This window comes from Sceloporus occidentalis, unplaced genomic scaffold, assembly GCF_023333645.1.
Source record: "Sceloporus occidentalis isolate IW3139 unplaced genomic scaffold, rSceOcc1.0.p SCAF_105, whole genome shotgun sequence".
NCBI classification, from domain to species: domain Eukaryota; kingdom Metazoa; phylum Chordata; class Lepidosauria; order Squamata; family Phrynosomatidae; genus Sceloporus; species Sceloporus occidentalis.
Genome location: NW_028317085.1, coordinates 1,434,776 through 1,506,864, shown reverse-complemented (window position 1 = coordinate 1,506,864; position 72,089 = coordinate 1,434,776). Strand labels below are relative to the sequence as shown.

The following is a 72,089-nucleotide window of genomic DNA, read 5'->3' as shown; positions in this document are numbered from 1 at the left end:
TACCTCCAGCTTATTCAAGCACTCAAATTGTATGTTAAAAGGCGCATAACGAATCTTTTTAACCAGCTACCTAGATGGGGCTCCTGTCGTGTTCCTTGCTGCAGAAACCGATTTTGTTAATTCGGTTCAATGTACTATAGTCAATGACTGGCTTGTGTTAGCTGTACTTCCAAAAAAAAAAAGTTAATAAAATGTGTTTAAAGCCACTTGAGATACTGGGGGTAAAACAAGAGGAAGAGGAGTAAAACAGTACCAACAGAAAAGCTGGGTTCAAAAGTTTCACGTGCAGAAGCTTAAACTTGGTTAAAAAAAATATAAAAGGAGACAAAAAAAATGTTGCCCCAAATCTTTTAACAACCCCCCCCCCCAGTATAAAGCATTTGTTAAATTGACGTGACACAGATTTTTCGATTACTTCTGCAAAGCGTATCTGAATGGCACCATAAAATCCATCAGAGTCCTTCCCACTGCACGTATTCACGGGTAACTTAATTTATGCCACGCGATTCTGTATTGGTGGAATCAAGCAGAAAGCTTTTTCCCCCTTTTTTGCTCTTCTCTCCTCTCCTCTCCTCTCTCCTCCTTCTTCCAGTCCTCTCTCCCCCTCCTCCTTATTTTTCATTTTTCTTTTCAGAGGATGAAGCTAACTGGGAGACTGTTTAACTTAAGGGTTTCTATAGGAGGCTGTTGTAGTTTAACTCCTGCCCACCAGTAGCTGGAGTGAACAAAGGAGGGACTCGGGCTGTGGCTATTCATCCATTCTTTGCACTTTAATTTTCATTGATTGTGAAGACAAGGGGTGCCCCTTTGGGGATTGGAGCTGAAGGGGATGACACGCCTCTAGACGCGATCAGCCCCCTAGCCAGCCATCTGCTCTCAACCAAATGGCGTTTTTGCACTTCCCAACTGCATGTCTATAAACCCCCTTTAACCCAATCACCACCACAAAGGTTTGCACTAAGGGGTTAAAACTGTCAATAACAGACACGCATGCCATGGCACGAGGGGGTGTTTAGATGTCTAGCAGATATTCGAATGCTGTGCCCTAAATAGGACCATCTAGCCCCCCTATGTGAAACTTAACCATTTAGTAACTTGAACAGTACAGAAAAGGTTGCTTTATTCCACTAACCACATATGCCCCACATAATGCACGTTAAATCACTCATAAATATTTATTTCCATAAATAAAGTTATAACCAAATGCAACTTTTCATACTATCTGCTTTTAGGTTAGATGATGCCAACCCTGGTCTCCAGGGCTCCACACATAAATGGTTTAAATTGGGGTTAATACACCAATATATTAGAAGACCTCACTTTCCCCATATCAAAATAGAGCTGTTAATGTGATCACAATGTTAAATTGCACAAATCACACTATTTAAGTGTCTGAACATTGGTGCGCCTGTATAAAACTTTACTTTAAAGGGGTATGGTTGCATTCAATTGTCCAAAATGAAATCCCAATAGAATACATCAATTGTGAATTTTGCTCTATTTTAAGTCTATTTTGTGTTGTGCTGTGAGATCTGTCATCTTGCTGCAACATCATGTTCAAATGACTCCCTTTTCCCTAAGAGACTGGTGATAATAGCTTTACAGAGGAACTACAGGTTGTAAACAATTCGTGGTGCTACAGACCCTATGAGAAATCTGCTTAAACAATGCAGGTATGGCCCAGGAAGCCAGTCACAGCCACCTACTTGGGCAGACATGTAATATTCAGAATGGATACTAGGAAGTGAAGGAAAGAGTTCCAAAGCTGGGAAAAATAACACAATTATTATTATCTTTTATTTATATAGCACCAACAATTTACGCATCGCTTCATACAATACAAATATTCAAGGGTTATGACGAGACGAGAATTGACAGACTAAGACAAACCAATACATTAGGTAGAGAGAGCCCTGCTCGCAAGCTTACAATCTTGATACTATGACATGGAAATGATTATTATTAATAATAATATTATACTTGCTATTTGTAAGTGATATATTAAATTATGGGTTGATGTCAAATGGGGCTAGTCCTCTTCAAGCTATGGTTGAAATTATTATTCATCAACATGGATGGATGTCAGGAAGAGAATTAGAACTTGATGAAGTAAATTGCAGAATCTTTAGCTAAGCATTTATATTTTATTATATAATCATATCTCACCAGAAAATACCAGGTTGTGCGTATTTTAATAATCAAAGAGTAGTAGGTTATATGTACTAAAATTTACTTCCCTACTTACTCAGTGGGCCACACAATAAATCAAATTTGATGTCCACAGCGAGTGGACATCATATCAAACTAAACAAAATCCTGATTAGCCGATTGCTCCTAGCTTTTATAGCACATATTTAGGTGGATGGTGACCAAAAGGAAATCAAAGGAATAGGTCCAGAGCTGGAGTTAGCTGTAGAGACAGCAGCTGTTCCAAGGGGCAGTTACCATTCCCATACCCTACCCTGTGGTGATGTCACCAGCCTTAATGGCTGAAGACATTTTTCCAGGAGGTATCTAAGTACAGGGATGCTTGAGAGCTCATCAGACCAAGGACAGTTCACTGTCCACTTAAGGATCCATCTGAACAAAACTCAGACTCCCTTCCTAACTTAATCAAGAAAAAGCCCTTAAAATGTAAGGGTAACAAATAGCTCTAATTGATAATCATGTCCTGAATTACTTAATCCCAACTGAACAGTGGTAAAGAAGGGCATGAACATTGCACATGTTGTTTAATGGAGAATAGACTGGTGACTATTGCTCTAACCAGTCTCTTCTGTCTTGGAAGCAATCAACTCACAACTAGCCTAGATTCTTGAAGCCAATTAATCCACACTCAATTTCATTTTTTCTTCAAATGTGGCAAAGAAGAAAAGTGTATGGAGGATGAAAACAAGATTAAAATAGATATCCATAATGTTATAATACTCATAAACATCTTTCCCACCACTATACTAGCAAAGTTACAGAGTTCCCAAACATTACAGGATATTAAACAAAAAGAAATCGGGGTTGGGGTATATTGCAATAGTGCAGTTCCCATCTCATCACAGCTGAATACTTGTGATCTTCCCCTAGGCTTTAAAATCTCAATTAGATAGCTATGGCTCTTAAGTGTTTTATTTTTTTCAGTTCAACAATTACAATGGATCTGTTGTTCTTTGCCATTTTTACCAAATCTTTAGTAAACATAATTTCTGTTTTCCATGTTTATTAAACCCACAGAAATGATATATTGTTTTTCAAAAGAAAGGGTTTTATCTTTATACCACATTGTTGTATGGTCTTTCATTTAGTATGCACAATATGTCAAAATCAGCAAAAACTTTGAAACAACCCCCCAATTTTTTCTTAGGATTTCTTCCACAAATTAGGTACCACTGACCAAAAATAACCCTGAGTACAATAATATCCCACATGCATATGGGTTTTTAATTTTATAAGGGATAAAATGCTCCCTCACATACTACATAATTTTACTTAATGTTGGACATTGATTGGGGTAAAGAATGTAATGTATATTTCTAGTGGGAGGGGTAAGAGATATTTGGGCAGCTATTTACATTTTTTTCATTTTTTCAAATTAATTTTATTATCATGATTTCTTTTATTTATATGTATTTTTTTGAGATTGGTGATCTGTTTGAAATCTTTAAAGACCTCAGGGATCTATCATGGAACTGGATGGTACCCCCCTTATCATTTTGATCACCTCTGCTGCTAAACATAGAGTGATCAGCCAGCAGGGGGGGCTAACTGGTGAACACCGAATTGGTCAGCAGGAAACTACCGATGCTCCTGATCACAGTGGAGACCCCAGCCTGATCAGCCTGATGTACCATTACCTCCTTGGTCATCTATGGCCTGTTTTATAGGACTTAATAATACATGCTAAAGGTAAAGAAGTTAAAGTTGAAATAGGCGATATGTATTTATAAATCCCCACCTTATGTAAACGTCATTAGGAAAGCCATCTTAACACCCTTTTCTCGGGATCTGTGTTGTATTATTTCTTCCTACTGAGTTATTTCTTCCTATTGTTAAGTTGCTGATTGTCGCTGAGCTTGGGCTGACTTTGTACAGGTGGAGTGAAGACAAGGGAGATAACCTCAGTGCAGGGAAGTCATAAGATAATGCTGGCTCTGCCACAGGCTTCTACCAATATCAGGTTACATTTTAAAGGATACCTTCTCATAGAAAAAAAAATATATTAAGTACTCTAATAGTGAGGAAGCACTCTTCCTCAATGAAAAATCTAAATAAATTTAAAAATAAAATATGACCCAAAAGTAATTGCCACAGATTGACATCTTAAGCAGCCAATTAGTGGCAGTAAAGTGATTCCAATGAAATAAATAGGGATATGCTGCTGTCGCTGATTGGCAACGTAAACAGCCAATCAATGACAGGAAAGTTCTTACATTGAAATCAATGGGAAGACTTTACACATGTGCGTCGGGTCTAAACAGGCTCCTACAGGCAACATTCAGCAGAGCTGGCTCAGGAGCTGAGTACATCCCATGCAGAGAGATGCATTCAGTAGACTGCATCTCCTGCAGGGCATTTAGCTGGGGTTATGAAAGGGGCAAATGCCTTTGAGTGGATTCTGCAGAATCTCAAAAGCATTTGCAAAGTGGACCACATGCAAATTTAAAGGGACCACACACCTATCATATGCATTAAAGTGCATTTGGTGGCTGGAGTGTCTAAGACTTGTGTTATGAATGGAAATTTCTGGCATAATTTCTGCTGATAAGTTAGTGACTGGTCAGGATCTCTTGCATATAAAATCTTTATATAAACGGGGGGGTTGGCACCTTCTTGCCTGACCACAACCAAAAACTAACTTACACACTAGCACACACTTTTACATATCACTATAACACATAGACACACATTAACACATAAACAGTTACTAAACCACACAATTACACTAAAACATACCTATTCCATCACACCTCACTCACACATCAAAGCCTTACATTGCAAGGAGCCTTTCCTTATAGCTGCTTTCACATGTTGAGTTACATGACCCAGCCCTGTTTGAAGAATGCACTTTGGACTAATGGAAACGGTTCTCTGGCGTGATGGACCATCTGGAGGTTTTCTAGATGAATCTGGGTTTGGCAGATAGGGTTGCCTCCCTGCCAGTATTTTACCAGCACAGCCGATAATCAAAACTTTGAAGCTGGTGCAGGCATAAGGAAAATGCCAGGAACACAAAAAACAGTATTTTGGGTGCAGTGGTGACTCTCACACATTTTCTGGGTCAGGCAGGCTTAAACAAGCTGTGATAAGCAAATGAGGGTAAAGTTCAAAGTGGGTCTAATAAATGTAACAGGTGCTGCTTATTAAGTATCAGCAAAGACCTCAAGCTTCTTCTGCTGGAGGCAGCCACCTCAGTAAAGTAAGTATTCTGTACATTAGGTAGAACCGAGGGCAGCTTCTATTGCAGGCACTAAGTACACTACACCCATCCCCTTTCTCCTGTCATTTTGTTCCTCTGCAGTAGGACACTCTCTCACATTTTGCCCCCCATCCCCTTTCCGTACTCCCTTTTCCCACCTCTCCTGCTAGCAAGGTCTCTGATTCTACAAAGAGAGATCAGAGGAGACCAGGAAATGGCTGGAGAAAGTAAATGAGCAGGTGGGGAGGCAGATACAAGGCAGAAGGAGAGTGCGGGGGCACATACATGACACAGAGAGAGAGAGAGAGAGGCCAACACATTTTGTTTCCCAATAAAAATAAGCCCCCCATTTCCAAAAGGGCTGGAAACAGAAAACGAAAGAGCCAAGAATGAAACAAAAAATTAGAAAAGATTTTGGGCCCCTTGCACAAGTCTAATATATCATAAATGGGTGGGTGTGTAATCTCATCAGTTCTAGACTGTGTGCCTGAATGGCAGAAATAAAATGTGGTCACCATAGCCCTCACTGGTAGAGGCGTTGCTAGTTTCCTGCGACGCCTCCACGGCGTTTCTGTCCCCAAAAGGCTTGTCTGCGCCATCTTAGCCACCCAAAAAAAAGAGTAGAAGAGAAAATACTGGTGGTGCGGAGGCAGAGTCATCTGCAGTGGCATAACTACAGGGGTCGCAGCTGTGACGGGGCCCGGTGCAAACCTTGCTCCTTGTTCCTGTCTCCTCATACCGGTTAAAAATGTTTTAGAAAGGGCCCTTCCGACGTGGATCGCACCAAAATGTTACTGGAAATGTTATGAATCAACCTTGAGGAAGGTGTGTGTCTATATTGTCAATGCATGTGAAGAGGAAAGAGTGGCCAAAAAATCACCAAGGATTACAGCTGGAGAATTGCAGAAGTTAGTTGCGTCTTGGGGTCAGAGAGTCTCCAAAACTACACCTACATCACCACAAGTTGTTTAGAAGGGTTTCAAGAGAAAAAAAAGCCTCTACTCTCATCCAAAAGCAAACTCAACCATCTTCAGTTTGCTTTAAGTGGGTTCTATGTTAAGTTTTGCACACACAGGTAGGCATATGGAAAAGAACCTCATGCCCACAGTTAAATATGGTATTGGCTCTTTTGTTTTGGGGCTGTTTTTCTGCCATTTTGTTGGCATACATGGCATCATGTTCTATATCAGGGCCGTCCAACCTGCGGCCCTCCAGCTGCTGCAGGACTACATCTCCCATCCTCCTCAGCCAGCCCCTTAGCTGAAAGAGCATTATGGGAGATGTAGTTCTGCAGCAGCTGGAGGGCCGTAGGTTGGACGCCCCTGTTCTATATAAACATATTAACTGACTGCATGAAAGCTTAAAACATGTTGTGGGTGGCTCTTCCAGCAGGCCAAAGATACAAAACATTCATCAAAATCAACACAAACATGGTTTACTGACCACAAAATCAAGGTCCTACCATGGTTATCCCGATCCACTTATGTGAACTCCATAGAAAACTGGTGGGGTGAACTGAGGAGCATCCACCATTGTCAACCTCGGAATTTAAAGGATCTGGAGAGATTCTGTATGGAGAGAGGGTCTCACACCCCTTGCCACGTATTCTCCAACCTCAGGAAGTAGCACAAAGTGTTAACTAAAAGGGTGTCAATAATTTTTTTAGGGATAAACCTGTGTTGTGTTTTACATTTTTTATATCCGTGAGAGCATAGTCTTTTTTGTGTATTTTTTGAAGAAAAAAACATTTTCACAGCATTCTTTGATCATATTTATTAAGGGTGCCAATATTAGCTGAGGGCACTGTAGGTGTGATGTCAGGTGTCCACATAATTTTGGTCATATAGTGTATACTGTATATATTGGCCTAGAGATAGATTAGCTTCTAGCATGCAGGCACATATTATATAATGTATTTCTTTTTCAATACTTTGTATGTTTTTATGCCCTTTTCTTAGTGCAAATATAATAGTATATAATAATATAATAATGGAACTAAAGCAAAAAAAAAAAAGTGGCCCAGTCTCCAGGGTCCAACAAACTGGAAATACATCATACTATCAAAAGATTAAATATTGATCCCTCAATAGGTGACCATATGGGAACATAACCATACAGTAAAGGAGGCCAATATGCTGGTTGCCCAAACGATGAAACAGGTACTTGACTCCACACTGCACTTTAGACTTTGACCAAGTGCAAAAACCACACTGGCAGGTGAAATACTTGTGTAAACACTGGCCATAATAATGGTTTTCAAAGAATTGCAGCCACATAGCCTACATAATAATACAGAAAAACTAAAGTAAATCCTCAAACAAACCTTTGGTATTTGAACAGAATATAGATCCACACCCGTATATGAGCATAAAAAAATATTGGATTGTTTTGCCCCAAGACAGCATTGACGTACATAAAAAATAAGCCTGAAGCATATAATGTGTGTATTGCATCATAATAAACCGAGCCTTGTAAACTGTAAGCCTGTAGACAACACCCTTCTTATTTGTTGTGTAGCTCTGCAGGGCCATGCTAATGCAAAGTACGATTGATAATGCTAGACTACATCCCTTAAGGGCTTAATATTAAACATAATGTATAAGATCATGTAAAAAGTCATTTAAAGGCTTCATTGGAGGCTTTCATAGAATGAGCAACTAAATATACACTCACTGACCACTTTATTAGGTACACCTGTTCAACTGCTTGTTAACACAAATAGCTAAAAAGCCAATCACATGGCAGCAACTCAATGCATTTAGGCATGTAGATGTAGCCAAGGCAACTTGCTGAAGTTCAAACCGAGCATCAGAATATAGAAAAAAGGGGATTTTAGCGACTTTGAAAGTGGTCTGAGTATTTCAGAGACTGCTGATCTACTGGGATTTTCACTCACAACCATCTCTAGGCTTTACAGAGAATGGTCAGAAAAAAAGAGAAAATATCCAGTGCGCCGCAGTTGTGTGGACGAAAGTGCCTTGTTGATGTCAGAGAATGGGCAGACTGGTTCGAGATGACAGAAAGGTAACACTAACTTAAATAGCCACTCGTTACAACCAAGGTATGCACAATACCATTTCTGAATGCACAACACGCCGAACCTTGAAGTAGATGGGCTACAGCAGTGCCACTCCTATCAGCTAAGAATGGGAAACTGAGGCTACAGTTGAAGACTGGAAGTACATTGGCTGGTGTGAGTCTCGATTCCAGCTGCAACATTCAGATGGCAGGGTCAGACTTTGGAGTAAACAACATGAGCATGGATCCATGTCATCCCTTTATGACCACAGTGTACCCCTCTTCTGATGGCTATTTCCAGCAGGATAATACACCATTTCACAAAGCTCACATGATCTCCAACTGGTTTCTTGAACATGACAATGAGTTCACTGTACTCCAATGGCCTCCACAGTCACCAGATCCAATAGAGCACCTTTGGGAAGTGGTAGAATGGGAGATTCGCATCATGTATGTGCAGCTGACAAATCTGCAGCAACTGTGTCATGCCATAATGTCCATATGGACCAAAATCTCTGAGGAATGTTTCCAGCACCTTGTAGAAAGTATGCCACGAACAATAAAGGCAGTTCTGAAGGCAAAAGGGAGTACCACCCAGTATTAACAAAGTGGCCAGTGAGTGTATGTGTTTGTTATAGTAATGGGTTTGACTAGCTTGCCAAATAAATTATTTCAAGGCCAAAGGATGGGCAGCAACAGGTTGAATATGTGTACTAACCAAAACACGTATGAATTTTAAAAGCCTACAACCCTTGAAACTTAGAATGTTATTTCTAATTCAAGATTTGGTTTGTGTTAGTTGGAAGGGTATGGCCAATTTTGAGAAGATCATACATGGTGCATTTAGCTGTACAAAGCAACCTTTTAGCCAAACCTAGTTTATATTACCAAATGGCACAAAGGTAGGCTTGCTGATGCAGTATGGCATGTTCTTCTAAGACATAACCTCTCAGTGAGGCAAATTGCTTCTAGTCTTGCGTGGGAAGCAAAGTATGTATGGAGTGACTTGGTGCAAGCTCTTATAGTAGGATTGGGCTATTCATTTCTAAAATGTATTTTCCCCCATTATATGGTATGATTTGCAATTATTGTCACTTGGTATAGAGCAGGGACTAATAGCTATGGGTCTAGGGGGAACATCCCACTTCCTTCATGTTATACGAGTGGCCAACAAATTAGGAAGTTGGAGTATTATGGGAAATTGTACTGGTTACTTAATAAAGTTCTGGTCACGGAAAAGCAACAAGGAAGTAACCTGAGCCTCCACCACATTGATTATGAAGACACATGCTTCTAGCACATGCTACTATGATGTACCATCTATCCAACACATTTTTTAATTGTCTTAAGCTTTTGGAAACACCTATTGATTTTGTGTGAGCTAATGCTGTATACCAGACTGAAGGCGGGACGCCATACTTACCTTTTTATTCCCATTAATGGATTTGTCTCTTTTTCCACATATGGAATTTTGGAATGGATTTTGATTTGATTTGGAAGAGGATTTTGATGGACGTCTGCAATTCTTATATTATAAAATGGATCTGTTTTCTATACACTTCATTTTCAAACATGCCGGATATTTTTTTTCTTTCTTCGGGCACCTGGAAAGCTTTATTACTGCGGGAATTGTAGTATTAGTCATGCTTTTAGATAAACCTGAGTCATCCATGCACTCTGAGATGTTTTCATTTCCCAATCTTGTTTCCATACACAGATTAATCATTTTAGGAAACGTCTCAATTTGAACATCTTCATATGGAAGGTGGACACATTGTCTTAATCCTTCTTTATCTGGTACCTTGGTATACATTATTTAGTGATACTTGTGTCTTTATATTTATTATGCTATGCCTGGAGTATAAGGAAGAATGAGCCCAGAGAAAATGGCCCCAATACTCTTCACCGGAACCCAAAACAACCCTTGTGTAGGGAAGTAGCTTGAGATGTAGAAGAAAAGCAATGCTGTGATGGAGGGCCACCAAGATGGTGGGTGTAAAGGAATACTGAGGGGGGATGTAATGACTAGCACACCAGTTTTATTCCGGATCCACATCCGGCCTATAATAGGACACGGTGCTGCGTTGCTAGGGTCTGCTCTGTGTTAACAAAGAGTAAATAGGCTTGTCTGTTTACACGAGGCCAGCCAGTACTGGGAGTGGACGTGCAGGGGCCGCCTGTGTGTTTTTCCCCCCTTGTGTGCCGAGGCCGGGATTAAGAAGCCGAGCCGTGTAGGTTTAAGGAGTTTTTGCAATGGCATGTGCTGATTTGAATAAGAATAGGATAGTCGCGTGGCCCAGCTGGCACACACCGAGGGCAGATGACGGATAAACAGCTCCACCCCCCATCTAACTACCCCTTACTCTAACCGGGCTTTCAGGGAGAAGCCGCACATCATCTGCTCCAGGCCTGATTTTCATAACAAAGCTGCCATGTTTACCTGTGATCCCTCTACCGAGGGGGTATTCCTTTGTCTCTAGATCAGATTACTGGGGCCAGATGCTACTCAGCCTCGGACAGAAGATGCACCCAGGAGAGAGATAAGTGCCCCTGTTAATGTGCAGGCAACAATAAACAGGTTATATTTATTGAGAAAAAAAAAAAAAAGACGTTTGTAAAGTCCGTGACGTACATCACAATAAACCTAGCAATACCCCCCCCCCCCCCCGCCGTAAAGATGAGAGTGTCTGTGTGTACACATACACATTACACACAAACCCACGCACGCACACGCTACACAGCAGCACACTGGGCTGAGGTCAGTCGCGTGCCTAGCTCCCAGGCCCATCTGTCGCGCCGCGGGGCTCTATCAGCCATTGCGATCGGTAGGATCACACATATCTGCGGCCTCCACTCAGGAGAGGAGCACAAAAGGCCCGATATAATAAAGATGCCCGAACACACTTTTCCCCACCCGCCCCTTCTGCCCAAGCGCATAACAGATTGCTATCGATCTGCGGCGAGTGTGAGCTGCTCCGAGCGAGCTTTCACACACACACGCACGCTATCACCATCACAGTACAATAACATAGCTACACAGATCGCTGGCAGCATCTGGGACCTCCAGGGTCCCCAAGGAGCCCATCTATCTTCATTCACAAGTGCAGTTATCTGCGTGTGTGGTGCATCTGCCTGAGGTGTGACAGAGTATAGCGAAGGTTCATGGATGGTTAGATGTATGGTCAGATGTGGCCTCACATTAAAAACCCTGCATCCCAGATAGAAGCCTTTTCACCCCCAACTTGCTATAGCCCACACCAGGACCTCCCATCATTCTTGGCAGTGGAGTGCTGGCACTAGTCGTCCCAGGAACCAGCCAAGCCTGTTGCCAGCTTAGTTTGTCCTGTATAGCACAGGTCCACCAAGGATTGCATAAAAATCCCATGAGAGTATTCACAGGACTGAATATATAATTATCTGCAAACTGAATCATTTTACTAACCCGCTTTTAAACATTATTTTATGCCAGTTGGCAGTTTAAACCACCTTTCATATTTTTCTGTTTCTATTCACTAATTATCTTACGGCTTAATTTTTAGAACAGTTTTGTAGGCCTATAGCTTGGATATTCTTTTTCCTTCCAGAATGTCATGCTTCATCCCTTGTTGCGCCTTTTGTTGCAAAATCTGCGCAGTTATTTACTCAGCTGCCGTGAACTTATCTCCCCTCTTCTAATTTGTTTTTCCGAGGGTAGCGAGATAAATAGGCTTTCAGCAAAGGAGAAAGAATAATTTAATATAAAGAAATGCACATACAAAATCAGAGTATGACGGATGTCCCAATAAGCCTTGCATCTGGACAGTGACAGGTCCTATTTCGTATACAAAGTCAGATCTAAACAATTTAATTTCTGCATTATCATCATTTGGACTATATATACTATATAGATGTCAAGTGCATTTCATTGCCCCCGATAATTAATTATAGATGATGCACAGATCAACACTCTCACATAGCTACTCTTGTACGTAATGGTGCTGGTCTGTATAATACATACACTCTATTCCCTCAGCCACTTTAATACAAATCACTCAGTCACTAATAAAACTACAAGTGGGGCAGCAGGTGCAAACCACCAAGGCCAAGGAGCTTGAAGAGGTTTACATTAAACGGCCGATAATCTCATTATATGTGCTTGCTGTCGTTTATACTGAATATACTTAAAACTTGTTTATGTCAGGGTTTGATCTTCACTTGGTTACCTGCTCTGGGATGTTATGGGTTGTGTTGGGTATGGATGTTATTTATGCATACGTATAATTTTGACAATTGTGTATACAAACACTTCGGTGCCATCTTTGTAAGATTTAATTTCATGATCATCACACACAATCATTTGAAAAATAAAGTACACCCTCTTTGAATTCTATGGTTTTACAGATCAGGACTTAACAACAATCATCTGTTCCTTAGCAGATCTGAAAAGTAAGTAAATACAATCTTAGATGAACAACAACAACGCATGACATATTACACAGTGTCATGATTTATTCAACAAAAATAAAGCCAAAATGGAGAAGCCGATTGAATGCTAGATAGCTGTGCAAGCATACCCAAAATATATTTATATGAGTAGAAGTACAATTTTTATATATAATATTGTGCAGAATTGCAGGTTCGGTTACTCTCCACTCTTTCTTCCGCTCTTTCCTCTGTCATACTGGCAGCTCTGACTAAACTGAGACTGGACTGTGGGAATTATTGGTGATGCTTGGAGGGATTTCTTGTAATGGTCTTATTATACTGCACTTACTTTACTATTAAGCCTTACTTACTGACAATCACAAAACTTTTAATCTTTTACGTGATGTGCTGTGATTGGACAATTAGAAATACACAGCACAATCAAAGCACAATGAATAGAGCATCTGTGTTTATAACCAGAGTTATTAACACACAATAATCCCAGCTATAGAAGTATCCAGTGACTTTTATTCCACTACAAAACCAGTCATGTACTTGGACCCATTGGGATCTGTACTTGGACCCATTCTCTTTAATATTTTTATTAGTGATATTGCAGATGGATTTGATGGAAAGGTATGTTTATTTGCTGAAAACACAAAAATTTGCAACACGGTTGACGTTCCTGGAGGAAGAAGCAAAATGGCAAACGATCTAGGAAACCTGGAAAAATGGTCAGAGCTGTGGCAATTGGCATTTAATGTAGATAAATGCAAAGTAATGCACCTGGGGCATAAAAACCCAAGGGCAGAGTATAGAATATTTGATACTGTCCTAACCTCAACGTGTGAGGAAAGGGATTTAGGGGTAATTATTTCTGAGGATTTAAAGGTAGGCAGACAGTGCAGTAGAGCAGCAGGTAATGCTAGCAGAATGGTTGGTTGTATAGCGAGAGGTATTAGCAGTAGAAAGAGGGAAGTGCTCATGCCGTTGTACAGATCACTGGTGAGACCTCACTTGGAGTATTGTGTACAGTACTGAGACCATATCTCCAGAAGGATATAGAAATGTTGGAGAATATTACTTTACGGAAAGGGTAGTGGACGCATGGAATAGCCTTCTGGCAGAAGTGGTAGATGTTCATACAGTAAAGTCATTTAAGCAAGCATGGAATAGGCATAAGGCCAAGCTAGATATAGGATAAGGGCAAGTACTAAAGAAAAGTACTCAGAGGTTGGGCAGACTGGATGGGCCTACTGGTTCTTATCTGCCATCACTTTCTATGTTTCTATGTCGTTCTGCAGCCTCATTTGTAGATCAATGATCATAATATAGTACTATTTTGTATATATGACACCAACTGAGGACACTATATGACCAAAAGTATATAGACACCTAACCATCATACCTAGATGAGCTCGGTGAACATCCCATTCCAAAACCACGGGCATTTATATAGAGTAGCCTGCCACACACACAGCCTCTAGACTGGGAAGGCTTTCCACAAGATTTTTATGTGTGTCTGTGGAAAGTTGTCCCATGCAGCCAACGCATCCAAAGGTATTCAGTGGTGTTAAGGTCAGGGCTTTGCACAGGCCACTCCTGTTACTACACACCAAACTTGGCGAGCCATGTCTTTATGGACTTTGCTTTATTGGAATAGGAGAGGGTCTTCCCCAAACTGGTGCCACAAAGTCGGCATACAATTGTCTTAAATGCCCAAACCCTGAAAAAACTGCGCCAAACCATTATCCCTCCGCCACCAAACTTTACAGAGGGCACCATGCATTCATCCATCAGACTTCTATATGAAATCTGAGTTATCGCACCAGAGAACACATTTCCACTGCTCCAGTGGGCCTGGATAAACTAATGCTTGCGGGGGCCCATTTGTCCTTAGGAACAAGCAAACAGGGCCCACTTTCCTTCATACTTGTACTTGGTCTTGTCTAACAGTATATTCAAGACTTATGCTAATCCTATGCATGTTTAAATGCCGTGGCCATATTAACCCCTGTCACCTCTCAGTGAAGCAAAACTTGTTTACATTATATCTAAGGTTCATGTTTTTTAGAATATGACCTTATGTCTTTATAGGCATTTCTCCTCCCCAAGCTATACATGTTGTGATATAAATATATTTTGCAGAAAGCAGCCAAAGTAAACTGCAAATGGAACTGCTGAGAATTCTATGTGGATCAGCAGATCACTGGTGCTCATGACCTGGCTCTGTATTCAAAATTGTGTTGTAGGGCGCTGCCTCCCTTATTAATGCCAACTCGTGTTGTTGGTATGAAACCTTTACCTTTAACATACAATTGGGATGAGGTAGACAAACATGCTAAAGTTTTATCTCCATACATTTCAAAGTGTATGGAAAGACTCCTATTGAATATGGCTTTTTCTACACAATCATTAACACTGGCTGCTGAGGCAAACTAGGCCCACTTCTCTTCAGAGTCATAATTTGTCTGTGTCCTTTAAATCTATGCTATGGTTGTTGAGGACTTTTTATTCCACATAGTTGCATGTGTCAATGGTTCATGGGTGCACCTGGTCAGGAACAATGTTTACACAAACTGTGGCATTTCAAATGAATCCACTGATATCAGGAATAAAAAGTGTGAGAAGAACACTCTCCAAGTCTTGACATGAACCCCACCTGTCTGTATCATCCACACCTGGCAGGTGGGATCCACCGCTGCTTTCATAAAAAAGCCATGGCTTTCAAGAGCAGAAAATAGGATTAGTTTGACTAGTGATCTTCACTACTATGATCTCCAATCTTGGTGTTGCTATGATCATTCGGACCAGAGAATCATGTTTCTTACCTGGCATTGGCAGAATGCAGTGTGGTGGTCTGCAGCTGTCCCCAGACAATCTGTAGCCTTTTCTTTACAGGCATTTGCTTTTTACACTGTTGAAGCCAGCCAACACATGTATTGAACGTCAGAGTAAATCTTTATATACCTATTATAATGATCAGTATTGTGAAACGATATAACCAATACTGATCATTATAATAGTCTCATTTACACACACACACACATATATATATATATATATATATATATATATATATATCTATTTGTGTACATTTTTTCCTTTATATATCTATCCAAAAAAGTCACCAACTAGGTCTGGTGAATCTGTTTACTAAATAACTTGGCAAGAGACAAGCCACATTCTGCTCATGGACCCATTTTTCATAGTGGTAACTGAATTGACCCTTAACAAAAGATTGTAAACTGGCAAAATATAACATTAACTATAAGGAATGAAAACATCAAACTTTCAATGATATGACTGGGAAAAAGGAATATATAAACTAGATACATTTTTTATTTTGGGTAACCGGCAACTTTATGGTCCTCCTTAAAACAGGTGCCCTTGTGTCCTTCATATGCCCTTGGGATAGCACATTCTGCACTGTTTCTGTGTCTTGGATTTTTTGGAGGTAGGAAGGAGTTTGAAAGGCAAATGTGCAGCCCCAATTCTCCCAGAATTTCCTGGAAGACACTGAAGGGACAGGGTCATCTTGAGCTTAGATCCTTCTAATCAACTCAAGCGGATATTTTTGGTGGGGTTTGTCTTTTTAAAAATGAAAAAGGTATTATGGGCTGCAATCTTCATCACATAGATTGCAACCTTCTTGTGTTATTTTCCTCATAATGAAGTATGGCTACAAAAGTTGACCTGGGAAGATTTCACCAAAAGCGACAACTCAGAGCAATACGGCAGCTTGCAGTGACGTCCTCTGCCGATCCTCCAATTGGGGGAGAGCCTCACAGAAAGCGTTGTTTTTCCCTAACGTCAACTGAGGGCAATATGATGGCATGTCACGTTACTACCGGTTTATATCCGCGGAAGTTCGTTGTCCGAATCGTTTTTGGCCCATTTGCACGTCTAGTAGACACTCATACCAGGAGCGTTTAGTATTGTTGTATACATTTCCCTCTGGGGCATAAACTGCAGCAAATTTAATGGGATCATCTCTGGGAAGGCTCTGGGCGTTATGGTTAAGGAATAAAAGCGAAGGAGAATTTCTTACCTTTGCATACTTGCATTGTCTTAGGGAAAATTACGGTTAAAATAATGGGGTCTATGCCCCAGTAGGACCTTAAATATAGCTTTTCCATAATCCCCATTATTAAGGTGAGTGTTCAGTTGGAGTACATGGCTCACGCCTTGCCACATAACATCTGGTATTGGTGGCAACTTTTTTGGCAGCCTAGAGGGATTGGCATGATATTTCCTTCCAAAAGTCATCACCCATGAACAGTTCCATAAACTGTGATGGGCTAAAAATTGTGACATTCGGATGAATTACGTTGTTGTCAATATAATGTTGGGGGTTATATCTGGCAGAGAGATAGCTGCAGGGACCCACTCCACAGAGGGATGAGGATTACTGGGAGCAATATGGTTCTTAATGGGGGTCCAGCATCGTTAGACCTGCTACCCCTTAGGGTCAAGTACTGCTGAATAGAACAATGATTAGCAGCGAAAATTATATCTAAAACAAAAATCGCTCAAGACACACAGGAACAACATACTCTGTTTCTCTCCAGTTCACAACCACAAAGTAAGGAGGAGAGAGGCAGGGTAATATAGACAGATACAATGTTTATAAACATTGTATCTGACATTCTTCAATGTTGTGCAACATATGGGGTAGGGGTATGGCTGTAGACTGATCACTTGGGTTACCGAGTGGTCAGACACATCCATCCCCCCAAGTTCCTGACATGCAGTTCCATGCATGGAACCATTTATGCATGAAGTACCGGGTACCGGGGTGGTCGTGAAGGGGTTGAAATATTGTATTATTTAAAAACAAGAACCAATTTTAAGAAAGTTTTATTTTTGGATGAAGTAGTTATAACAAAAAATCCTGGGAGTTCCCAGTTTAATATGGTTTTGGTAAGGATCCCTTATATGTGTGCTTTCTACAGGACGAGCCATGGGATATAGCAAGCTGCAATGACTGCTCCAGCGAAAATGTCCAAAAATGCGGATGACAAAAATGTAATTAGGAGAACATGGAAAGAAAAGGCTGAAATCATGCGATGGAAGGTTGCTTGGTCAATTTCTTTATCGCAAATAGATTGAATAGAAATAGCACAATTTTATTAAAGAAGGCAAGGCTGAAATCTTCTGCACCCCTCTAGTATCAGGCAGTTTATTGCTGATAAAGCATTACAATTCTGGCATGTAGCTCTGACAAATTACTTTCAGGCCCAGACTGGCCATCTGGCACACCAGGCAAGTGCTCAGTGGGCTGGTGGCTGACAACGCCACACACCCAACTGCTCTAGCGGCAGATTGGGTAGGGCAGCATGCGGCCTGTGGCTAGATATTCCAAGCTACAAGCTACGTAAACATAAAAAAACATAGCACTCAGCTGCGCATATCCAACCCGATTATATGATGTATTTTACACACTCCATCCAATCACCAGAAGAACATTCCAGCCAAATGCTTCAGTCCAACAGTTTGGTGTAAATGCTGCATGCAATTAATATATGAAAAGTCTCTATAGAGGAGGCATTTACCCCTTATGGCAGTCCCATGGAGCACTCCCCTTTGTGTGTTGATCGCATTTGTAAGTAGAGGATTCCTCTGAAGTCTACATGAGACCTGCTGTCTTGATGATCATGTTTTTTTGTTGTTACACTTTGCACCCCAACCCCCGTCCCTAACCAAATCACAACTATTCTTTAAGGGGAGAAGGGTAAAGTAGATGGGGGAGGGTGTAGGGCTGGTTCCTGAGTATTTAAAACCTTTTTTCCCCCCTTTTCTGTGAGCATCTGCCTAAGAAGAACAGATGTGGGCACCTGCGGTGACAGCCTGCATATGTTCCAAACTATTCACAGCTATTCAGATACATCTACAATAGCAAGTCTTTGTGCAGCCAGTCACTAAATGTATTAATCTGACTTGGACTCCTCAGAGCTTTACTCTGTTTAATTTGTGTCCCCTTGTGACAATAACATCAGAACATAATCCCCGGAGTACTCCAAGTGGCAGTATCTCTCCCTGGTTATCTTTTCATCTTTATACCCTGATTCTCCCAAACGCCTTATCTCTTTCTTCATATCCTCTCCTTCCACCTGTCAGCAGCATCTCCGATTGTAGCTTGAATGCATCCATTCTGTATCTTTCTGTGTAGTTCCGATATTTGAAATGGAAATATATTAAGCTTTTATATATTTATTCCTTAGCGTTCCTTCTTCGGTATATATTGCATGGCTGATATTTGCTCTCACTCAATGCTGTGAATGTATAGATGTGGATTTGTATCTAAACATGACAAAATCCTATTTGTAAAACCAAATAAAAATAAAATGACTATAGTTATAACACACAAACATACACATGCACACAGGTAATATTTTCTTCAGACACATAATGTAATGTTCAGAACGAACCAAAAAGCAACGTTTTGTGTAAATTAACTTCCAGTGATGTTAAACAGCAGCCAATAGCTTAAATCACAAATTTAAGCCTTAAATTGTGGTACTGCTTTTTTTTTTTTTTTTTATGCAGAGCATCTCCCTTCCCATTTTGATTTGTTTTTCCGCTACAATGGATTCTTTGGGTGCTATTGTAACCTACACAATAGTGGAGGACACCAGGCTGTGAATGAAGTAGTTTAAACAAACCCAGCTCTCTTCCCTTGCCATCCTCCATTGTTAGGTGACTGGGGCTGCATCAATTGGCTGCTAGGAAACAGGGCTTGCAATAAAGCATGGCTGTTTTGAAAAGCCTCTAATAAAAAGGTAAACTAAGTTAAAAAAAAAAAAAAAAAAACAGCCACTGTTTTGTTAAGATAAAAAAAACAACAATTGGTTGCTTAGTTTATTCCGATTACAAAAATAATAAACACATTATAAAATGCATAAAACACAAATTGGAATAGAATTGATTGATATACTTTCATATTTATGTTATGTTGATAGACCTTCAAAAACTTGAACACAGAACTGCTGATTCTAAATAGGATGAGCACTAAACTTAATGAAGTGACTTATGCTTTCTTATTCGCTATATGCCCATTATCATTGCAACATTAAAGGTGCTGTTCTACCCTCAGAATTTAACAGTTTTGAAACTCAATGCAGAATTAGAAACTATTCATAGTACTGCCTCCACAGAAATAATTCTTGAATCATGTAAAAGATTGCCTCATTCACATTTTGTCACTTGTTGTATGACACAAAAGCATACAATGATAAGTTGTTGCCATAGAAACTGAAAAAAATCTTCTGTGTTGTTTTGTTGTAATTAACAGGAGTTCTTTCCTTCTGATAAGAGAATAAAATATAGATCTGACATAACCCAATTGCTTAATATAGTGGAGAGAATGCAATTAATATTTTGTCTAAGGACATTCCACCATTGAGGACCATAGTGATGTTATGGAATGTCACATGTAGAACTTGATGATGAATTGGTTTCTGCAGGATACTGGTGCAGGGGTCTGTCTCACAGTTGAGGTTATCCTTAAGGACCTGATTGGTGTGTGGATGAGACATGTGATGACTGTAGTAGCCAATCACAGAGATCACAGCTGGTATGGGATAGCCAGTGTCTACAGCTACTTACTCTGTCTCCAGCTTGATTTCTCAATGCCTCATTGTGGTGGAATAGAGAAAGAAAACTTGTTACATTGAAATAAACAAAGTTATTAAAATCATATAGTTCTATATATATACTATAGTTCCCATAGTAACTCCTAGATCAGTCACTCGAGTCTTATAAATAGTTGATTTTTTTTATAATCTGTGATTTTTGTAGGGCAAATTAGAGGTTTAGTATCAGGGATGACAGAATATTACAAAACCACAATATGATATTGATTGTGTGCTTCTTAGAACAGGGTTTTAGGGAGAGTTTAAACCAAAAATATGTAGGGGAGAGTCTGACATAGTTGTGTAGTAAGTGAGGGTAATGCAAAACAACTGGAAAGATAGAATTTGTTATACCACATCAACAAAGTTAAACACAACACATGACTAAACAAGCAGCATGGGGAAAGGTGACATTCATAAAACACAGGGTAGCGATCAGCATAATTCAGAGAGTTTAATCTTAAATGTGTTTCTTTATTAATTTTAATATATGCATTAATACATAAACAAAAGCAACAAGACATTACATTAATGTGACAACGGTACTGATACCTGGTACAGTACCTGCAAATAGGGACTGCCCTGCAAAAACCAGGACTGATGGGAGGTGTGCAACATTCAAAAGTACCTTCGGCTGTATTTATAAATGTATAGTTCACTAACAAAAAGCATATTCCAATTACAATTGTTCTTAGTTTCCAATCTACTTTCTAGCAGAGAATACACGTATGAGGTCTTTACAACTTTGGTCCCACACTAGACTGTTGCTGTCGCTGTTCGTACTTTCTTATAGGGTATTCAAGATTTTATGTGACGTCTTTCATTATGTGTATTTGGTCTAGTTTGTTTACTACCTATGCTGCAGCGGGTACTCAATTGCCCTTCCAGTTTCATTTGAGATGATATGTTACAGCGCTGTTTTTGGCTCAGGCAACATTCAAACTGTGGTTGGATTTTCACCATATTCACCCTTGAGAAATCAGGCAGAGCCAGATGTTGGGCTCAAGCCAGCTCACCTGTAAACAAACATGAGATCTGTTTGGCACTATGGACAATACAAAAAAAAAAATACACACATAGAAATCTTGTTTATAGGAAATTGTACATATAACATTTTCTTAATACACTAAGTTATAACTATATCAGCAGATAAAGTCAATACATTTTTTTTAGGATGGGTTAAACTATTCATAAAACTAGTTTTAGGCAAACCATGTATCCCTAATCAACCTTAAGCTGCATACTTCTTTGCAATTCACTATTAAAATGTGCATGGAGACTTGCAAGCCAAGAATGAGGAAATTCAGTTTTGTGTCTAGTATTATTATTTATTGTTTTATATAGCACCATCAAATTCCGTAGCGCTGTACAATAGGTGGACAGGACATAAGTAGAATGTAACATAACAATTTGACTTACAGAGACAACAGGTGAGGAGGGCCCTGCTCAAACAAGCTTACAATCTAGTACCCCTATACCCATGACAAAGATCAATACAAATACAATACATACAAATGTACATACAATAAAGCAGCCAATCAATGACAAGAAAGAACCCATTTTGAAATCAATGGGAGGGTTTTCCACACACGCACATCCCCACCCACAGTGTTGGCCGAGCCAGCACCAGAGCCAACTTGCAGTAAATATATAAAATTCGTGGAGATGTGCATCACATCATAGAGCTAGGGCAGGGGCGTCCAACATGCGGCCCGCGGGAGATCGGCAGCCAGGATCACAACAGCCCTGGTGCTTACCTGTGTGAGGGTCTATTGTACTGCACAGGGGAAGCGGAATATCACATGACCCTGCTCCAGTCCTGCTTCCTCTGTGCAGTACAAGAGAATGCAGAGGGAGGCCGCGCCCCCTGCTGAAGTCTGCAAGCGGCATCGAGAGCTGTAGTGCAGGTAAGGGGGTGGGGAGGGTGTTTGAATAAGTATGCGTGATTGAGGGAATGACTCTATGAATGAATTAGTGTGTGTGTGATAGCATGGATGTGTAAGTGCTGGAACCTAGGCATGATGGGACTGTAATTGCTGTTAGCTATCACACTCCTATCATGCCAAGTCAGCCAGTACATGCTGAAACCTGGCTAGCTGCCCCCCTTGTGTATTGATGCTGCCAGCAGTATGGGGTCTGCACATCACTAACAGCCACCCTGTACCAGCATGTACTGGCTGACTTGGGATGATAGGAGTGTGATTGCTAACAGCAATCACAGTCCCATCATGCCTAGGTTCCAGCATTTACTGGTTGCCTGGGTATGATAGGAATGTGATTGCTGTCAGGATATTGTTGATTTTTTTGTCCAATTGTGGTGCGTTACTTACTTTTAATAAAAGTGTGGTTAACACACCAAAATGTGACAAAAAATGCAATAACAATGTTAATTTATATATGATTGTTGACAGCAATCACATGCCCAGCCAACCAGTATATGCTGGAATCTGGGTATGCCTGAGATTACTGTCAACAATCATAATATATATATATATTAACATTGTTATTACATTTTTTGTACAATTTTGGTGTGTAACTTACTTTTATTAAAAGTGTGGGATTTTTTAAAATTAATTTTTAAAGGTGGGGGGGTCGTTTTCACGATTCGCGTAGACAACTTCCGCTGCAGCGGGATGCATAAGGCATTTCTGGAGGCAGAGTGCTCTGTGAAATGCCTTTTAACCCCCTTAATGCCACTCTACCTCCTGAAATGCCTTATACCTCCCTATATGCCACTCTGCCCCATAATATGCCTTTTAACCCCCTAAATGCCAGAGTGGCATAAAGGGGTATAAGGCAATTCTGGCACATATGGGGTCAAAAGGCATATCATGGGGCACAGTGGCATTTAGAGGGTTAAAAGGCATATCATGGCGCACAGTGGCATATAGGGGGTATAAGGCATTTCTGGGGCAGAGTGGCAAGCCTGGATATCTGTGGATGATCTGACTTCATTAGTATTTCCGTAAAGAATCAGCTCAGTGTGGTGTTTGATTAGGAAGTCACGGAAAATAACACTGGCACTGCATCAGTCTGCAGATAAAATGTATTAGAACAAAATTAGATTAGACTAAGTTCTTATCAATGCTAATTTCAAATCACTGTATACAGCACTGTATTTTATGCTTAAGGAGAGTTTTTTTAATGGTACAATGACATAGATCATTGTGTCTGGAATGAACCTCTGCACCCCTGTATATGTTGGTGTCTATTTTGTATTTAAGTCAAAACTAATATATATATATATATATATATATATATATATATATATATATATATATATATATATATATATATATATATATATGATTTTTTCCCAATTTGGCCTCTAACCGGGGGCCTATATCGGTGCTGAACACTGAAGCTGCATGCACTCCCACCACAGCAATTAACAAAACAGAAAAGGAGAAAGGCAAGTTATGTGGAGAGAGGAGAGTTGATGGATCGGTAAATAGGGAGATTTTCATGTGTTTATGTGTGTCTGATTATGTTAGCGTGCATCCGGTTTGTTAGCGTGTGTATCGGAGGGGTGAGGAACGCAATACTACTAGCATCCAATAGAAACTGCTCCAAGGAAGGATGCTATGGATGGATGACTTGGGACCTGAGGATGGGAAGAAATTTGGTGGCTGTGGAGGGGGGCATTTTAATTGATAGCAAAGCATCAACTAAACATACAGTATATATATACACAATGTATATATATTGTGTAGGGGACATAAGTGAGCAATATTTTGGTAGAACAAACAGCTAGTGCAAATGGGAAAAAACATCCTCTACCACATTTACAGAGGTGGTCATTACGGGGTTAATTATTTTTACTTTTTATTAGAAAAGATACGCAAATACCTATAAGGGGCTTTTATTTCTTAAGCGCTATATACAGAGTTAAATACAAATCCCCACTAGTGCTTTAAAAGTTTGACTGCCACAATGCATTGTCACGCGTCCGTCCGAATAATCGTTCGGCAGCAACAATCGGCTGTAGTATTCTCAATAAAGATGAAGCCTTTCCAAGCAAAGACACATTCTAATTCTAAAGTAGATTTCCCCGACCGCACTTACCGGAAGCGGAAGTTCGGAGTTGCGCAATCTTCCAGACTCAAAACAGGTGGGTGCTCACCAAACAAAGCCATCAAGGCGCCTGCATTCTACCTTCAGTATATATAATAGCATCGCAACTCACCGGGAAGTTCGTGCTTAGGGAATTAATAATCTTCAAATGCATTATGGGACTTGTAGTTTTATTAGCGTGACTGAGCCACATTCACTGTACAAGCCCCCTGTATTATTAGATATGCGTTATCACGGCGGTCAAGGTGTGCTTAGGGCCCTGGTATTTCACACAGCTTTTGCTGTGTATAAAGAGTCAGTGGAAAGGACAATTTATAAAACTATATCAAATTATACACGTTTACTATTATCATACTATTAACGCCAATGTTAACCACGCTACTTTGTTGTCCTTAAGATAAAGCTATACTAATTTTATTTATAAATTAATAGTTTATTTTATATAAAAAAAATATTGATATGCATTAGTTATATTTTGCCAACATTCTGCCTAACATGTTACGGCTCTTAAAGGATATTAGAAATAAATAATGTCACATGTCAGCTGTCACAACAAGTGTCCTGAGAGGCTGGTGGGAACATAGGAAAACATAGGGTTACAGATTGGTAATGGCACAAGTTATCGTCTAGTGTAGATCAATGCGTTACCTATATCCGAACTGTTAACAATCTTTTTTTTAATTTTTTTATTTTATTTTTTTTTAACCCAGGTTGAAATTTGTCATTACAACATTTAGCAAAAATGGGCATCAAAGGTCTACAGAGTTTTGCTCAAAACAGCCCCAATGTTTGTAATATGATCAACATAAAGACACTTGCCCACAGACAAAGGTCATTATATCCTGGATGTACACCAACCATTGTGGTAGATGCTATGGGCTGCCTTAGGATGTGGTACACACCAAATGCTTGGGTTCATGGAGGCCAGTGGAAAGAATACTTAAGTAGTTTGCAGAAATTTATTACAGCTTTTCAGTCTGCTGGGATTCGTCTTGTGTTCATCTTTGATGGTGTTGTAGAGCAAAAGAAGAGAGCAGAATGGGCACAGAGGCGACTGAGGGACAACCATGAAATATCAAAAATATTCAGTTTCATTAAATGTAGCGGTAAGCAGCCTGACAGACATATGTTCTTTATACCTTCTGGTATATCCACTTTTACACGATTTGCATTGAAAGCTCTGGGCCAGGAGGTCGTTTGTTCACGTGTAGAAGGTGACTATGAAGTGGCTAGATATGGTCTACAGCACCAGTGCCTTGGAATCCTAGGAGAGGACAGTGACTATCTCATCTTTAATACTGTTCCTTATTTCTCTATCAACAAGCTTCAACTTCACAACCTAGTCACTCTAATGTACTCAAGAGAGGGCCTCTGTAGTAGTCTTGGCCTCCGTATTTCTGACTTGCCTCTCCTTGCTTGTCTACTTGGTAATGACACAGTACCAATGCACATGGTGGAAGACTTTCAAAAAAATTGCTTAACGTTATATCGTTCAAAGGGTACTCGGCATAACAGGAGAACCCAGGTTATTCAAGCTGTGGCTGCTTTTATTGCACGTATACAAATGTCACCACACTATCTCAGTGAGGTAGAGAAGTATTTTCCTAACAGGTCTGACCTCCAGTTACTACAAAAGGGGGTGAAATCATACATATTACCACAGCAAACATCACCATGGCTATCTTCAAAGTCCCAGTGTCTTGATGACACCAAAGTTCCAGAAACTCCTGTGTGCCCAGACAAAGACGTTGTTCAGGTATACTTCCATGTGTTGCAAAAGGGTACAGTGTTTCTTGGATTACGCTAATTGTACTTAAAATAATAGTTATGTTTTTTGTTGCCAGGAATCTTGAAAGAACACACTAAAAACAGCATTATATCCATAACAACTCTCACTGTTCTTTTACTGGTGTGTTTTATGTGCAAACTTATTTTCTATTGTCAGCTCCAATTCCCCCTTTCGCTCTACAATTTGGTCCATACAGATTATCACAATGACTTTCCTTATGTCTTGGGAGGCCAGGCTGATTGAGGTACCATTCTGCATGTGTACTAGTGGGGTTTATAATATTAACTCACATTTCATGTATAATTGATACTACTGGTAAAGTGAATTCATGTTGGTGAAAGCTGCTACAGTGACTGTTTTTCTTTTTTTAGTTTCTATTTTGAAATTCTGACCAATCTTCCTGGCTAGCAACCCACTTAACACACATGAGCCCTATTAATGGTATTCAGAGAGGGTTACAGATTGCTGGAGATTCTTTTGGGTTTATTCACTAAAGGGATCATGGCCAGAGGAATCTGCAAGAGTTGTAGTTCCAACTCATTGACTTTAGTATCCATTATAAAAGTCCAACCTCACTGAGCTTCTGCTGCAGGAAGAGCTTTGTTGGCCCTGTATAATGTATAGTTAAATTATTGATATTTCTCCAAAGTCTGCTTCTATTACATAGGACCAGTTTCGCCCTTCACATGTATGAGTTTTAATCACAGCTATCCTACCAACTTACCCTTTAGCGATTAGGATTAGTTCTGACTTGAGTTAGGATATTTTGCATGAGTAGTGGGCTATGCAATATTTCACCATACGGTACAGTTGAATACCCAATACTTTCCTCTCACATAGGAGTTTTTGATGGGCTTTTATATGATTCCCAGTATGTATTTCGGTATGGGTGCATCTAATTGGACTGGTACACTTGGTATATAAATGCTTGTAATTGTATCTTTGAAAGCTATAGCTGGGTGAGCCAACGTAGACTCGAGTGCATTGCATCTGCTTGACCCGTGTTCGTAAAGAATAGAAAAGTGTGATGTATGTCTTAGACGGCTAAATCCTTTTTCAGTGTTTTGGGTTTGTAGCTTAATTTTATATTTTATATGTTATATTCTTATAAAGACATATACGGTATATCACTTTGTCTAAGTCAATCTACAAATGAACCAATAGTGTTATTCTCGGCAGATTGTTCTAGATCATCACTATAAGGGGGATAACACCATGATATGCAACGTTCTGTGCCTTGGAGAGACTGAATGCAGTAACACATTGGAAGATGATACCGACTCCGAGATCCCTGGACAAGCTCTTGTCTATAGACGTGCCCGTCAGCATATTTATGCAGTCCTGCTCGGCACTGGCAATGGTAAGGCTGCCTTTTTGTAAGAGGTGAGAGTGTTGATAATGGAGTGCGCAGGATGTCGAGCATGATAGCCTAGCTGTGTCTCTGTTGACTCTACTTGTGCATCTGTGTCCTCTGCTGAATGTCCAGGTATCTCAGCTCCAGTTGTTGGGATCATACAATGCAAGTAATCACGGTCTTTCTGGAGCCTCCACAGGTTCTGGGAGGCTCTGGAGAGGCTATGGATCCCACATCCAGCACCACGCCAACGTCTGCAGTTGCTGGATCTCTATTATATTGTATTATTTTGCATATACTGAATCCAAAATATTTTCTCATTTTTGAACATTTACCTACTTTAAATACTACACTAATACACTGGAATTCTTTGATCTCTAGGTTCTCAGGAAACATGTCCTGTAGTCAAGGAATGGTATGTCTATCCTGGAAACCCACTGGATCGGCCAACTTTAGTAAAGGCTGTTCCACTGTCAACACCTGGTAAGGCTGTTATACAATTGCTATTTCAGAATTATTTTCTTTAAATTCAGAGGGAGAGCATATGTTGGCTTGTGGCAGTAAATGTTTAATTATACTATGCCTGTAGCACAAGGCTCAACAGCCCTGTCACCATGGTGACTAGAAACCGCTTCCTGGCACCTAGGATTTTGCTGGGCCGCCTTTGTGAATCTGGCACCCTATGTTTTCCTGTGAGGGCGTGGTGTAGTGGGTGCCGTGATGAGGCTTCCAGTGGGGTCAAGTAGTGCACAGCGCTCTCCTCACCATGCCCCACAGGAAAGCATGGAGTGTTTGATTCATGTTTGCAGAAAACAAGCAGCAGTGTCGCTGGTCTCTATGAGGTGAGAGGGGGAGTGTATGCGAGTGTGTATATACTGTAGTGTCAGTGTGTATGTGTATAGTGCTCAAAGCAGGAGTGCTCCCATTAAAGTCAATGTGAATGTTCCTTAGGGGTCTCATTAGACCCCCTCTGCACTGTTTGCCAGTGCTGGAGCTGACAGGTGGTAAGTATATCCCGTGCAAGGAGATGTGATTGGCAGAACATATCATGGCCAAATAGTGTGACGGAATCCCCTGTATTTATGCCTCAGATGGATGTTTTTTAAATGGCATTTGCTGTCAATGCGCTGAATTCTTGCTTTGTTTTGTGTACTATATTACCTATGCTATTAAATGTGTATTATTGATTAAAACATGAAAATCTCCTTTTTTAAGGGGAGTGATAATTGCTTCATAAACAAAACTGCTGTAGCATGTGGAGTAAATGTTATGAAGTAGAACTTTGCATTTTATCAGGTGTCCTAAACGGACAAAGAACATATTGGCTGCATCAGTACTTTTGCCCTAGTAGTGGTGTTAGGGACAAAGAGAGATCATTTGTATCATTAGATTAAACTGTTTAGTCAGTTTGATTAAATTAAATATTTAAGAGCTCACATAGACCTTTTAAAATTAATTTACTGAAGCTGTTTATAGCTTGTTTGGCAATCAGTGTATTAGTTTAGTTGAAAAATTCACATCATGGAAGATAAGATCTGTGCCTTAGAGAAGCACGTACAGCGTATCTAAACAAATTCATATTCTGGAAGTTCCCTCACTTCCTCTTGTCCATCCTTACAAAGGTTGCCTTAACCAATGAACAACAATCAGCTACTTAAAGATGCACCTATAACTAAATTGTGAAGAATAATTACGCTGATCCTTAAAAAGCCATGAAGATGCCTTTCCCCATTATATACGGCAAAGTTAGATTTCAAATAATGCCTGTTTTTAAAATAAATTCAGCATTACTTGGAGCTGGAACTGGAAAATGTAGGATTTGGGAAAAGTGAATAATACTAATTTTATAATAATAATAAAAGCTTTGAGTTAAAAGCACCTGTCTGGGAAAGCACGAGAATGCACTACTTCTAGTACACCCAAGTTCTACCTAGCCTTTCAGCTCCAAATGCCATTAGACCATAAATTATGAGAAGTCATTGGATTACAGCAAGTGCTTTTTGTTTGTTGGATTGTTTGACTGCTGTTTATTATTGCTCAGTGGTTTTGCTCTAGACTGTATCCAATTGGGTACTTGGATAGCATGTTTTTTTACAAGGTACTATGCTTAAATGACATACCATAAACGATGTGCAGTCTAAAATACTGTTTTTTTTATGTAGAGGAACAAAACAAAAAAAGATCTCTTTTCCTTCCGTCTTTAAAATTCACTAGAATGTGGAGCAAACTTTGTACTGTTGACCATGTTGAAACTTGCTCATGTCACCAGACGCATTTTAAGGGCCAATTTGTAAACAGCCATGCTAACTTTTTCTTCCTCATACACCTCGTGTGAGGTAAATATCTCTGTTTGTCAGGACAGGAAATAACTAGCATCACAGGGCCGAGAATTAATCTCCCTTTATACGGACTTGACATCCACTGACAGAGCGGTCAGTCTCCGTCTTGATCTCCCATTTATTTTCCTGAGTGATATGTTTTAGTCTACTGAGTAGTACAAAGCCCTTTGCCTTGTGAATTCTACTTTGCATTCCTTAGAGGCACGAGCCTTGCACAAGTTCACTGTTATCCATCTGCAGACATAGAGCCAAGCCTGCTCTATGAATGAAACTATTTGACATCAGGTATTCTAGTCTTACAATAAATAAACACCTGTGTTTAACCTGTCTCGAATGCAAGGGTCAGTTTGTCAACTGGTGTGGTGTTCTATTGTGAAAAAGGTATTTGAATAAAGGCCATGCTAATGTTATAGAATGTTTGTATATCCTACTGTCACTCGCTCCTTCAACTCTTTCACCTTAAGCATAAGGTAGGATTTTAGATAGGTTCCACATATCTTTCTTCATAATTAATAGCAGTATACACGAGCAACTGAAGCCCGGTAAGTCATAACGATAATGAATGTCTGAACTTGAAGCATTCATTAGTACCATGGTTAATTCTAGTTATATAAAACTATATATATATAGAATTCCCTCCCCCGTGCTGGCATGTGTTTCTCCATCATATGCAAAATTTAAAAGCTCCTTGCAAGAAGCATACAAACTTTTCCTGTAACAGCCAACATCCTGTCTAAGCAATCTGAACAACCTTCGATCCTCGACAGCTCATGCCGACTCATCCTCATCCAAGCAGTCCTCTCCTATCGTTTTACTTCTCCCTCAATCAACTAGATTGTACGCTCGCTAGAGCAGGGTCCTGTACCCTGTATCCCGTTTTGTACCAGTTTGTTATTGTTTGTGATTTTAAATTCATCCTACCGATTGTAAAGCGCTAAGGAATCTGCTGGCACTACATACTACAATACTAAATGTAATATAAATACGCATCGTTATATGGGTTCTGCTCTTTTATATAAACTATAACACAAGCTAACTAGTAATAACCAAATAACTAGAAAATATATTTGTGTACTATTTTTATCCTTCCTACAACCACTAGCAATAGTTGTTTTCAAATAGTTGCCATGTTAGACTTCTTTCCACTTCTTTGTGATATTAACCCAAGTAATATTTAGCTTAGAAACACTAACAAGCTAAGCAATAGAATAAAAGCCAGGATATGTAATATTTTCTCACCGGGATATATAATATGTATTTCTTTGTAGGTGGAACACCAGGTGTGAGAAGCCTATTGCTAGGTACAGGTCCTGATATCCAAAGACTCCGTTTCCATACATGCATGGCTTGCTTTTATGCAGATCATTATGCAGAGGAACTTAGTGTCTTGGAACCTCCACTCGCTGCCACTTGCTGCCTGCTCATATACCTTGCACTACAGGTATAGTTTTCATGTATACATTATCGATCATAGCCACACATGAGTCACATGAGCAAATCTTTACATATTAATATTTTGTCCTTTTGAATAAATGTGGAATATTAGTTTGACGTGGCAAATAGAGCAGTAAAAATTAAGATGTAGCTACTTCTATATATGTGTGTATGTATGTATATATATATATATATATAGTTTGCATTTACTATTATTTTTCTGTTGTATTTTATGTTATTAATTACTATGTTTTGGTACAGTTTAATAGATTATGATAAGCTAGAAAATACTCATCTTTTAGTTCACATTTTCATGTAAATATCAAATATTTACCCTGTCACTTGTTTTTTTAATAATAACATCTGTTCACATTAGCGTTACAATAAAAAATAATATAGGTTTATGCACAGTCCAATTTCATAATTTATTTTTAAATAATAAAATTAAACGATTAGAAATCATCCGCTTGCAAGCAAAAACAGCAAGAATGGGATATTATTTTATTTTATTATTATTATTTATTGTTTCATATAGCGCCATCAAATTCCATAGCGCTGATATAAGGTACTAGCAGAAGGTATATTTTCACCCTTATACGCTTCACATAGATGTCATCATTTGGTGGGTGGCTGAAATGACCATGTCATAGTGGTAGGCCTAGCTACAGAAAGGCCATGCTTTGCACTGCCCACTATCTAGATGACTGAGGTGCACAACTAGTAGTAAGCTGAGCAAGGAGCGGGCAAACATGCAGATACAGGAATCCGGGAGCAGTGCGCCGGAACTCTGGTACTGGGATATAACCAGACATTCGCAGACCACAGGATCTCAGGAGCTGGACAACGAACAGTAGGCACTTTGGTAGTGGAAGAACAGATGCTTGCTAGCGGCAGGAATTCTTGAATTGGTAGCAGTAGGAGGCTATGCAGATAGCAGGAGAGTAGATTGCGGTTGACCGCAGGAATACTGGAACTGGCAGCAGTAGATGAATTAGCAGACAGCGGGAATTCTGCTATATATATGGATATGAAGTCCAGCTTCAGTCTCTGGGTCTGCCCCAGATTATAAACAAAGATCTGCATATATATAAGGTTTTGTAACTAGACCTGCGTGAAGCTACCTCAAAAAGAGTACTATCGGTCAGAAAAAAATCAGGAGAGGAAAATCACCAAGGCCAAGCTGTTGATCATTTTTACAGAATAGCAAAAACATTCTAATGTTAAAACATAAAAAAATCTTATGTAACCGAAATTACTAGTACTGCATAGTTAAATCCTTAACCTTAACTTCTACTGAGACCTGTAACAATCATAAACCTTAACGTCTACTGAGGCCTGTAACAGTAGCAGGTGAGTAGACACTGGCTGACCACAGGAATTCTGGAACCAGTAGCAGTAGGTGAATTAGCAGACAGCTGGAAATCAGGTAGCGTATAGACAGACCCTTGCCCCCAGAAACTCTAAAGAACAAATGAGCACCTTGAGAAAGACACCTGTGGTAGTTTCAGCCCAACCTCCATCAAGCTTATACATTTCTGGAACAAGAGTACTGACTATTCACACGCGTGCAAGGCTGCAGGCCGCACAGATGACAGAAGCGTCAAGCAGCGGGGAGTAAGTAGCGGTCTTGACACATAGTGTTTCCGAAAGTGGACTGTAAATTTGTTTAAAAACTTCAAGCTAATTTAGTGAACTGTTCCTGTAGTGTAAAACAACCCCTAGACCAAATAGCAACCTGATTATTCATTAAATGACCACCTAGGTAATGCTTTTAATTGATATAGCATTAATATCCCTCCATTTAGGAAGGCTACACCAATTAGGAAAATGACATGAAGCATATGTGACTATTTTACTACTATGCATTAGGATAACTTTGCTTTTAAGGGCCCAGTCTGTATAGTGAAAATACCTCCCTCATTAGGGTGGCCAGAATATTATGTGTTAATCAACCTGTGACACAGTAATACTTATAATAAAACAGTAGTTTAGAGATAACACACACAATCTTAAAAATGTCTCTCTTTCTGTTTGATTACCAAAATCTGAACTTTTTTTGTCACAATGCATCCAATCTCTAGCTGCCTGTCTGGCTGACTGTAACATTAGTTCAGTAATAACAGTAATGTAAACAAACGACCCATCATGCCCAAGTGGGTCATTATACTAATCCACAGGAGAAGTGAGTGAAGCCTTTCTATATGCTAAATCTGTCCAGGTCTCTTAAAGCTTTTGAAAGGAATGGGTGTGGATAGGTGGAGGGAGGTAAGGGATGGCCTCCAGCTAAAGTGTAAAGTTGTATATAGGTTTTTGGATCTGGACTTCCATGTGATGATGCCTTTAGGAGTTTCTCCCCAGAGCTATGTACTTAATTTGCTATGCACGTTGTCTGTCTGGAGACACATTTGCAAACAAAACACAGAACCGCTATTTTCACATTGCCCATGGCCTTTTGTTTTAAACCTTCTTCTCTTATCAGGTGGAAAGTCTTAGTTTAGAGGATGTGGATGCATTTCTGTCCCAAGCGGTGTGCCTTCCAGGAAAATCTGCAGGGGAACTAAAGTGCTTGCAGGTACAGTGTGAACTCATGTTACTAACTATTTTGCTACATGTTCACCTTTGTATTTTCTTGTGATATTTTGATTCTTTGCTAGTAGAAGTTCATTTCAAAGGGTAAGCATATAGTGCGATCCACCAAAGTGCAATGAGTAATTGTGTATGCACAGAAGACCCAGCATTATGACTAACATTTTGAGCTAGCAGCCTTCATGTAAGAAAATACACTTTTCCCATAAAATAAGACAGGTCTTAGAAATCCATCTTTATGTGTATACAATGAGCAGTGACTTTAACTTACTGTTGTCAAGCTCTGCATCTTTACGAATAATTTGAATGAGATGTGTTTAAATTAAGAGAAGTAAGCAGGTTTTGTCATCGGCTGGCTATGTCAGTATATTTATACCAAAACAATTAAGCTGACAATCCCCCTGCATACTATAGGTTTTATGTTTTGTATAAGTTAATTTAAAGTTCTAGCTGTTGCATTATATGTTTTCAGGCAGCTGGATATTGGTCAATTGTATGTACTCTAGCTATGTTATCTTAGCCCAAACAACTAGATAAACAAACAGACCTCTTATCAGAACCATGAAGAATTAACCCACTGTGATGACAGTGCAGGGAAAGTCGCTCAAAATATCACAAGAGTGACAACAATGGCAGCCTCCAGGTCTGCTGATAAAGAAAGTTTATAGGGATGAAAAAAAGCTTAAACCAGATGTTTGTCAGTTCTGACCTACATGTCTGCATACACCACTGTGGTTTCCATGGGACATCCCCTGTCCTGATGTGTAAGTTACTATTCTTTCTCTAGTCACACATTTAATACATTTGTTGGTGCAAAGTAAGTGGGTATGCTTGATATCTACAAGATGTTATTAATATATACAAATATATTTAAATATAATAGGTATTTAACTTTATTTGTTCTGAGTAGTAACACATACATTGCCAGACTTGATAAATCGAGAAAGACCTGGAATAATGACACCTCAGAGACGAAGAACTGAATTCTGCACCCAATTAACACCGCTAAGGAGTTGTTAATTTAAACATCTTTGTAAATGTCTGTGATTGCGCGATAATTATTTTTTGAGAGAGGACTGTAAGTTGGCGCTATATAAATAAATGAATAATAATAATAATAAGCAATATTACCATAAAACATAACAGTCGAGCAACACTGGTTTAAGGCATAGAGCTTTAAAGGATGGTGAAAATACCACTTTCTCTCCTTTGTCCATGCATAAGGCTTATAGATAGGCCTAACACCACACAGTTAACTCTAAGGTGCTTTTTTTGTTCCCATACACCCATATAGCTTTAAATATGATTGAGCTGTTAAGTAGAAAATGTGTTCCTTCTCTGTGATACCAAGGTCATTTAAAAAGAATCCCTTAGTGTGAGAAAGGTCACAGAGGAAGGCAGTCTGGATTTCACAAGAGATAAAGCATTTCCTTACACATAACAGTCTTGGTACACATATTGTAGCTCTCAGCACTCCATTGTAAAAATTCCTAATTAGCCAATGTTCTCTCAAATTATTCAAAGTTTCCACTTTTCCAGCTTAGTCGAAAATCTTTCTCAATATGGAAAACGTATAAAAAGAGGTGTAGCATGTTAGATCCATAGATACAGGGTAGGTATTTCCTCATAGATGTTGGACAAAATCCAGGAACCCACTGAAGCAGTAGGAGAAGCCTGCTGATATAGCTTGGCAAGCCAACGTGAGCTTGAGATCAACTCCTGGCTAGACCTGGCTTGTCAACAGTGGTGGAGTGCAAACTGAAACCAAGTCAGCTCAAGTATCTATTCTCATTTACTCATGAGGAGTTTTGTCATTGGTGGGCCCATTTTTGCTTATGCATGGTAGTTAAAACAACAACACAAAGGGAAAAACAAAAATATACACTTTCTATGCATTGAATCTAGTCATCCATGTTATTTTATTACAGTTCATTTGAAATGTATGGAAAAATCTCTGAATAAACGCAGTTAACTTTTCTCACACTTTGTTGTTAAGTTATGCATTTCTTTATTGTTTAGACTTTTGGATGATTGGAGAACATATATATTTATGAATAGGTTAGTTGTAAACAGTGCGAGATGGATGTTACACATTAGGGATGTTTTCACGGTCCTTTTTGTGGTAATATATACCTTTCATCCTAAAACTCCTTGTGCACATCCATGTGAAGGACCAAAACAACAAAGCAGATTTGTGTTGTAGCTTGAGCCCACACTGGCTTACTAATAGCTACTGTTGCTATTTGTAAATGCTCTCTAGTAACATAATATCTAAATGACAGTTTAGATAGAAGATCCAGCTCCACAAATAAGGGTTAAAAATTCAAAATTTAATAAGACCAGTTAAAACATGATAGACAAAAAAAGAGAAAAAAAGAGAGATGTGCTCAAGTGATTGAGAAAAAATACGCCAACGCGTTTCAAACCTTACGGTTCTTAATCATGGCTTAAAAGTATGTTGCTGCTACTGCACCTTATATATAAATGACTCTGTCTAGAGATTGATCTATGCTCACGCCCCCTCGTTAACCCATAATTAGTCAACATAGGGAGTGGGTGCAATTAATACAAACCAAACCAAGGGAGCGGGTGCAATTGATACAAATCAAAAGCAAATCAAGGGAGCGGGTGCAATTGATATAAATCATGGTACACATGGAAATTCTACACCAAATGATAATTCCAGTACGTATAACAAATGAACAAAAATCAACTTAATAATAATAATATAATATATAAAGTTTAATAAATATATGCTAGGTCATTTCTATAATTCATGCCCACAGGAAATCTCGTGTCAAGGCATAAAATCCAAAAAGCTTCCCTTAGGCGAAGAGCACGGGACCAATCACCTCCCCTTTTAGGGGGGTGAACGCGTTCTATGCCTATTACTTCTAAATTTGTTGTATTACCATTATGTATTTCACTGAAATATTTGGATAAACCAGACATGGATCGTAGCGAAGAAAGAGCTGTACCTAAATCATGTATGTGTTCATATATACGTCTTTTAAACTTTCGGGTAGTGCACCCGACATATTGTACATTACATGAAGTACATGTTGCTAAATATATGACATGCGTTGTATCACAATTGATGAAAGTTTTTATAGAGTAGCTTTTGCGATTATTTAGTGACCTAAACAAATTAGTTTTCTTGATGTAACTACACAAGTTGCACCTGGGTTTAGAGCATTTGTAACATCCTTTAAGATGTAACCAACTACGTACATTATCACTGGTTGAAAAATCACTAGGAGACAATTGATTACGTAGTGTACAGCCTCTTTTCGCTACTACTTTAACACCATTTCTGAGAATCTCACTGAGGATGTCATTTTCATAAAGCACCGGTATTAACCGAGGATATGGCTCGGCCTTCTATCCCGTGCTCCCTGCAATTTGAAGCGTCTCTGCAAAACATCTAAATGGTGAGCTGGAGTTATCTTTGTTTTTTGTTACATAATATCTAAATACATATGTGTATAGTAGATCTGTATTTACTGCCATACTTAGTCCCAAATATCAGGGGTCCAAGTTTTTTCTGCAGTGGGCCATTTCTATGTGGGCCGCACTCATTTTTCAGTGAGAGAAAACATGGCCTTTTAGATTTATAATGCATATTAATACAGGGTTAATTTGGGGATAATGAAAAAAGCAGTGGACAAACAGTTTTTTGATCAACTTTTATATGTCATTAGTACTAAATTACTGACACCCAGTCTCTGCCACACTGACACCCAAACGCACACACCATGACTAGCTCTTTCACACCGACACCCAAACACACACATCAGGACAGGCTCTGCCACCCCGACACCTTCATCAGGATGAAAAATTTTTCAACGCTGCTTTGTTGTTTGTCCCTTGTGTATTGATGCCCCAGCCAGGCCCCCCTTTAGTATTAATGTACCCCCCCACACCCTTGTGTATTGCCTCATGTGTATTTGTGCCAGATCCTTTTGTGCATTTATGCCCCCACACCCTTGTGTATTGATTTTTATGTAATGCCCCCAGCCAGCCTCTCTCCATTGTGTATTGATGCCCCCACCCCCTTTTGTACTGGTTAATATAATGCCCCCCATACCCATGTGTAAACAGCCACCCCCCCTTTTTGTATTGATTTATGTCATGCCCCAACCACCCTCAGCTGCCCCCTTTTTGTATTAATTGTTGCCCCAAGGCAGCCAACCTTTGAATATGGCTCCCCTTCCATCTATCACCCTAAGGTTGTTTTTTTTAAAATACTTTTTGCTGGCTTCCTTCCCCTTCCTCCTCCGACATGCTCTTCTCCCCGTCACGAGGAACTCTTCCGTGTGAGCCCGCCCCTTCGAGCGTCACGTCGCATCTTCAAAGGAACGGGTGGAAAAGCCTCACTGGGGGGGAATTTTGCCTGCATGACGGCTGCTTCAAAATCATTAAGCGGTCGGTAGAGGTGGCTACCACTGAAAAATTGTTACACCAATGCACAGGTAATGGTAACCAGGCTTACATAGAGTGGTTTGCTTAATAAAATTGGAGCTTGCTTGAAAGTTGAACATTCCCACCACCTGGATTCATTATAAAAGCCAACCTCTGTGATTTTTTCCTGCACGAAGAGCTTGCATAATGCACATTGTGAATCTGTAATATTTGTTGAAGGTCACCTTACTGACGGAATGTTGTACCCAGCAAGTTTTAGCTCTTGCAGGAAGTTGTCACTTGTGTTGTTTTATTACATAATGGATTTTTTTTATTTGTAATTGTGACTCTCCTAAACATACCTACAAATTACTTATTTGGTTAATAAATTCCAGAAAAGCAATATCAAATTACTGAGTTAAAAAAGATTGCAGTCAGGTTTCCTAAATTATAGTAAACTGGACCATCTCAAATTATGCAAAACAGACAATCAAATCTACTAAGGATAGACATTAAATGTATGTAGATATGTAGAACTTTCAAATAATGTTGTTGATGCAGACAATGGTTGTGTACTGTATAGGTATGTCGTGCTTTTCTTTAAGGTATACCCATGACGTTATAAAGATCCATACCAATAAAAACTGAATGTACTAATTCCTACTGAAAAACATAATTGGGAATCAAGGAATCTCAAGCAATCTGCAATGGGACACCTGAAGTGCCTTATGGATAGGTGATGTATAGGAGGGAACGCAGTAGTGGCTATATGACCAAAAGTTGGCACCCCTTCTAATGATTGGGTTTAGGTGTTTTAGCCACGCCCATTGATAACGTGTATAAAAAAGCACATAGCTTCTATGCCTTCTCAATGGACAGATATTATCAGTAGAATGGATCATAGTTAAGAGCTCAGTGACTTTAAATGTGGTACTGTCATAGGATGCCACCTTTACCAAGTCAGTTTGTGAAATGTCTGGCCTGGTCCACCGTGAGTGCTATTGTTATGAAGTGGAAGTATCTATGATGGGTACTGATCAGGGCCGGCCCAAGGCAAAATGCCGCCCGGGGCGAATTTTAAAATGACGCCCCCCCCCCCCTTATCTACCCTTCCTCTCCCTCCGTCCCTGCCGCCCCCCCCCCCCCCCTTGTACTTACCTTTCAGCAGTCCTGCGGCGAGTCTCCCTGTTCGGTCTCGGTGCCGGCTTGTAATGCTGAGCGCCGGAAATCTTCCGGCACTCAGCATTACAAGCCGGCACCGAGACCGAACAGGGAGACTCGCCGCAGAGGAGATAGAGAGGAGCGCCGAGCGGGTACTGACAGCTTGGTAAGCGAAAACCACTCGGCGCCCGTTTCTCTCTCTTTCTCTTTAAAAAAAAAAAAAAAAGGGCTTGCTTCAAAAGTGCCGCCTGGAGCGGTTTCCCCACTCGGCTCCATTGTCGGGCCGGCCCTGGTGCTGATGCACTATGGAAGCAACTTCATCACATGCACCGTGTGTTAGAAGCTATATGAAATGGGTTTCCATCAGCTCGATATTTTAATGCCTATAGTTTTGGAATGAACCATCAAATAAGTTCATACAAGTGTTATGTTCATGTGTCTATATACTTTTGGCTATATGGTGTATCTTGGGTAGAGATATGGGGGGCTGACCTTGATTACAATCCAGTGAATTGTGTTTGGAGGATAATACTAAAGTAATGGTTTAGTTACCATCCGGCCAATGTATGTTAATGTGAAAAAAGAAGAGGCCCTCTACATTTATATTCATTGTCACAGAATATTCTTTCCCCACCTACAAAAATACATGCATCTCTAATATTTCTTTGTGCATCTATAATGGTCAACTTTCAAAAAAATCTACAAGGTAGTGCACGTTGATGTTTTCAGAGGAATAATGTAGTTACTATATACTGTATAAATATATATATATATGACTTCCTTGATGGACAATACGGTTGTATTACAGGTAGAATCAGAAAGAAATCAGACAGAAATCAATATAGAAGCATGACAATATGCATTTTTAGAAGGACTTTTTGCACATAAATACATCCTACTTTACTTTTAATTAATATATTGCAACTTGCTAATATATGGCAATATAATTAGTCCTAATATACACTTATTCTATGGAGTTGTGGTATCTTGAATTATATTATTATTGTATTTATTTTTATTTATAGCTTTTTTTATGTATATATTTCATATGTGGTGTAAAGCATTGATAATAAATCAAATTATAAGAAAGTATCTCATGGGGTTGATAGAAAAGTGAAACTCTGTTCCTCAAGTCTTTCATTAACCAGTGTACTTGCAGTATGTCGATTTCAAAATCGGAACAATTGTTTAATGAAATCTTTCACCCCACCCTTTTCCTCTTAAAGTTTTAGCTGCTCTTATTTTACCATTCATGATCCTGATACTGCTGTCATTTGAGTAATATCATATTAGTCTTTTTTGTATAGTGTAAAAGTAACATATTTTAGACACACACTTTATGTTCCTATAGCATTGATACAAAATAAAATATAAAGGTCAGAAGTGTTTGCTGAATATACTGAAAAACATTTTTTTTGCACCATCTAATGTATTGAATTTGCTTTAGAAAGTGGATTTCCGTGGGAAATCCTTTTCCTGCGCTGAAATGGAGACAGAATAAAAACCCAGACTGTTAACTCATTGTGGATCACATAATGCTGCTATTTTGATGTTTACATTTTATCATCCCAATGTATAATGGTAATGCTTTGGAACTCCCCGATACTTATACGTTATAAGTGGTAAGTTATACTGTAGGCAACTATATTCCAGTACACTTTATTATACACATATAACCTCCTGTGGTAAACAGCACGTGGAACCTCTATTTTTATAATTTTATTTTCAAATAGTGCACTGGAATATAGGTATCTAAAGTATAATTGCTTTAGTATGGGGAAAGACGGTCTGGGAAAAACCCACCACTATCTGCCTCCACTTCTATTTCCCCCAATGAGTTTTCCTGCTCTGTAAGCAAACTTTGGTACCAAGAGCATGATGTTGTGAAGTTATAATTGATATATTCCATTAAAAACTCTTTGGATGGCAAAGGGGAGGTAAGATAGTGAGTCTTATTCATGTTGCCTGTATCTTCCTGCTTCCCCTGTAGACCATCATACTGTTGTGGTACTGGTGCAAAACCAAATCGTTTGAAAGGGTATAAATGTAGAAGGGTTTATTCAAGAGTTGTGATTTTAACTTGTATAAGGCCATCTCTTGTTCCTCTGAGTTGGCCCCGTATAATGCATAGTTCAATTGTAAAATGGACTTTAAAGAAATCAGTTTTCACAGGACAAATTCACCAGGGTTAGCTGTTTTTCTCACATCAGCATGCCCCCCGCTGTGGTGCATTTTTGTAGAGTGAGAGATACGTTGCAGGTGTAACTACATGCTTTGTATGACTTGCAGGTAGTAAGATTCAGCGTATCTATTTAATACCTGTTTTGCAAAAAACAATGTGTAAATCATAGGGTGTTTTAATCATTACATTCTGACTGCAGTGAGGTGAAGAATTATAGCTCGCCCCAGCAATGTTACAAATTACATTGGCAATTATGCATCAGGATGCATTTTGTAACAATTTCAAAGGGATCTTTGTTGTGGTTAAGGGACTTGAAAGAACAATGGGGTTATTGTGAAAAACCCTGTAGCATGAGGGCCATAAATGTCACAGTTAGAGATCTTCAGCACAGCCCTCTAGGGCAATAAGGCTCAGGAACACCGACTTGTAGCAAACAGTGCTTTATTTTCAACTGCTCAAATGTAACACCTCAAAATAAAATTTATAAAAGAAACAATTGGAGCCCTCTCTAACTATATTACGCTGGCCCAGACTGACCAGCCTAAACACCCACTAACTAGATCACCCAGCCAGACCCAGCCAAGCCAGGTTCTGGAAAACCTCTGTCAGACAACACACAAAGGTCCAGGCAGGTATTGCCTTGCTTGGCTCAGGGATAGTCTTCTTCAGGGCCTCTCCTTGCCCTTGGAGCACAGAGGAACTCCTTCCCACAACAGTCTCCTGGATTGCCAGGCTACAGGGGTTTTTAATGCCCAGCACCTGTGCCTGATGCAGGCCCCATAGGAATCCTGGTCTGGATCCTGCCGACATCTAGCCTCTTGTGAGAGCCAGCATGGATTTTACATTGGAAGGGGTCATGGAGCATTGGCGCACCCTGTGCTACAATTACTCCACCCCAGGCGCCCATATGTATGACTGGTATAGAACCTGTGCCCAAATACCAAACAAATTATCTCCCTGGGGATTTTTGTCCTTCTTTGTTTTCATTTTATATTATGCCGACAGGGCATATTGATTTAACTGCTGACATCAAATACTACATAATTTGTTATATAAACATATATATAAACAATCATAATTGGTAAAGGATGCAATTTTTATGGATCTCCTTTTAACGGAAGCTTGTATCAACAAGATTTTACAATCAAATATAAACCATAATCAAACATACATATATAACAACGAAAGGAACATATGCATAAGTACAGTATCTGCTAGCAATTCTCAGTTCATATTTTGCACAGGTTGGTTCTACCTTGTTCTGCCAAAGGCTTTACATTTTATAGGTGAAGTGAGTCACTATGGAAGTTATATCTTGAGCCTAATGTAACAGTTAGTTCGGTCGGTTCTAGTTTTCTCATACCTTTTTGAATGTATGTACCGTAAGAAATACTGCGTGAATCGTCGACACATATGTATAAATAAGCTGATAATAATGTACAAATAACATACAGCAGTTAACAGGGAAAGTAGAAAGCGAACTGTTAAGAGAGTTTCATTTCATCTGGTTTATTTCTAGGAAGCTCATAACGCCGGTCATTGGACGTGGTCTGAGTTTTGAGTGGAGTATTGTACCTCCCTCCATTTTCCATTTCCTTCATTTTTAGTGATTTGGACCATAAGCCTATCGTGAAAATGCGGCACACCAGCAGTCGCTCTCTGGCATTCGATTTACAGCTAGACAATTTTCCACTCTCCATGGGCGGCCTTAGTAACAATGATGGATTTTCCGAAGAGTCGATTTTTTTTTTTTTTTTACTTTACAAGTACAATACATACTTTATTTTTTGCCTTAAATATCATTGAAATGTATTTTATATATTGAAGACATACAACCCAGTACTGTTTTGGCAAAGTGAACGGAGGAAGTTTTGGGAGTTTACAGCTTAGCTGGGGACCCTTTTGCGCAGTTTCCTCTTACTGCATAGGTCAGTATGTACAAAGAGCAGACTATTTAAAGAGCTAAACTGGGAATTCCTCCATCCAGTCCTAAATGTGCTACTTAAAGCCGTAAGCTTTTTTTACATGCAGTTATAAAGTATTGTTAAGTCTCTGATCCATTTAGATTGCCTTTGTAAGAATGGGTAGAGTATAAGGAGGCAAGTTCTGTTTCTGTCACCTTCTGGCACAGATATCACAGAAGCATGATGCAAATAAAGTTTCATCTACTAAACTGGTGACATGGGAAAGTGGAGGGAATGTACCGTTGCAGCGTACACCTTATAAAAGTTACAGATAAATGACTCATTTGGAAAGGTGAGACGTACAAATCCATATTTTGCTGACTTTTACCGTTGACAACCCTCTATGGAAATGAAGCCAAAGACATTCAAATGAATCTTGTAGGGTTGCTGCGCAACAACTTTGTCTTCTAATATTTTTGTGCAGTGGACTAAATTATGCTCTTTTGTTTATAGAGCACCAACAGATTCTGGAGCACTGTACAATGAATTATACAGACAAAACTCAACTATTCATTATGAAGCTGCAGTGAGCCGGGAGAGCTCGGTTGGGCCTGTATAGTTTTGAGTTTGAGTTGGGCCTGTATCAGTGAGAGTTCTCCAAAGTCTCCAAGCCCAGCCCTTCTTGCTGGAGGAACGTACCAGTGGCCCTTCATAGTGAAGTGCCAACTCTCCCTTTGATCAAAAAATGACAAATTTAACAGAGGCAGACTGTGTCGAGGGTCCAGGTCACTAAAATTTATTTTTATTTCTTTAGGAAAATACATTATACATTTTTTCTTTTTTTTTTTTCGTTTTCTTTTCGGCTTTATCGCAAGATAGTTGTTATCTCCACGCAGGTATAAAATATTACACAATTATTAAATATTAAAATCTACGTGGGCAGCATCACATATGCCAATGAGACAGGTGTTTCAGTCCTTTCCAATAATATGTAACTATTTAACAACTCCGCCTGCGTGTAAATGAACTAGAGGAGCAATGAAAATTATATCAAGGATTCCATGCAGCCGGAGTTTAAACCATGTTATTTCCCTTTATCTGTTTGAAATAGCATTTTGTGTAAATAGGTAATAGTTGCACCTATAGATTTGGTTACAAAAGCAACCTTTTGCCTTGTTAAATGTCACCCGCCCTTGCTCTGAGCAGGAGTGTTTATCTGGACAGGGTGCGGCCCGCAGCATATCTTTCTTTGTAGTTGACCTGTGTCCATAAGTGGCAGGTGGCGCTTCCAGGGAGGGACAGAGTGGAGGAAGGCCGTAGTAAGTAAGCAACGGCACGCGCACCTGCCTGTCATCTGCCGCAGGCTTGCTGCACCTGTCATTAGGCCTATTGTTTGTCAGGGACAGGAATTCCACCCTCACATCTGCCTGCACTTTCACTAAGGCAGATGGCCCTGCAGCACAGGTAAGGCAGGAGGAGGGAAGACTGTTCCTTTTCCCTCCATTTTAACACCCCCCCTCCATAAAACACTGACATATTTGAGGAGGCAGCACACATGATAGAATGAAAAATGAATTCCCATATTATTTCTGGAAACACAGTGAAAGGAGCAACCTCCACCAGGGATATGAAAAATTAAACCAGATATTTAACATGAAAATGAGCGTTTTTCAAAATGCTTTATTAATAGCAGGTTCCAGATGTAGTATAGGGTTCACATACCAAGCAGTTTGTTAGCGTCAACGCCGGAAGGCTCTGAGCCCTCAAACCGTCCACAAGTTATCATTATTATTATCTTTTATTAATCTAGCGCCAACAGTTTACGCAGCGCTTCATACAATACATATATTCAAGGGCTATGACAAGACAAGAATTGACAGACTTAGACAAACCGATACATTAGGTGGAAAGAGCCCTGCTCGCAAGCTTACAATCTTGAGGTGGTGGTGGTACTTTGTGGCCTATGTACTTAATGTTGTGTGTTGAGTAGAGTTTGACTGATAACGTATAAATCCTTTAACGCATATGATAGTCAGAGTACCACCTTTAAATTGACATGTTCTCCTCTTTACAAATTCACAGAGGGATACAGCAAGATCGCCACTTTTATTTGCCTCTTTTCCTACTCTCCTGGCTACTAGGCTTGCTAGGCTGCAGAGCGGGCAGTTAATGCGCGTAATAAAAATGATTAAATCATTAAAGACATGCTTTATATGCATTCTTGCTATTTAGCTAACTGTTTTATGTTAATTGGCTGTAATTGCAGGGAGCAGGCATTGCATTACACATTGGTTGAAAACAAGCATTCTTTTTTCAGCTAATGTAAACAGACAGAAAAGCAAACATGTCCCTTGGAAGAGAATCAGATATCAGCAAAGGAGGGGCTATTTAGATCTGTAAATAATAATCTGTCTGCAAAACAGGTGCAAATACTCTGGTATGTGCTATAATATTCAAATCAAATACAGCACGTACAATGCATATGCCAAATGTCCATTGCTCCCTCCGTAAAAGAGGGAGTTAGCATGAGAGCTTGCGTACAAGTTTGCAATTTCACCTAACAATACATTGCTGGAGAAGCTTGCTGGAGTTAACCCTTCGTAATGCTGTGCACATTGAGCTAAAATCTGCGACTAGAAATTCGTGATCAGGGGTCGGCACAGGCATGGTTCATGGTTGACATTTTTAATTGTTCTCCTAGGTTAAAATGTGTCTGAATGACTTACTCTACTCCCTTCACAAAGGCTCAAAATAGAACAGATACATATCAAGATACAAACACACATATTCACACTTGCCCTTTCATACAAACATCCTAGCACACGCTTGCCATTACAGACACACTCTTACTTTCTTTTACACACACACATGCCCTAAAATACAAACTTTCCTTCAAATAAATATTTTGAAAACAATCACTCTAATGCCCAGGTGCATTCTTAATTGTTTCTGTTTATTTTTTACAGGTAAATGCAGGTAATACTTAGAAAGTACTTTAGTAAACTTTAAATCAAATTGTGAAAGGAGGAAAACTTTGATAATATCAGTCAAAGGGGAAATATTATAAAGTATAATATATAGTATAGCAAGGCCCAGAATATACTATACTCCATAGTTTGTGTAGACTACCTTTTTGTCATAAGTAGATATATTTGTTAAAATAAAGTGGTAAAGTAAAATTCTATCGAGCATTTATTTTCAGGATGACGATGTCATTGTTCTATTACATCCTAGCCCCTTTTCGGTGACGGGGGAATGGCGACACATTTTAAAGCAATGCAACACTAACAATTCTTACTCTATACAAATTTAAGTGGAAACCCTTATTTGATGTCCCGTAAAACATATTCCTGTATGTTATTACTGCAGAACTTTGTGTTTGTTGTCTGTTGTCAACCAGTCCTCTCCAGTGTTGCTTGTCAATACAAAGTAGTTTACTCGTCATAACATTAGACACAGTTTATGTTCTAGTGGCTTCTGGAAAAAATTTACTTGTTTGGAGATCACAACTATTGTCCTCACATTTATACAATAATAGCAGGCTATTATAGCATGCACATTAAACCAGGGGTTTGTTATTACTGTTCCCAGCAAGCAGTGTGTTAACTAAGGACAAAGAAATGCCCCTAACATTGAGCAATGATGTCACGCAGGAAGTTATGCAGGTTGGCATTGCTTTCTTAGGAAGCCAGGAAGGGCTAGGTGCCTTTTTAATGACTTAGAACAGGGTGACTCCCATACTAAGGAAGGGAGGTCAAAGGTTGACGTCATGTACAGTGCACCAGTAAAGCCTATCATGCTGACTGCTGTGCCAGAATAACCACACTCACACCCACTTGGCAAACAGCCAGGGCTTTCCTTATTCAGCATTCATTTTTTAATTTAACTATTTAGTAATTGATTTGTTGTACTGCGCCGTTTTTCAGGTCGAAAATTCAGCAGATCGTCTATTCTCAACCATTCTCATTTACTTCATGGATTTTAGTAAAAATATTCTGACTTAAACCTATATTTACTTACTTTAATGTTTAAGCAACTTATGTGTTCACTGTATTGTGGACCTATACTTATTATTCCATGTATATATTCTTAAACTCACACTGTGTACAAGGGGAATGGCCTATAAAACATATTGTGCCCTCGAATGCAGTAATGCCCCAGTTTTTGTTCCAGGCTACATTGAAAAATTTGCCAGTGCCATTAAAATCATCCAATTTAAAAAATCAGCTTGTGGAGTGGGATTTAACTATTGAAATTTTACAAAAATATGGGCAAAACTTTGCTGGGCTAGCCTGATTTTTGGGAAACAAGGCCCTTCTTTCTTTTTGCTCAGATGTTATTCTGCATGAGGCACCTCGGAGACTTGGCATTGCAGATGTTATTCATGATTTAAAGGTACACCCCAGTCCTTATATATACACTTAAGCGCATACAATAGCTGTGTACATTGTACATCATCAGAATCCTCTCAATACATTTTGGATCATTCTGTGCTGCCAGATGTGTTTGGCTGAAAGCAAGGTACTGGCTGACCCAAGATTTACATGGGGTGTAATGAGACTCATACACATTTGGCCAGGGCCGGACTGGGAATGAAAAGGAGCCCTGAAAACATTTGGAGACCAGCCCCATATAGTTTACCTTGTGGTCGAGCTCTTATACCCACACACACCCCTTATACATACCCAAGTCACACTATTTGCCTTACAAATAACTATAAAACATTCTTTTTATCTCATTATTTGTATTAAAATGTCAGAAAGCAAAAGTCATTTAAAAGGCCCTAATAAATTAAATACATTAGACATTTTGGTATATAGGGGGTTAAAAGGCATATCATGGGACAGAGTGGCATATAGGGGGGTATAAGGCATTTCTGGAGGCACAGTGGCATATAGGGGGGTATAAGGCATTTCTGGAGGCAGAGTGGCATAAAGGGGTTAAAAGGCATATCATGGGGCACTCTGCCTCCAGAAAAGCCTTATGCCCCCCATATAACACCCCCCCCGACTTACCACTTCTTCTGACTCCCTGGTGGGGGCAGCGGGTGGAGGCCGGCATTCATGAAATTAAAGCGGCAGACTTACATGCACTGTGCCGCCCAATGGCCGTGCCTCAGCTCTTCGTCCCACCTCTTTTAAGACGTGGGAAGAAGTGCTGAGGCACGGCCATTGGGCGGTGCATGCACGCCAGCCCCTTTAACTTCATTAGGCATCCAAGGAGGGCTAATGAAGTTAAAGGGGGCCGCTTTTAATCGTGCTCGTAGCCGCTCAGCGGCTGTTTTGAATGCCGGCCCATCAGGGAATTTCCCGGTATCCCGGTGGACCAGTCCGGCCCTGCATTTGGCACCCCACTGAGTACGGTGGGAGCAGTTTCCTGACAGTGATCAGTTTCATTAGCTTCACAAAAATAGCATGAATTGTGGATAGCATATTACACTGCAACATTTATGCTGGCAAGGCACTAGGTTGTCCCTTTAAAATCTAGGCACCTTGGTAGCTTTGTTAAACAGGTTTTGACAAGGAATCCTGCTTTTGCGGGAAAGCGCCAAAACACCCTCTACTTAGTAACTACTATGTCTGGTTTTGTTGTGATTTCTTCTCATTTCAAACCCCTGGAGCCAAACTGATTCAGTTTTGCCTGGCCAGAAACGCGGGACATAAACATTTCTGGCAAGATGTGAAGCAAACAAACTTGTTTCCAATATTACTAATAACAAATTACTGAACAAAAATGCTAGTGATCTATCACCAACGGAAAGAATACATAGTGACAGTTGTGCTTACCCCCTATCACTCCATTGCTCACAACTGTTAATCCACTAAAGGCATCTGTGACTTCTTTGCTTGTCAAATGGACTGTCATGTCATATTTTTGGCATAGTTTAATTAAAATTGAATATCCCACTCAAGGGGCATTTTCTGCAGACCTGTTTAGCCTCATCCATTCCAGCTTGTTGGTTTGTTAGTCCGTCCAGCATGCCATTGGCCTGGACTGCTCCTGGCACGACTCAAACCCAGAAGAAAAGGCGTTGTGATGGCTGTCTGTGCATGCACAGTTGATATGGCACTAACTTTACTGTGAAAAAGAACTGCTCCTTTAAGAGACGGTAACGACCAAAGCACTTTGCTAGACAAAAGAAGGCTTATCTGTCATCTAAGGATCCCCAAGACTAGCTACTCTTAGGGTAACTGCTTAGTGATCAAGGCAGGTCAATTGTCGCTTACTATATAAAGTAAATGTGACATCAGCTTGGAGATTTTTTCCCAATTTAACCTATTCTTTAATCTTTACTACTTAATCATCCAGGTTTTCACCTTGTTGTACTAGATTACATTTTAGATATGCTGCAATATTGGAGCATATCTAAAAAGTATTTAAAGAGTAAATTCTTATCATTTAAAAAAATAGTTTAAAACATGTTAAATTTTTATATTTAAAAATTACACATTCACAAAAAGTCCTAAAATATATACAGTAGTGTGTGAAAGAAAGTGGACTTGCCAAAAGTAACACATTACTTTACCCTAGGTAACATAGTCCGGACTTTTCTGTTTTTGTTTGCTGTTTTCATTACTGTTGTAAGTGATCCTTTGTTGCATTTTGACATGATGGGGATTTAAATATGTTTTTCCCCCACAAAGCATGGCAGATCCACTTTAAAGCAGAATGCAGGAGTTAAAACCAGGGAAATGTCCAAAGCGTAATAAGTTTCAAAGTAGGTAGTTTGAAGTATTTTATTGTCATCTAAGGCATTTAAAAACATAAATGTTAAGAATCATTTTTCCATACTTTGATTCCATCGTTTTTTTTGTAGTAGATATGCTTAATATTTATTTAGTGCCTGTTGATCCAAGGAGAAATCTGATTGCCATTTGCAGTCAAGAAGGATATTTTTTGCCCATTGAAAGCACAATTCCAAATTTCTGACCTAAGGGATTTTTGCCTTCTTTTGGATCAACAGCGGTCAACAAGGAATACGAAAAGGGTTGAGCTTGATGGGCGCAAAAATGATAGTTTTGATACGAATATCTCATTGCGGCCCTCCCTTTAAAAGTAACATTTTCGTTGCCAAGTCTGGCATGCTTTGGAAATCTGTAGCTCACACCAAGACTTAAAGAAACAAACAGCATGATGTTTGTGTCTTTTCTGTATACTTAGAATTGTTTATTTCCATCACAATAACAGTAAAGCTTAAAAAAAAAGCAATATTTGTTGACACTTTAAGAAGTTGCATAAGATGCAGTTAAATAGCTCACTTTACACTAAACCGGTAATAAAAGTTAGCACCATGGCCTTCCTGTGCATTTCAACACAAAACACTGAAGCTGTTTACTGTTAAATATTTACTGTGCTGCATTAGGAGCATTTCAAAACAGGTTCTTCTGGCTTGCTGCCTCATTATATGTCCTTAGCAGTCCTTCCCTTCTTTTAGATTATGTTACTTATTTACCTACTTTCTTTAATCTCGAGGAAAGCTTTAATTTATTGTCAGAGTTTCAGAAGGGAAGACCAGACGTATACTTTTAAGCATGTTTTGGCAATTTTAGCTGTTATATACGTCCTCAGTTAATAATGCGGATGGCTCAGTATGTGTTTGGTCAATGCTGATTGAGGGCAGCTAAAGTTGCCACCTGTTTCCCTTTGAAGTTGCGGTTAATTTGGTAATCCTTTTAGAGGCTATGGAGATTTCCAGTTAACCAGAACACGAGTCCCTCACAAAAATTACTTAAATGTGGGGCTTTAGTACCAGTACCGAGATTAGATTTTGAAAAACATATCTCTGTTTTCATTCATAAAAATGTTCATTATTGTTGACTACGTTAAAGACTTAAAGTGGGGGGAAAAAGTGCGGCCTATATTCGAGCCAATACGGTATATTCGTTGGGAATTTCCAGTTGCTAAGCTGCCTGCGACTAATTAGATTATATATGAATTATAAAATATATTTTATTAGGTTGACTAGTACTCCAATCGGTGGTAGCTTGAAGATATGATTTATAAGCTTCTCAGCTACATACATTGTGTGTAAGTGTGTATCTTTACACTTTTTGACATACATGCACATGTCAATTAGGAGGACCTTCTGTTGCTGTTCAGGACTGGACTACACTAGTAGATTTAAATTCAGTCCAACCATCTCCATCTTTTCTGGCATAACCAGTGTAAAGGTCTGGGTATTTGCATGTTTTCTGTATTAAAGAAAATATAGTTTGTATTAAAGATTAAATGTAGTTTGTGTTATGAATAGAAAACTAAGAGAACATTCTTCAATTCCACTTAACCCTTAGTAAAAAGATGATGCTAAACCACTAGCCACTGTGGAGTGAAGACACTGACCAATTTCTTCTGAAGAAGGGACCTGGCAGGTCTAGAAAGCTTATTTGATTCTACATTTTTATTTGCATACATTACTCCAATTAATTGTACAACAGACTTTTTTTTTTTTCTTTAGTTTTTTGGGGGTTTTTTTAGACTAAGTGCAAACATGGCAATGTTCACTTTGTGTGCTATAAACACTGACAAAAGTGTCTACAGTAAATTGAACCTTTTCCCGACTAAAGAGCTAAGCAAGACATTACAAAACCGAAACGCAAACAATGTATAAAACTCCTCATCCACACAATCGCAGGGCTTTGCTTTAAGGAGTGGTCAGGTATGCAGGTCAAGCAAAATGAACTAGAAGTTTTTGAATTGGAATCTTTCATTAGATTGAAAACACCTGCGCCAAGTTAGACATTAAAGGGGAACTGTTGCCTACACAACTTTTAGCATAGCTAAAATTAATTTATAAAAGCGACCTATAGGCCGCACTTTTTTACCCAGTTTATCTGTATAGGAAATATTTAGTTTAAGCATTTAGTTGAAGGCGTCTAAGATATGTTTCTAAAAATGGCAGTTGTCATATCGAATAATTTTTCTGTCCTGAAGTTCTCGCCTTTCTCTGTATCCTATTGCCTGATCCAATCAGCCACAATCAGAAGCTTAACAATAAGGGAATTAAGATGGAGGCCCCAGGGTTTTTCATAAATATGTATTAGATATTTTGCTCTACAAATACCACATATATCTATTTAGTGTACTGAGCTGTAAAGTATGGGACTTGAGATAAGTGGCAGGTCCATTATAGTCATGATTCACAGGAAGAAAGCATCATTTTAACTTGCAAATCTAGATGCTTCTGTCACTTTAATTGGATTACTCAACTTCAACCAATCATTTCTATTCATTAAATGTAGCCATCTCTTGGAGTAGAATGACTGAGATTGTGCACTTATTTTTGGCATAAGACTATATACACTTACACAGTGGCGTCGCTATAGGGGGGCAATTTCCCCCCCTAGGTTAATCCTTGCCCCCCCTGTTGCCCCCCTGCCGAATTTGGAAAAAAGTCGACTTTAAATCCCCCCATTCTCCTCCACGAGGCCTCTACCTCCGTCGCGGTGCCGGCATTTCATCCTGAGCGCCGAAATATGACGTCATATTTCGGTGCTCAGCAGTGAAGCAGCGGCCACCGCAGCAGAGAACGAAGACAGAAGCCTCGTGCTCCCGTCGCTGGACCTAAAGGTGAGAGAACTACAAAGGGGGAGGGTAGATAGTGAGTAGGGAGAAGGGGTTAGAAAGTGATAAGGGAGGGAGAGGGGGTTAGAAAGTAATAAGGCAGGGGCGTCCAGCCAGTGCAGCGGATCTTACGCGGGCCGCACCTCGAGCATGTACTGGCTGACTTGGCATAATAGGAGTGTGATTGCTAACAGCAATCAAAGTCCCATCATGCCTAGGTTCCAGCACTTACACATCCGACCAGTAAATGCTGCAACCTAGGCATGATGGGACTGTGATTGCTGTTAGCAATCACACTCCTATCATGCCAAGTCAGCCAGTACATGCTGAAACCTAGCTAGCTGCCCCCCTTGTGTATTGATGCTGCCAGCAGTATGGGGTCTGCACATCACTTACAGCCACCCTGTACCAGCATGTACTGGCTGACTTGGCATGATAAGAGTGTGATTGCTAACAATCACATTAAAGCAGGACCCTTATCAATTTTCTTGTCATTTTTACCTATTGCACAGACCTGGCTAGTATGATAAAAATGAATACATAAAACTAAACCAAAGCAGGAAATAGCCAGCTTAGAAGAGAATCATCTTCTACACTATCACCACTCGCTATTAGAATATTGGAGACACTGTGAGAGTGAGCAACTAGTTAATTAAGAACATATAAAACTTAGGATAGCAGGAGCTAGTTAGAAAGAGTTAGATTTCCCCTGACAAAGCTGGCGGCATTACAAAGCAGGTGTGATAGAAGGAAACTCGGCTTGCTCATTTTGTATCTTCCTTGACCAGGGGTAATATCGGGTCGACCCACACGATTTCACCTGCTATGCTTTTTTGGAGAATCACCACCCAGGCAGACCTCAAATCCTCACAAACGCCGGATTACATATTACTGTGGAAAGAGATTCTGGCCTTGACCAAGCAGCAATAGGGAAATAGCTGAACTAACACATAAATACTCGCTGTTAACCAAAATACAAGAAAATGCATTTGAAATCCTATCCAGGTGGTACAGGGTTCCCCATACAGTACATAGAATCTAACCTGGGATACCAGACGGTTGCCGGAGATGCAGGGACGAGAGGGGAGATTTTATGCACATGTGGTGGGGTTGCCGGAAAATCCAGCCTTATTGGCGAACTATTGCAGATGTTATTAGAATAGTGGATGACCCCGCAATCCCTATGGATCCACTTACTATCCTGATATACAATACTACTCATGGTTTCACTGCATATAAGCGTTCACTTGCTATACACTTGTTGGATGCAGCTAAACTGCTCATTCCGACACTGGAAATATTCAGAAGTGCATTCATTTGGAGAGTGGCTGGCCACGGTGGAGTCCATCCCTTTGGTGGAGAATTCGATAGCATCCTCTCAATGTAATGTTGCCCTGGGAAACCTTCTTGAAGGAGGAGGAATGCCTTAAATACCTGGAGGCATGAGTAAAATGTGCTATGATAAAAAATAGGGTTTCATCTAAATTACACTTCATTGGAACCACACTACTATGATAGTGGAGACATTCTGCCCTCCCTTATTCCTTTTTATTATGATATTTTGATGCCTATTATTTTCCTGGTACAAATTTCTGACCCTTTTCTTTTTATGTATAATCTCAAAAGCACATATGTCTATGCAAATGTATGGGAATGCAACCTCATCCTGAGGATGAAATCACTATGAATGGGTAACACCAGCAATATGGTGAAATATTATTGTAAACGTTCCAACCAAGCCTGTTTACGTGATTTGCGAAAACTGTGAAAATCTTTCAATACATATATTAAACAAAAACAAACAAATATATATATATATATATATAATATATTTGTTACAAGAGGCTGTTCACCCCATTAAAGAGTTGATGCCTCACTAATCTGTTGCGATAGTAACCTGTACCGCTATTATAATGTTCAGCTAGCAGTACAGCTCACCCTTGCAATGTCTGCAATATTCTAATAGTGGTGATAGAAGTATAGCGTATTTCTATTTTGATCTGGCTTTTTCCTGCTTTGGATTTTGATTTATGAATTAACTGTTAAGTTTTATATATTCATTTTGTAATTTATTTGTGGATTGAGGGAGGTGAGGCTAATAGCTTTTAGAATTGCTGCCTTACATGATGCAGCTAAATAAATCAATAAAATACAGAGGAAATGAAAGAAATTTTGATTTATTAAAGGCATAGTGAAAATTCTGAAACTGCTTGTTATCAATGGTTTAAAATATTGGTTAAACTATTATTAACTTGTGTTTGTGTTTTGTTTGAGCAATTGTTTCTCACTTCTCCTTTTCTCCCACCAGGTTTATTTTGTTGACTCCAGAGCAGTCCACCTTGCATTTCTGTACCTCCGTGGCATAGTTACATTGATGGGAGCCAATAGTGCCTGTGGATACCCCTTTAAAATGATGGATTTGATGCCGTGGAACACATTTGACGGGAAGCTGTTCCATCAGAAGTACCTGCATTGCCATAAAGGGAGTTCTGTGGAGGAGATCTTGGATGGCAATGTAAGTATGCTCTACTTTTGTACTTCCATAGCAAAGAATATCATTAGGTAGCGGATAAGAGTAAATGCGAATTAAAACCCATAGCATGAATATAAAGTTTCACTTCTTTCCACTTTCTTTCCACTGCTACAAGTATTGTTGGAATGGTTTGACTTTGTAAAAGAGGCAGAACAAAATGAAGTTTTTAAAACTACCTATAACTCGTGCTTTTAGCTTACTAATACTGTATTGCCTCGATTATAGGCCGCACCCTTAAAGTTTGGTGCTATTTTAAAGAAAAATGTGTTTTTAAAAGAAAAATACACATGAGTGGAATGGTTAAACAGTATTTTACCTAATGAACAGGAATGCATGTGTTTTAACATTTTTGGTATCTATTATACAGTTAGTCAGCATATGTTATATACAAACAGATATACCACTCTGTTCCACCGATATGCTTTATGCCCCCCAGATATGCCAATCTGCCTCCACAGATATGCTTTATGCCCCCCAGATATTCCATTCTGGTCCCCTGATATGCTTTATGCCCCCCTGATATGTCACTCTGCTTCCCTGATATGACACTCTGCTTCCCTGATATGTCACTCTGCCCTCAGATATGCCACTCTGCTCCCCTGATATGCTTTATGCCCCTTACCAATTTACCAATCCATCCCCAGACTCCCTGGTCTTGCGGGGGCAACCGGTGAACGTCTGCGTGATGCGTGTCAAAACCTATGCTGCTGTTCACCACATCTGCCGGGGTTTCTATGTCAGCGCATCGCACAGATGGTCACCGGAAGGTCATGTAATGCTGGCGCTCCATCATAGAAGCCCCGGCAGAAGTGCCAGCAGCAGCAGAGGTTGTCTGCATCACGCAGACGTCCACCGGCTGCCGGAGAGGAGGATCCAGGTCCCCTGCAGTGCTGCGGGGGACCTGGATCCTAACCCTGCTGCTTGCCCACAGCAGGGCTAAATGAAAAAGAAAAAAAGAAACACCTGCCCGGCGCCTGGAACTGCCTGCCCCGAGCACTGGGCAATGCGAACTGCGCACCCCTGAGCTAAACTCCGAATGTAAGACTTAAAGTGTGTGGGGGGGTGCAGCCTATAATCAGGCAAATACGGTAAGTCCAGGCTATTCATTTTGATAAAAAACTGATATCTCTGTCTGGATGTGGAAATGCCATTATAATCTGATCAATTCCCTGTACTGAAGTTCTCTCTGTTCTAGGGGTGCAACAACTAATTGCTAAAATCGATAATAAGTGATAATGAAAATGAGTAGGCAGTAGTGGAGCAGAGGGAGGTCTCCCTCTTCTTCTGGTTGTGGGAGGGTTGTCTCCCCCTTCTCCTTGGTGGCTGAAGAAGCTGTAGCAAGGTAGAAGGGATTCTCCCCCTTCTCTGTGGCGGCAGATACGTGATAGCAGGGTGGGATTTCCATACTTAGGCAAACTACTGATTATTATTTGAAAAGCTAGCCTCTTGCACTCATTATCAAAAGATATTCTAGTGGTTGTTTTGTTTTCATTTTTTACTCCCTGGAACGATCATGCAGTTTTACTTGTAGAACAAGTGTTTTTCTTTTTAGATGTATGTATATTTATATATACGCATAGTTAGGGCCTGTTTTCTGTTTCTCCTGAAAACAAAACTCTCACCCCAGAAGGCTATATGTTGTGTAATTACTGAGGTTATTTTACTTATAGGACTTTTTAGACACACCTTGCACACACACAGCCATAGGCAGAATGAAACATGTTAAGCTAATTATCTGCATTTTGTATATATTTACTATATATTTTTCTTCTGTTTACCCTTTACTTTGTTATTGTGTATGGCTTGTTATGAAGTAATTTTATTTATTTTTAAAAACTTATTATGCATGCAGATTGAAAGTGAAATATCTTAGTATAGAATGCTTTCATAACATGTATTTATATAGCTCCAGCAGATTTATTATCACTATTACAGAGTTTGTGAAATAATTTAAAATCACACACATTAACAAACTAGTACAAAAGGAGAAGAGGGCCCTGCTCTTGCGATCTTACAATTTAGTTGGTGGTTGAGGGGGAAGTGAAACAATAGGAGAGGACTGCTTGGATGGGGGTGAATTGATAGGGTCCAGATGATCTGTAGAGGTTGTTGGTCATTCAGATGGCTTGATTAGGATGATGGCTGAGAGTGTTAGGTGGAAGGCTTTTCGCGTCTCGAAAAATTTGGGGTTTTTTTAGAAAACTTTTGAAACTTGCACACGAGGTAGAAAGTCTGACAGAACAGTGAAAGGGGATTCCATGTAAGGGTTATAGCACATGAGAAATACAGGAGTGAAAAGAGGTAATGACAGTAGAAGAGAAATGCAAGGCATGAGAGGAACTAAGAGAGCGGTAAGGGGTGTATTTGGATAGTAGGGTAGAGATATAGGGGATGCGGAGTTCTTAAGTGCTCTCTAGGTCATGGTCAGAATTAGGATTGGACAGTACGGGGAGCCAGTGGAGTGATTGGCACAGTGGAGCAGCAGATGAGGAATGGTAACAGAGAAAGATTAATCTTCTTGAGGATGGATTGGTGTGGTGAAAGGAGGGAGAGGGGGAGACTAGTTAGTAGGGAGTTGAAATAATCCAGATGGGATATCACAATGTAATGGATTAAGATTTTGGTTGTTTCTTGTGAGTGGAATTGGCAAATTTGGGAGATGTTTTTCAGGTGAAAGCAGCAGGATTTTGTGAAATACTGGATGTGAGGAATGAAGGAGAGAGCAGAGTCAAGTGTGACAACAAGGCAGGGAACTTGGTCTGTCAGTTGGATAGTGGAGTTGCCAACAGTAAGTGGACAGAGCGGATGGCAGTATTACCATAAGCTCAGTCTTGGAGACGTTTAGCTTTAGGCAATGAAACAGCATCCATGATGGAATTCCTGAAAGACAGTCAGTGAGGTGAGTAAAAAGAGGGGGTGAAAGATCTTTATTATCTTATTTGTATTTTTATACCTTAGACTAATTACAGTAAGTCAAAATCTGTTATTTTGACTTACATATTTTCCAGCCATGTAAAGAAAGGACTTTTGGTTGTAATTGCATGGATGTGAACTATAGTGTTTTATATATTTAATAGATCTAATGCAAGCTGGTCACAAGGCCAGAAGGTAAGTCAGCATAATGATTGTTCTCCCTAAGGCAACAAACACATAGTCCTTTCAAGTTGACATGTAATTTCCTAGCAGTCTTAATGTGTATCAAGCGTGTTGGAGTTCCAGTGAAAGTTGATGATGGTGAAGTGAGGTCTATGGCACAATCACTGATTTGGGGTTCCCTTTCAGTGTGGTGCCAGCTCACTGACGCAAATCATAGTCCTTAAAGAGTGTGGTGATCCTAGAGCGTGCGATCCAAACTGGTCTTGATGGTTTTGAAGGATGCAATAATAGTAGAGTGTGGCTTTAGCAGCAACCATAACTTATATTCAGAACTATCTCATTGCCAACCCAATGTTAATGGAGGAAATTCGGGAAGGACTTTCCATATTAAGAGAGACACATGGTTAACTGAAACATGAATTAGTCAATAAACCCTAATGTTAACACAAGTAGGTGAATGTGAGATGGGGACCAAGGGCTTGTAGATAATGGAGGGTGTAGCATATGTGGAGCAGTAGCAGTTTGTTTGAACATAATCAATCTTAGAATCAATCCTGAAGAGTTGTGTTAATGCAATAATGTCCACCAATGCTATGTGGTATAACATTTCTAAAGTTGATGGTATTTTTGAAAAAAGGCATTAACCATGTAATTAGTAAATGTCAGCCCGGGGAACTGACCAAAATTAAAAATAAAAATTATTTTCTTTATTTATTGTAGTTTAGCTTCAAGAAGGTGATAACAGAATGCTGAAGAGTGCATTACCTTTGTCTCCTCTGTTGTCATCCAACACCTATGTTGCACCAGACTTATCCATTCTCCCCTTCCTGTCATATGAACATATTTTACCTTCAAATCTGAGCTGTTTTGTTTTTTTAAAGGTATACCATGATTACATAGAATGATGCATGTATACTGATGCTGACCACATAGCGCCACAACTGGAAAAAGTTGAATAGAACATTAAGGTGCTGTTTAGTAGCATTAAAGATAAGCCTGTGAGCATCATTGTATGAGAAGCAAACGTCTCTTAGAACTCTATTAATTAAGAAAGATCAGATTAGCAGAAATGTTCTATTCGTGCCCATGTTTTCTGTTAGTTGTTCTTTTGCACTTTATTCCTTCTCTTGTTTCAGGAAGCCTGACAAAAACACTAACAATAGTGTAAATGGAAATATATGGAGCTTTTATGGAAACATCACACTTTTGCTTCCCTGGTTAGACATAATAATTAGATGGGGTGTTAAAACGTTTTTTTTTTCTCTCATATTAAACCTATACATTCATGCATGCATCAGTAAACTTGCTGTTTGCTTCGCATTGCATGCATAATTTATTGTATACATGATTACATTATTTACTTCCCCCACTGTTAAAATAAAAAAATATATATATTTGCAAACATCTCAATAGCCACATTAATACATTAGTTTTTTTTGCCTCTTTTAACATATTTGACATACAGAGACCATGGAATATATCACACATTTGCTGGTATTATTTAGTTTATTGTTATGTTATTATTTTAATTTGAATGAAAAAAAACTCCCAAATCTGGTGACCGGGTTATTTATTTATCAAAATAAATACTTAATTTTAGAACCAAGAACAATTCACAAACATATATTTTTTAAGAATGTAGGAAACGTTATTTGTCTTTCTTGTGTTGATTGGTTTTGCATTCCAAAGACACCTGTGCAAATACATCTCTGCATGGCACTGTGATTAATGGTTTATCATCACAAAGAATGTCCTTCTGCAATGGCCCAGTACACATCTCATACCTACTTCATAGCTTATCATTGAGTAATACCTTTCAGAGTGTCTCTGTGTGTTCTAACAGCTTGTCCGATACTGATAGAGATGTAAGACAGAGAATAAACAAGGGAACACTCAAAATCAGATGAAGTCAGGCTATTTAGGTGACTCAGGTTTGAGATCTGGGTAATCAAACCATAGTTTTTAATATTTATTTTTTGTGCATTATCTGAAACACTTTATATGAACCTGATATCAATGCATCATTGAGGATCAAAATAAAGTGTGACTTTAGATTGAACGACAGAATAATTACAAAATTGATTTTAATAGGACAGCTGCAGCTCAGGCAGGACATCTCCTCCACATGAAAATGTAAAGCGACCTCCAAGCTATCATATACATTAATGTGTATAGAATGGCTGGAGTTTTCCTTTATTATAACAGGATGTAACTGTATACGGTGTTCCATGAGAAAATTATTTTTCAACTGTACATACAGAATCAGTATGTATATGGACTTGGTCAGTTATTTTGACCCCCCCATCCCCACCCTCTTTCCAAGAACTGACATATTAGCCTGTCTGGAAATCTAGACTGCCTGCAGCATAAGGATGTCAATGCTGAAATCTTGAATGCGCCACCAATAGCTGTCCACATGGGTGCATGAACTGAGACCCAATAGTGATGTTTGGTTGAAGCACTACAATACTGACGCATATAAACCTACAGACCACTCTGAGCCACATTGAGACACTGACACACACACAGACCACTCAGACTCCACCACAGTGTGAAATTGATAAAATCATATTACAGTCATCTATACTAACACATGCATATGTGGGCCACTCTCAACCATAATAACAAACACATAGAGCCCTTTGAGGCATACTGTCAGACTCCTACACAGACACTGACAGTAATAGACAAATAGTACATTATTATTATTTATTGTTTTATATAGCGCCATCAAATTCCATAGTGCTCTACAATGGTTGGACAGGACACAACACGTAGTATGTAACATAACAATTTGACTTAAAGAGACAACAGGTGTACAATCTACATGAATAAACACTCATATCATGGTGATAGTAGTATTTAGTACATTAAAGGGATGATCATGTCTTCAATCCAGGGACTTGAAGGAGTGCTCTGTGACACCCCCGCGTGGAAGAGAGGTGAGCCATCGATGGGAGAGTAAAATAAAGGAGAAATGAAGGGGGGACTTTGTGGGAGGGCTGAATGTTGTCTACACAGCAAGGTAGCCGTGTATTTCTATGCAGAATAATGTTTCCTGCAGTGCTTGCCAGCCAGCCATCTGCTGTGTCAATGGCTCCGGCAGCTGGCTCAGCATGCTGTCAGTAGTTCACCACTGGAACACTGTTTTAGTAAGGTGTTGGGACATCTATGGCCCAGCTTAACAGGGAATAAGGAGAGAATAAGCAATTGTCCTAGACCAGCCTGCACATGAAAAAGAATAAGGTAAAAATGATCTTGTCTATTTTGTTCCCAATTTTTTGTAACAGATTCACATTTTCATCATACTACTTGCACTGTTATTATCTGCAGGGCTCTCACATAATATATGATAATATATGAAGAAAACATTATATAACATCCCATACATACATATCAACATTGATCGAGTGGATACTTCACATAGTATACAGAATGGCTTTTCAATAATGGGCAAGTTAGGCTTTTTAGCTGTGAAGCAGTAACATAACCATTTTTGACTCCCTTTCCCTCCCCCAAACTCCCAGACATGCATATCAACATTGATGGAGTGGATACTTCACATAGTATACAGAACAGCTTATCGATAATAGTCAAGTTTGCTAAGAAAGCAAATATCTAAGGTCAAACTGCATTACAGGGAATTTTATTTATTTTTTATTTTTAAACAAGTTATTGGTCATGTAATCGTTCATTATTTCGATAATGATCTGTCCACTGCACAAGTCAGTTGTCAGGTCAAAAGCGTATTGGCGATCACCCTTACAGTTGTTGTCCTTAAAACCAAGGGGTGTACTGGAACATTTGTTGGTTTGATTTTTTGTTGCGTCTTCTAAGGAGTTTATGTATGGTTTCCATGTTTAAAGAATTTTTTGGTGTCATGTTCCTTGTGAATTGTGTTATCTAACCAGTCCATGAGAAAGAGGTGGAAAAGTTTGTTTTGAAAACTAGTGTAGGTGGTGTTTCACTTCTGTGCAATGGAGTGGTCGATTCTGGGGCAAGTTGGTGAAATATCAGGCTAGTGTTTTTACAGAAAATTCTCTGCAGAGCTTCTTCTCCATCACTGACATCGGTCACTACAGCTTACCAGAGATATTTGTATGAAATCATAAAAAAACAGGAAAAGGGGAATAATTAAACACACATCTTGGTTGGCTGGTCATTTCACTTTCCTAGAATATTCAGTTGTACAATATTTCACCATCACTTTTGTATTTATTTATAATCTGCCATCCATATTTATGATATGTATTTCAGATTTTTTTCAATGTGTTCAAAGCGCTTTTTAGTAATAAGGAATTGTGCTTCAATTGATGCACGTCATCATTTGGTATCATAGGTAACGTATTTGCTTTGGCACATATTTACTAGTAAAAGCTACATTTTTATCAGTCTTTCTGATAAATGTTTTGGTCGCTTATCTTTCCTGATTGTTCTTGCTGTTATAGTTTAACAATCAGTCTTGCTGTTCTTCCTGCATCATAGAGATTTGGATTTCTAAGGTTATTGCTGTCAGATATAGACATATGTAAAACCATAATGAAGTGAATGTGCCCCTATGGTTCCTATATGGTGCATAAAACCAGTGGCAGCTGCACATACGACTTTGAGATTTACTATAAATAGGATCTGTGGCAACATTTCATTTATTTGTCTTGCAGGAATCTCTTATAGCTCAGTTCAAGAAGCTGAAGGCCATTGTTTATGGTGCCTGCATAGCAAAAAGGAGGACACTGAAGGCCCAGAGAAGAGAACACTACCATTTGCAAGGTCAGTAGTTCTGTAGAAGCCAACATATTTCTTGAGGCAATTGGCCTAGTGACCAATGTTTTTAGAAGCTAAATAGTAACATTTTATTTTGTAGAACCAGTCTGTCTCTCACTTTTTTCTAGGCTCATACCATATACAAATCTAATAAGCAGAAGAAAACAAAACACTGAGTAACTGTAAACATTGTAACGTGAAGAAACAACATTTAAAATTATGAGGCATACTGCCTGCAGCTATTGTTGACAGTGGTGTGTCTTCAGAAAGATTTGTGGCATTTTATGATTGTTTTTTATAGAATAAATGTTGACAGCCCAACTGAAATTATTTGGATGACCAAAGACCTGTCAGCCATGCTACTTGTATACCTTTGGTAATATTAGAACTCAACAATGATACACATACATTTACATGATATTGTGAATAGGAGCTGGTTTTTCATTCAACAAAAACAATTTACCAAACATACACCGATCAGCCATAACAGTATGATTACTGACAGGTGGCGTAAATAACACTGCTAATCTTGTTATCATGGCACCTGTCAGTGGGTGGGATAGGCAACATTAGGCAACAATTGAATATTTTGTCCTCAAAGTTGATGTGTTAGAACTTAGAAGCAGGAAAAATGGGCAAACATAAGAATCTGAGCAACTCTGACCAGTGGTGTCACTACAGGGGGGCCCACTGTTGCCCCCCCACGCCAAATCTGGAACTGCCCATCAATTGGACACTGTGGCCTCCATCACCAGGGCCAGACAGGGCAGGGCCTACCGGATAAGTGCGCAAGGCGGTGGGGCATCATACAAAACAATACTAATGGGGGTGCTGGCTGGGGGCATAAATACACAGTGGGGGGGTCTGGGGGCATCACATTAATCCAATAAAAAAGGGGGGCTGGTTGGTGATATAAATACACAATTGGGGGCATAAATACACAATGGGGGGCTGACTGAAGGGCACAAATACATGGGGCAATACACAAGTGTGTGTGGGCATCAATATAAAAGGAGGGGGCATCACACTGGTGTGTGTGTGGGTGCCAGTGTGGTAGATTGTGTCCTGGTGTGTGTGTTTAGGTTGTTAGTGTGGCAAAGTCTGTCCTGATGTGTGTTTGGGTGTCGATGTGGCAGAGCCTGTCCTGGTGTGTGTGTTTGGGTGTCGATGTGGTAGATCCTCTCCTGGTTTGTATGTTTTGTGTCGGTGTGGCAGAGCCTGTCCTGATCTGTGTGGTTAGGTTGTCGGCGTGGCAAAGCGTGTCCTTGTGTGTGTATGTATGTGTGTGTCGTGTGGCAGAGACTGTCCTGGTGTGTGTTTAGGTGTCGGTGTTGCAGTGCCTGTCCTGGTGTGTTTGGGTGTCGGTGTGGCAGAGCCTCTCTTGGTGTGTGTGTTTGGGTGTCGGTGTGGCAGAGTCTGTCCTGGTGTGTGTTGTTGGGTGTCAGTGTGGCAGAGCCTGTCCTGATCTGTGTGTTTGGTGTTCGCATTTAGTCATCTGTATCCTAACACTTAACTTACACTAGGACATTTTTCATATCCATATATAATTTTACTTATCCAGAGAAAAAACGGTCTCTTGAATTTGTAGTCACTTCAGAGGACAAAACTTTCTAAGCTCAGAAATCATTGAGTGGAAAAGTTAAGGTATTGTGTTATTTATTCTATAATATTTATATTTAAAGTAGGTGATTATTCACAGAGCCTTGGTGTTTGCTAAAGCTGAAAATAATGGTAAAACTTGCCATCAATTGTATTTCTGTTTTTTGCAAGTGTTTGCAACTTCAGGAAACACCGACGCTCTCAGAATAACCCCCAAACTCTCATAAGCTTGTCATTTAAGTATTATTACTATGTCCAGTAAAAAAAGGTATCATTGCATATTTCAATAGTAACTCATATTCCATCTTGCTGGTAATGGCTTTCCCAACCACACATCCATTTTGCTTTGTCTAATAACAATCAATATTATTAATTATTAACACTGTACATGCAATATTTTTTATCATAAATATTGTTTTGAGATTGTGAGATTGTAATGTCCAAGTCTTCCCTTTTTTTTTTCTTTTTTTCTTTTTAGATAATTTCTTGTTTTGTGACTTGTGCACAAGTGTGGTTATGTTATTGAAAAATGTTTGCCTGATTTCTTCTTTTTGGACAAAGATAACCTGAGTAAACACAAAATCTAGTTTTTAAATGATTTCATGTAGAAGGAAAAAACTCCTTTGATACGAAATCTACCATTTAACCAAATTTAATTGATAATTGGTTCAATTTCAGTAGGCACACCAGACATAATTACTGACATGCCTGTTGAATCTAGAGATGAATTAAATAGAACCAAAGTGGATTAGGCTAAAAGTCTCAAAAAGCAGCACATGATGGCGCAATCTAAGGAAATTCAAGAACAGATGAGAAACAAAGTAATTTACATCTATCAGTCTGGGAACGGTTACAAAGGCATTTCTAAGGCTCTGGGGCTTTAGTGAACCACTGTGAGAGCGATTTCTTTGAGAGTGGAACGACGACTCATCCAGAAGGTCACAAAAGGACCAAGAGTAACATGTGAAGAACTGCAGGCCTCACTTACTTCAGTCAAGATCAGTGTTCCCAAAAAGATTGCCTTCAATAACTAAAATGATCATTTAAAAGCTGCATTTTGTGTTTACTCACGTTGTCTCTGTCTTAGGTGATCTTTAAATGTGACACATACGCAAATATAGAACAAATCGGGAAGGGGCAAATACTTTTTCACAGCACTGTATGTGAATATAGATCTGGCACTATAAATTTAGTTTATATGTGTTTATTTAAATAAAAAAACTTAAATCCTAGGAGTGTTGACCAAGAAAAGCATGGACAAAATCAGCTTATTGCTTGATGGGATGGATTTGAAAAATTCTTGATGGTGTATTTATATATGCCCATGTTACATATGCCTCTGATTTTACGTTACGTATGTCTCTGATTTTACGTTGCGTATGTCTCTGATTTTTACGTTACGTATGCCTCAGATTTTAAGGTGGATGTGGTGTTTGATCCCCTTTTGGAAGTTGAATTAAATATATATGCAAGTTGCATGTAGAGATTAACGTGCTTATTTTGGATTTGACTGTAGCTTAACTTTTAGTGAATCTTTGAATTGTAGAAGTTACAGCATGTGAGTCGGATCCAGGTTGCAAATGAAGTTAATCTTTTTAGCTCTGTCTGTGTGATACACACCAACATTCTGTATTCATGGTGTGAGAAGACTATGGGATAATAAGGTTCCATTAAGGTCTAGCATGAAGATAATCAGCCAACAGAATCAGAGTTACAATCTGCTTATTATCCATAATCTCATTCGATGGCCACATGGAAGGCTGTGCAACCTTATCCTTATCAGCTCATTATCCAGTGCTATCTGCATACATTAAATCTATTCCATTTAACTAAGTAGCTCCATGCTGTTCATACCAAATAGTGATGCTTTATGTTTGCCAGCCATGTAAATTTAAATTGCGTAACGGATGATGACACAAACTGTACCTATCGCATGAGTTTAGATGTCTGCATTTGCAAAGGGACAAACTGAAAAAAATATGTATATATGCAGACTACAAATGGGCCTTTTCACTGTTTTCATTTCATAAACTTTCTTCATAAGCCATTCAACGTTCATCACATCTGTCAATGGGTCCCTCTAATCAACATTAGAGGGACCCATTATCTCTCCTATTATTTCTACTGTATCACCTTAAAATAAATTTCCAAGATTGCTTCTCATTTACTTCTTTAGACATTAATTTTCCCATCATGTTATCTTTTCCAAGATAAACCAATTTTCATTTCATTTCCCTAAAAACCAAACAAAAACCTTTTCACAGACATGATGCTTATGAGCCCTGCTAAATGCCAAATAATATTCCTTAAAATATTTCTTTTTTCCAGTTAAATTGTGTTTCATAATTTTTCCCGGAACAATTTAATTGACATGTGAGAAAAATAGCTGCTGTGGAAGCTGTGAGATCTTTAAAAGTTTGTATGCGATTACGGTTACAGAGAAAAATTATAAAATGACAAACCTGCTAAAATTTGTTTGCTTAAAATACTACAGAGAACCATTTATGTTTTCACTAAATGGATCAGCGCCTTTGTTTTTTTTTTCATGGAATATATTGGTGATAATTATACGATGGCAATTTGTCTTCCTTTATGTAACGTTTTACTGATTGATTTGCACAATATTTGGATTTGGCCTATAAAATCCACAGAATTCTTTCCGAAACAAATTTTACAAATCCCCGTCTACCCTGTAGATTATATATCAATATATTTAAATGCATAAAATTATTGTGAACATGGTATTCCAAACAAGAGCAAAGCAGAATATGCAAATAAATATTTGCATCTATGTGTCTTTTCTGCGTAAAAAGAATGAGTTTCTGATTCAAAGCACATTTTGGGATTGTGTCTAATGATATTTATTTTTTTAAATCCACAGAATGACACTAAACAAAATTCTGAATATAATATTGTAAATGGCCAACCATCCTAATTAAATGTGCTATGCCCAGGAGGATCTCATCATTTATTTCACATTTTATTTGTGATTATGTTATCTCTGAGTTGCTTGTTGCTGTAGAATAAATAAAGCTTGTTCAGTTTAATGGTCCCATAGCTAAAATCCACAATTCTCACACCATGAGCTAAATTTTTAAGACCACCTTATCGGAGCCAACTCCCGCTGACAGAGGTTAAACCAGGTTGCTCATTGTACTATAATTTGTGTAGGCTTGCTATGCATTATGCAAGCTAAGATGCTTGTAAAGTGGTAGATCACTGTTGCACTCTACTTTACATTTTTACAGCTGATTCCATTCATATCAATGTTTATAGTAACTAATTGGATGGAAAAAGTAGCTATCCTGGATCATCATGCAACTTATTTTCTCACTCTATCCAACAGACCAGAGACAAAGTGCCGGAGGCCAAAAGGCGAGAGGATACCAACATTCAAACAGGTATCTCTTAAACCCATTGTATACAGGGGTTTTGGACACATTTATCCCACAAACATTTTTGCTATGTGTTTTTCGATGACAAATCCCCTCTTTATTGTTTAATCCACTCATGGTACAAGCTTTCTTTAAGGGCCATATTTATATGTTCCACCGCTGCCCCTGTAGCAGCCTGCCTGTGCCACCACTGCCCCTGTAGCAGCCTGCCCGTGCCAACTCTTCCCCTGAAGCAGCCTGCCTGTGCCAACTCTTCCCCTAAACACATCTCTATCCTTGCCCATGGGGAGCAGGGACCTCAGTGGGAAAAATATTTTTCTTGCGCAGTAAGCTGTGGGCCTGTGTTAGGCGGCCTTCGCGGCACCCCCCCCCTGATGAGTGGCGCATGGGGCGGATCGCCTCTGCCTCCCTTTAGGTTGCTACTGCTTATATATAATTACCATATTGGCTCGAATATAGGCGGCACCCGATTATAGGCTGCAACCTTATAGTTTTTTGGGGTTTTTTACATTTAATGTATGGTAAAAATGCTAAACCCCGATTATAGGCCGCACCTCCACTTTAAAGATTTAAATTATGGGGGGAAAATGCGGCCTATAATCAGGCCAATACGGTATTTAATTCGTGTAAACACAATTTGTTTACACTCATTAGGTAACAATAAATATATGTTAGTGCAGATTGCCTCTTAATGACTCAGGCACTTTTGAATCTTGAAATAGTTAACAAAACAGTTTTGAAGAATATCTTTATGTTACAAATATTAGAAAATGTAAATGATTTATGTTATAAACTTCTTTATTTTTTTTCATTTAGATGGCCACGGTAATTCTTACCTAATTGGTATACAACTGACATTAGAATGACATGAGTTGATGTGAATCTTTGCTCTCTTATGTACCACCTTCATAGTTGAAGCTATTATATCTAAATATTTTGTTTGTTTTTATAAACACAAATATTTTGCACGTTAATGGTTTACAGTAGCACTTTATGAAATTACCTAGCTTGGCTTTAAACATGTACCTTGAAATATTAAGCTTAACAATTAGCAAATGTTACTTAAAAAGTTGTACTGAATTTAAATATTAAAACTGATAACGCTGAAAATCATGAGCATATACGGGTGTATACAATAAAGAATTTACCTTTGAAAATTTAAGTTTATTTTTTTCCTTTTTTTAATGAAAACAGCTTACATTGTAGAGTAAGTCTGATCAAGCTTTGTTACCTGTGCTATGTGAAGAGAATGGGCTGTGTATATGTGTCATAGTTCTGCATGGTTACTTGGGATCAAACTGAGGGTTAAATCTTGTTGTTTGAAGAAAAAGTATTTCCATCTCATCTCCAGAAACGGTGGAGAGGTTGAAATAAAAACAAACGAGGCGAACAGCAGGAAAGGAGATTGTAATATCGTGCAGAGCATTAATGGGCATGCTCAGTGGCCCTTTCTCTTCTGTCCCAGTAATGGCAGGGTGGTTGCCAGCAGGGTATGCTCAGTTCTTCCTGCTCCTTCAACTCCATGGAGTTTACACTACAGTGGAGTGGGGTACAAGAAAACTGGACATATCAGTTGCTACCTGGCACATTACTTTGTCAAAGTGGGATTGTCATTATTATATTTTAATATATTTCTTTATGTAAACAGAGTTTAAATATACAGGTTGTACCCAGAGTTCTATTCCTGGTAGATCACTAAAAATGAATGTGTCATTGCTAGAATGTGAAAGAGAAATGGGGTTATTATTACACAACAAGTGTGGTTTGGTTCACAACCCAAGCCATGTACAGTTCAGTGCTCCATTGCTGTTATGTGGCATTAGTCTGTTTTCCATTCAGCAGTCTGGACTGGCCGAGGTGTGAGACAGTTAAAGGTTCCTGGGTGGAGATTTACCTCTTGATTCTTACTACTGTCTCTCTCTGCTGTTGGTATTCTGTCAATGCGCATAAAGATCAAACCATCTAAACTGCAGCTGAAAAAGCCTTTGTAGTGTAGCGTGGTCCCTTTTGTAGGGAATAAAGAGTTCTAAATATGCAAATTCCTGGAGAAATTGGAATCAAACACAAGACTGGTATATGATTCAGTGAAAAACTATATTTTACAGATACATTAAGCTCTACATTAAGGCACATCATTACCCACTATCTTCTAGCATTTTTAACGGTTTGAATTTGTGAAGCAAGTCATTCAACATTCGTCTAGAATGGTGATGAATATGTTCCCACACAGCAGTATTGTTTATTGAAATATTAAATAGAGAGGGAATTACCATCTCCAATCTCTTTTTACTAACACCTTGGCATTTAAAAATGAACCAATATATATCAGATTTGTTTGGGTGTAATGTGCTGAAATATAATTAATATTAAATTGGCCTTTAATATATAAGTATATGGCAACACAATAAAAAATACACATGACATGTACATTTTTAATAAATAAAAAATGTATTCTCAAATCCAAAACAAAAAAGGGGTTGTGGGATGAGAGAAATATATACATTTGCATAAATGCCACGTTCTTTACATTAAATTCTTCACCAAATAGAATTCGCCATAGTCTATCACACAGAATGAAACTTCATATCTTCCACATTCAAAGCAGGGATCTGATACACAGCTTTCGTCAGCTGGGATGCCATCAGAGAGATCTCCAGTCACCGCTGGGCCAGGTGGGTTTTCTTCATTTGCTTCTATGTTTGAAGCAATTGTAGGGGGTTGACAATGGTGTGTCTTGCACTTTTTCTTCAAACTCCCTCCATGATTTGTTCCACCATTGTCCATCTCTCTGGACCCTCTCTTCTTCCTCACAGGTTGGGAACAACATTCTTTAGAAGAGCTTGCTTGAGGTGTTTTTGAGGTCTTGGCCTTTTTTTGTTGGCTTTCAGTGCTGTACACAGTTCGTAAACGTACACATGAACTTTAGATGGTTTACTCTTTACCATGGAAAAACAACGGCAAAGGATGTTGTTGAATTCAGCCAAAGACAGATATGAAGTTCTCGCACTAGAAAATCTCCTCCGCAGAAATGTGACCTCTGGGTTTTCAGCTGTCAGGGATGCACAGAGGTCCATAAAGTTTTTAAATAGCTCGTTGTTATCAACACCCAGACTATCATCTTCCATCACTTTTTTGAGTGCTTGAGTGCACTCAGACTCAAGTGAACGTCTTTTCTTTATTGTGACTATATTATCCCAAGGAATTGTCACAGACACACACTCTGTAAAGACTTGATATCCATCAATAGTTGTATATGGAAATATCACATCCAGGAGCTCAGTAGTGTGAGAGACACTGGCTCAGCTTGTTTATGTCCACAAAGATTGTAGCTGAACGTTCCAAACCATTGTGAAGTACGAATGTTACCAGGTTGGCACATCTCAGAAAGTCAGTTTAACCCCTTAATGAGAAATTGTCCCATTGTCCTTAAGGGGTTAATATGTATGATAGGTGG

General features: G+C 39.2%; 1 protein-coding gene across 1 annotated transcript; it reads left to right on the top strand.

The window, feature by feature from the left end:
• The first annotated feature begins 25,279 nt into the window (after positions 1 to 25,279).
• LOC149283378 (constitutive coactivator of peroxisome proliferator-activated receptor gamma-like) lies at positions 25,280 to 60,045 on the top strand. Its single transcript, XM_089497611.1, has 8 exons — positions 25,280 to 26,293; positions 27,506 to 27,674; positions 28,062 to 28,163; positions 31,288 to 31,460; positions 33,933 to 34,025; positions 55,557 to 55,763; positions 58,452 to 58,569; positions 60,014 to 60,045. Exons 1-8 carry the CDS (start codon positions 25,280 to 25,282, stop codon positions 60,043 to 60,045), a joined length of 1,908 nt encoding a protein of 635 aa, XP_089353737.1.
• The last annotated feature ends 12,044 nt before the right edge of the window (positions 60,046 to 72,089 follow it).

What these genes read in the sequence shown, in the direction of transcription:
- LOC149283378 (XM_089497611.1), top strand. Translation starts at nt 25,280, where the DNA reads ATGGGCATCAAAGGTCTACAGAGTTTTGCTCAAAACAGCCCCAATGTT. An exon ending in GGGAACTAAAGTGCTTGCAG is followed by an intron (nt 34,026 to 55,556) that starts GTACAGTGTGAA and finishes TTCTCCCACCAG; the next exon opens with GTTTATTTTGTTGACTCCAG. An exon ending in AGGAGATCTTGGATGGCAAT is followed by an intron (nt 55,764 to 58,451) that starts GTAAGTATGCTC and finishes GATGTTTTTCAG; the next exon opens with GTGAAAGCAGCAGGATTTTG.